The 67,019-nt window shown below is 39.0% G+C and overlaps 1 protein-coding gene and 1 non-coding gene across 5 annotated transcripts; both read right to left on the bottom strand.

The window, feature by feature from the left end:
• Window positions 1–6,271: 6,271 nt before the first annotated feature.
• On the bottom strand, window positions 6,272–61,180 carry ATF7IP2 (activating transcription factor 7 interacting protein 2). 4 transcript variants are annotated; one of them, XM_044233194.1, is made up of 12 exons: window positions 61,147–61,180; window positions 46,059–46,906; window positions 44,846–44,970; window positions 43,035–43,127; window positions 40,954–41,088; window positions 40,110–40,208; window positions 36,374–36,534; window positions 18,762–18,835; window positions 17,563–17,624; window positions 16,918–16,987; window positions 7,843–7,928; window positions 6,272–7,266 (listed from the first exon to the last, which is right to left on the bottom strand). In XM_044233194.1, exons 2-12 carry the CDS (start codon window positions 46,894–46,896, stop codon window positions 6,853–6,855), a joined length of 2,157 nt encoding a protein of 718 aa, XP_044089129.1. In that variant the 5' UTR covers window positions 46,897–46,906; window positions 61,147–61,180; the 3' UTR covers window positions 6,272–6,852. The 4 variants fall into 4 exon arrangements, with proteins under 4 accessions (XP_044089129.1, XP_044089130.1, XP_044089131.1 ...); XM_044233195.1 differs by lacking the exon at window positions 43,035–43,127; XM_044233196.1 differs by lacking the exons at window positions 40,954–41,088; window positions 43,035–43,127; window positions 44,846–44,970; window positions 61,147–61,180 and having other exon boundaries at window positions 46,059–46,157.
• LOC122896219 lies at window positions 26,162–26,268 on the bottom strand. Its single transcript, XR_006382381.1, has one exon. It is a non-coding gene; the product is annotated as a U6 spliceosomal RNA (small nuclear RNA).
• Window positions 61,181–67,019: the final 5,839 nt, after the last annotated feature.

Here is a 67,019-nt window from a genome sequence, read left to right as displayed (position 1 = left end):
TGCTTCTAGAATCTTCCTGAGATGAGTCTTCTTCCCCTGTGTTGGGTTCAGCTTAAGGTAATTAGTTTTAATCTACATTAATCAATGCTAATGTGACAAAAGGGGAGGAGGAAGAGACCGGAAAGATGATAAAATCCACCCTCCAGGGCTTTATTTCTAAGTAAAACTGGAGCTCTGAAATCGAAAACAGTCAGGGAAGGGCTTTTGAAAAACCAACTGACTTTGGCTCTTTTTTTTTTGTAATTTGTGAATGAAGTTCAAAATTGAAATCACCTGAAAACTGCCAGAAAGCAAGCATTTCCCTCTGCCCTTCTCGTTGTGTTTTTGATGGGTCCAATAATCGAATGAGCATAGGACAGATGAACAGGAGCAAAACAAATTTAATTAGTATGTACCGGAGACCCAAGGACAACCCAGGCAGTTGAGGCTCACATGTCATGGAGCTAAGGGATGAGCTAGGGTCCTGGGGCTTCAGAGCGGAGGAGGGTGACTCACAGGACAAAAAGGGCAAATGTCTGGTAATGAGGTGGCTGACTTGCTATACAGATAGGTTATTCCGATTACAAAGCTGTCTCTTGGTCGTAGCTCTCTTTCTGGGCCAGCCTCCCTATCTAAATTCTGTTACGCTGTTTAAGGAAGAGATAGATAGAAGTTTCTCTTGAGTCCGCTGGGTCTTGATTGCCTTCAGCTCAAAATAGTCCACATACCAAAGTGGCACATTTGGGGGGAGATTTGCTCTGAACCCCTGCAGAATCAATGTGGAGGTCTGGGAGGGAAGGACCATGTCGTATCTAGATATTAAGTAAGAGACTTGACACACTGGCACCATATTTCAAGTATGTTTTTTTGTAGTGTTGTGACTCTTGGCTTCAACGTGAAAAGGACAAAAAAGTTTAACGCCCTTTTCAGAAAGGTGGGAAAGAGGCCTACTGCCACCTGGTGGCCGATTTTCCAAATTGTTTGCTGGGGCCTTTTAGGGAAGATATTTGTGACATTGAATGTAGGAGGTGAAATGCAAAAATTCCAATGCCCTAGACCTGGGCATCTAGACCTTGGCTCTAGACCTGGGATAGATACATCTCTATATTCAACTAAAATCTTCATTATGAACCAAAACAATTTGGTTTGGTCTGGTAGATTCTTTTTTTAAAAATCAGATAGTCCCCAAGGAAGAGAAATGATTCCAGTGATTTCTTTCACGGTCATTTGGCATTTTCCTCTGCCAAGTTATTTTTCCTGGAGGACGGACTGTGTGTGCATTTATTCTGCCCTCTTTACTGGCCTCAGGGCAGAGTAAGTGGATCCTGAGGTCTGCCTGGTTATATGCTTTCAATGTTCCCAGGAAAGGGTTCTTGATTCTCCTGCCCCTGGACATCACTTCGACCCCAGCCCAGCTGCTGTCCTCTTGTTCTGAACACTGCAATAGACTTGTAATTGACTAATCACAAGACCCGGGTTCCCTAGTCTACCCGTCACTCGCACCCATTCTCTAGGTTAGTTTCTACACGGCAACCGGAGGGAGCTCCTCAACCTTGTCTTCCCCTATTACCATCTTGATTGAAATCTTCGCTGGCTCTCCCATAATACCCAAGATACTGACCAACTTTATTTTTTAAATTTTTTTAAGTTTTAATTTTAATTCCAGTATAGTTAACGTACAGCGTAATATTAGTTTTGGGTGTACAATGTAGTGATTCAACACTGCCATATGTCACCCAGTGGTCATCATGACAAGTGCCCTCCTTAATCCCCATCCCCCCAACCCCTCCCCTCTGGGAACCATCAGTTTATTCTCTGTAGTGAAGAAGAGTCCGTTTCTTGATTGGTGTCTTTTTTTTTTTTCTTTGCTTATTTCTTAAATTGTACATGAGTGAAATCCTACAGTATTTGTCTTTCTCGGGATGATTTATTTCGTTCAGCATTGTACTCTCTAGCTCCATCTGTCATTGTAAATGGCAAGATTTCATTCCTTTTTATGGCTGAATAATATTGTTATATACCTATAATGCATCTTCTTTTTTTTTTTTTAAAGATTTTATTTATTTATTTGACAGAGAGAAATCACAAGTAGATGGAGAGGCAGGCAGAGAGAGAGAGGGGGAAGCAGGCTCCCCGCTGAGCAGAGAGCCCGATGCGGGACTCGATCCCAGGACCCTGAGATCATGACCCGAGCCGAAGGCAGCGGCTTAACCCACTGAGCCACCCAGGTGCCCCTATAATGCATCTTCTTTATCCATTCACCCGTCAGTGGACACTTGGGCTGTTTGCACAGTCCGGCTGTTGAAAATAACACTGCAGTAGTAAGGAGGTTCCTCTAAAAGATAAAATAGAACTACCTGTGATCCAGTAATGGCACTACTGGGTATTTACCTAAAAAATACAAACACTAATTCAGAGGGATACAGGTACCCCTAGGTTTTAGCAGCATTACTTACAATAATGACCCAGCTTCAGTCTCTAATACGGTCCCAGGTACGGTTGCTGCCTCAAAAGCAAGCCCCAAATTTAGAGGCCTCGAATAACTTTCGTTTTGGTTAGTTTTGTGGGTTGGAAGTTTGAGTGAGTGGGGCTCAGCTGAACTGTTTGTCCGATCCCCATGACTTCTGCTGGGGCGTTTGAAACCCAGGATCTGCTTCAAAGACGGCTTCCTCACTGACGGGGGCCGGGGGGGCTCCCACCTGCCACCATGTGACATCATGTCCTCCAGGGTCTCCTGAATGGGCTTCTTGCAGCAAGGTGATCTTAGGATGCTTGCACTTTTTAGACAGTGGCTGGCTTCCAAGACACAGAAAGTCGAAGCTGCCAGGCCAGCTCCCGGATCTGCCACAGCGTGGCTTCCCTGTGCTTCATTGGTCAGAGCAGTTCTAGACCTGCCCAGAGCCAAGGAGGTAGAGGCAGACTGTCCCTCTCAGTGTGGAGCCGGGGGAGTGGGGAAGGGAGGCAAGGCTGAGCTGCAGGAGACCAGTGAGGTCCTCTATGCTTTGCTGTCCACGGTCTAGCCCCCCGCAGCCTCCATGGGCCTCCCTGAACTATCCTGATGCCCCTGCCTCTTGCACATGTTCTCTGTGCTCTTAACCTGGTGAGATTTACCCGTTTTGCCAATCTCCCCTGAATCGGGATTTCCAGACCCTCCATGGCCTGTAAGAGTCCAATGACCCATTGTTTGGTCCCTCAACTTATTTTGAAAAGTTTCAACCTGCAGAAATGTTGCGACATGACACCCACAGACTTTCACTTAGATTCTCCAACTAATAACGTTGTGGTCAATATTTATTTTGGCCTTTCTGTGTGTGTGTGTGTGTGTGTGTGTGTGCGCGTGCACGCAAATTTTTTTGAACCATTTGTGAGTCACAGGCGTCAAGGCATGGAGTCAAATGTCCATCATTTAACGTGGACATGGCGCTATTACCTGTACAGTCTGTAGCTGGGGCTTTCCCTGTTGTCCAGATGATGGCCTCTAGAGCTGTTTTTTCTGAATCAGGATCCACTAAGAATCATGTAGTGGGTTTCACTGGCCCATGGGATCCCCTGTTACACCCAAATTCTCTTGCTTTAGAAGACTTTCTTGAGTGAGGGTTAAACCCCTCGACCTGGCACAGACCCTTCCTGCACACATCCTCATGCCTTGTTCCTTCTAATCCTTCTAATCCTTCAGGCCTAAGTGCCTCCCTCTCCAAGAAACTCTCCTTGACTAGCCCCCCCCCGCCGCCATCATGCTTTACCGTATCTCCTGCTCAGTTTCCTTATGGATCGCATTGTGTTGTTCTCTGAAAATCTTGTGTGTTTACTTTTTACTTATTAATGTCCTTAGGTCAGTTCCAAAAGGGCAGGGACAGTATCTACTTTTTTTTTTTAAGATTTTATTATTTGAGATTGAGGGAGAGGGAGGGAGAGGTAGAACGAGTGGGAAGGAGGGGCAGAGAGAGGGAGAAGCAGACTCCTGCTGAGCAGGAAGCCTGATGTGGGGCTCGATCCCAGGACCCTGAGATCATGAGTCCCAGGCAGAAGCCAGGCGCCCAGGAAAGTATCTGCTTGTTCTCCTTGTTAGTCCCTGGCCTGGTGTCTGGCATTCGGCAGATGCTCAGTAATTCCTTGAATGAATACATGAGTATTTCATGAGGAAAATTTAATGAATTGGTGAAAACAATTTTGGGTTGGCTGAGCTTCACGTCCCAAACCTTTTTACCGTGTCATAAACCTCTTGGCATGGCTGCTAAGAATTTCTACTCTGTCTTGGGCTATTGCCCAGCCTACCTATGTCTGCCCTCTGATTTGCTCAGAGGAATAACCCCTGCCCATAAATTTACCAAATTGGCTTTATACAGAGCCCATTTGGGCTGAAACAAAGTCATATCCTACTGCTGAACTACCCAAGTATCTCTGCTTGCCACTCGTGGGTCCCCAACCATAAGCAAGACACAGGTGTGTCCCTTTTTTCATGGATAAAAAGAGCATAGATCACCCATGGGAGCTGACCTTGGGCTGTGGTGATCGGTTTCATTTACAGACAGGCCAGAAAATACCCCATGACCCCAAGTAATTACCCCCATGTGTGGCTCCCCCCCCAACCCCTTGCTGTATCTGTACCCTCTCTTCAGGCCACTGTGGACATCAGTCCCACAGGCCATGCCTACCATTAGGTACTCCCTCCCCCAAACCGAGTACTCCCCTGCATCCAAGGAGTGAAAGTGTGCGATTGCAAAAATTAAGTATCCTCTGCCTCTTGTGTTATCCTGGCTAAATCCATTCCATGCCCCCTGTCCAACTGCACACACTAATCCAGGGAGAGAGAACTGGGTTGGAAATAGTTTTAACTATTACTCTTGAGTATAGAAATATTATCTTCACAGATCAGAGGTTATTTCCCTCTCTCGAAGTAAAGGAAAAGAACTTCCAGATGGGTCCTTGGCCCAGGGCTTGCTAAAAGCAGACCACAGCTGTGTCCCTTGAGATCGGCCTTACTGCAATCTTTACAAAAGCTGAGGTGACAGAAATTCAGAGATCGACACTTTTACACTTGACCCACTACCACAAAAATCCAGAGGATGGAGGGAAATTGGACTTAAAAAAAAAAAAAAAAAAAGCCTGTCATGCAGGCAATCCAATTCCATCCGTTCCTGTCTTTCGGCCTCAGACGAGAGTTCTGTCGGGAGAGATGCAACTACCTGATATTTCCACCCTTGCTGGAGGAAATCCAGATGTGCTTGGGCATGAGGGTCACTCTTCCTGCCCAAAGTCAGGGCATCCGTTTCCCTTTATGTATGATGCAGTTGTATTAGGTACCAGATCTGTGTCGTCCTTAGGCTAGCTCTCTGCTGGTGCCGCCGAGGGGATAACACTTGAGGATCTCGCCCCTACACTTTGCAAAAGGCAAGAAAAAGTGCTGCTCGAGGCACCAGCCCCAGTGCTTACTGTCAGCCTTCCTCCCCCATCCTGGTATCCTGAAAGCTCATAAGACCTGTGCGCCCACCCGCATTCCAGAAGCGGCCGGCTGGGGATGGAGTTCCACTTTGGTGATGCACACCCAAATCTTGTTTAAGGTGTCAAGTCTTCGGGCTTTGCTTGGCACGTACCTGAGTGTCTGGTCTGTGTCCCCCCCCCCTCCGCCCGCCGCGGGTGCAGTGGCCACCCTAGTGAAGCCCTTGTCCTGAGCCGCAGGGGGCTCGCCATTGCTCTGAGCTGGAAACTGGGCCTCGTGGAGGGCAGCTCGTCTCATCCCTTCAGTCGGAATCTGGGTTTTCCAGGGGCAGTGGATTAGAAGAGAAAGACACTGGAGACTGAAAAATAATAGCTTTACTTCGGACTGAAGCTGTGAAGGTATTCATAAAATGCCAAAGAAAAGCGCTCCTTGTTCAATTGTTGCAATCTCGGAGCCTCCGAGGACTGCTCTCTCACCATGGACCCAGAAAGCCCGCCTCCGGGGAGCAGACTGTCCCTCCCACTAGCAGTGACGTCCCTTTGCTCAGCAGCCCCCCTCCCCCCCGCCCGACTCACACTCACCCAGTCTGCTGGCCCGTTGAGTTCCGGGCGAGCCGGGCTAGCCACAGCTTCCCTCCCGTGCGCCGCAGACAGACGTGCGCCCGGGGAATCCGCTCTCGGGGCCTTTACTGCTCTGTTCCTCCGAGAGAAGAACAGAGCAGCACGGAAGAATCAACACATGAAAGCCTTAAACCTACAGCAAGCAACTCCGTTGTCCAGAGCTGAAACAGCGGGTTGGATGACGGTTTTAGAAGACATATGCCAGGTTTTGTGTACAGCACACGGTGTTGAACTGATTTTATTACGTACCTAAATATACAAACAGATTTAGGGAAAACCTCCAGACTCGTTTTCCAAGTGACTGGGTAGCCAAAAAAGAAAAACAATGGAGAGGGCAAATTCATGGCCCTTAGATTTTGAACAGAATGAGAAGACACTTATTTACATAAGATCTTGGGGAGATGAACCCCACAGACGAGCCTGCCTCCGAAGAGCGGGTTTTTCACCAACCTGCACTGACCACAGACGCGGGTGCCCGACAGCGGACTGCTGGCCGAGGCGCCGGGGGCAGCTCATACGCCAGGGTTCGTGGGCAGCGGTACTGTGCACGACACTGCCCAGCGACAGTACGTTGTAGAACATACCCACTGGGAGTACTTACGGGGTGCAAATCAGAAATTCACGAAACTAGAGGCCACTTTTGACACAGGGAAGAGGACTGCCCTATACAAAGGGTTCACAATCTGGACTGGCCCTTGACGATGGCAAACAGTGTTAGAGGAACATCGTAAACCAACAACTCAAACACGAAAAAAACAAAACAAAACAATGCGCTACAATATAATTTACCAAAGCCTTTTTTTTTTTTTTTTTTTAGGTAAGAGTTTCAGAAAACCCAGGGATAGATTTTATATCACAAAATGGTCCATAGCGCCCAAAAATGTCTTTTGATTGGACAGTAAAATAATATTTGTTGGAAGCTAAAAACTGAGATAAAGTACAGGCCATGGGGAGGGGCAGAGCTTTAATTTCTCCAATTTTCTTCCAAATCAACTTATTGCTAGGGTTCTCGTGGCAGAGGAAGAGGTGATAGCTTTCCACGGGAGCGCATTTGGGGTTGATTTTGGCGATGTTCCAAGTCAGGGCAATGCCCTTGGGTCTCAGCACCCGTTTCACTTTGAGCTCGGGCTTCTGGGGAGGAAGCGTGTCCCGGATTTTGTCCACCAGTTCAGGGAGTAGTGGCGGCGGCTCTGGGAGAGGTGGCAAGTGCTCAAAGGACTCAAGAACCTAGAAAGACATTTATAAAGTTTAGCAAGCTAGACTGGCCGTTTTTGATTCAAGTTCTCAACTGCAGTTCTAAATACACTGCTTGTTCTCTGACCCATTTACCGGAGTCACAAGAACATTCAAGACTATGTGGGCCTGGCTGGGTCCAGTCTTCTTAACCACCAGCTTCTTTTGGCATTAAGATCTCCATGCTCTGGAACCACCGATCCAGAATGGGTTAGGTCCCAGACACGCTGGGTAAATATTCCATCAATTCCAAATTGTGTCCCCAAATGTTGTGCTAATTTGCATGAAAAGTGTGAGTGTCCAACACCCATTTCCCTCCACCCTCATCGATCATGGCGGCTACTCTTAAAAATCTTTTGTTGGGTTAAAAAAATATATACATATTTAACCTCCAGAGTTTCTGGAAAATTCAATTAAATTATTTTGGTTCCACAAGTAAGTAGAGGCACAATAGCACATTTTGAAAAAGTACAAGCTGAAGTGTGACCCAGGTGTTCCTGTGCAAGTCCGGTGGGTACGTCCGCTCAATCTGGAATGCGTATTCCTTGATAGAGCAGCTCTCATCCATACCTGGGCTGCATTTTGTGCCACGGGGGTTGTCTCCTTCGAGATCAAAGCAGCTTTTGCAGGTGACTCCATGGCGGATGCTGAACTTCCTGTGAACACAAGATTTGAGACGTAAAATCTATCTGCGGTAATCAATTCCATAGCCTTTAAGCAAAACTAGTTTATGCCTTAGGTGGTAATTAAATATGAACTAAAATCATAAAACCGTGAAATAAGATAAACTTCTGATAAAAGTTTAAGACCCAGGACACCTGGGAGGCTCAGTGGGTTAAGCCTCTGCCTTCAGTTCAGGTCATGATCCCAGGGTCTAGGGATCGAGCCCAGCATCGGGCTCTCTGCTCAGTGGCGAGCCGGCTTCTCCCTTTCTCTTTGCTCCTCCCCCTGCTTGGGCGCACGTTCTCTCTCTCTCTCTCTCTCTCGAAATAAATAAATAAAACCTTAAAATAAAACTTCAAGGGGCTCCTGGGTGGCTCAGTGGGTTAAAGCCTCTGCCTTTGGCTCGGGTCGTGATCCCGGGGTCCTGGGATGGAGCCCCACATCGGGCTCTCTGCTCAGCGGGGAGCCTGCTTCCTCCTCTCTCTCTGGCTGCCTCTCTGCCTACTTGTGATCTCTGTCTGTCAAATAAGTAAATAAAATCTTTTGAAAAAAAATAATACTTCAAGACCCAAAGGAGTCAAATACAGAGAATTTCCCTTTAATGTGACAAAAATTGCCCTAAAATAAACACGTAAGACTTCCTAACTAGGAGAAACCATACATGGGAGAGGGATCATCAGGCAGCGTTCTCTGAAGTGCCTTGCGTTCTCTTAGGTCAACAGGATGTTTGCCAACACAGAGCCATTTACAACCCAGTATAAATATGAGACACATGCAAGTCCTGGGAATTCAAACCAAGTATCAGGCAGTCTGGGGGTTAAAGGACTCTGTATTTCTGAGGCTGTGTTAGCCTGGAGATCACATGCTCAGCTGACCTTGAACAACACAGGCTTGCACTGCGTGGGTCCACTTACATGCGGAAGTTTTTCACTACATGCAGTACAGTACTGTAAATCTATTTTTCCTTCCTCATGATTTTAAAAGCATCTTTTCTCTAGCTCACTTTATCGTAAGAAAATGGCATATAATACGTATAACATACAAGATGGTGTTGACTGTTCATGTTGTTGGTGAAGTGTCTGGTCAGCAGTTGGCCGTTAGTAGTTAGGTCTGGGGAGGTAACAGTCACGGCATTTTCAGCTGCATGTGGGGCTGGTGTCCTGTTATCATGCCCACATTGTTCAGGGTCAGCGGTAAACCGTGGGCTGCGGTAAAGGAGGGGGAAGGAGGGGGGTCAAACAGGAGGATGGAGTAAAGAGGTGGTGCAGACAAGAAAGGAAAGGGAAAAGAGGAAATGTGGGCTAAGGGAAAGGAAGAGGGTGTAAGCAGCTGTTAAGAATGGTCTGAAAACAACCAAGGAGAGGCTGTCTCTGGGAGGTGGTAAGAAATGGGGCCTCCTGGTGCAAAGTAGTAGGGCTAGGGAGCTAAAACATTCCTGAGTTTGAGCACGTCTATGAAGCATCAAAACCATTTTGATCTACTGCGTGTGCAATGGTAGAACTGATTAATATACCCTCTGAATCTCCCCCAACAAAATTTCTCTTGTTTGTATTTTTCTTCTGACAAGCATAATCGAGATTCTGCCTTGTGTTTCCAAGTCATTTCATTGGTCAGTTTATTTGCTGTGCTGGCGGTAAAAAAATCTGTTGGAGCTGTAAGGACCTTCTGGTACAGATAGGCCACAACCCATTTATCCATTTATCGGCTGATGGATGTTTGCACTTTTTGCAGTTTGGGACCATTATGAATCCAGTTGCCGTGGCAGTGGCGTAGAAGTCTGTGGACATACAGGCTGTCATTCCTCGTGGGGGACTAGACTGCAATGACCGTGTCTCATGGTTGAGGGTACAGTGAGCGTCTGGAGGAACTGCTGAGCCACTTCCGAAGTGGTTACCATGTTACGTTCCTACCGCCAAAGCACCAGAATGCCAGCTTGCTCCACAGCCGGCCAACTCTTTGTGTATTTTCAGTTCTTTTCACTTGTAGGCATTCTAATAGCTATGTTTTGGTGTCTCACTATTGTCTTCATTTCGTTCATGAGTAACAAGGATGAGGATGATGGTTTCTTGTGCCTATTTGCCGTCCCCACGTCTTTGATAGCAAAGTATCGTCTACTTGCTTTAGGCTTAATCTGTCCTTTTTTTCTCCTAGCATCTTAAGATAGAAACTTAGATTGTTCATTTTAGACTTTCTCTTTTTTTCTACTATAAGCACGTAATGCTAGTCATTTCCCTCTAAGCACTGCCTTACCTACATCCCTCAAATGTTGCTGTTTTTCCATTTTCGTTTCGTTAAAAATATTTTTCAGTTTCTCTTTTGACTGCTTTGACTCATGGGTTATTTAGAAATGTGTCTAGCCTCCAAATACCTGGGGATGTTCTAGCTATTTCTGTTACTGATTGCCGATTTAATTCTGCTGTATCAGAGAGTGTGCTCTGTAGGATAACTATCCCTTTTTTTTTTTTTAAAGATTTTATTTACTTATTTGACAGACAGAGATCACAAGTAGACAGAGAGGCAGGCAGAGAGAAAGAGAGAGAGGGAAGCAGTCTCCCCGCTGAGCAGAGAGCCCGATGCGGGACTCGATCCCAGGACACTGGGATCATGACCCGAGCCGAAGGCAGCAGCTTAACCCACTGAGCCACCCAGGTGCCCCGATAACTATCCTTTTAAATATACTGGGACTAGAGGCGACCGGGAAGCTCAGTAGGTTAAGTGTCTGACTCTTTTTTTTTTTTTTAAACTTATTTATTTATTTGACAGAGAGTGAGAGAGAGCACAAGCAGGCAGAGCAGCAGGCAGAGGGAGAGGGAGAAGCAGGCACCCTGCCAAGCAAGGAGCCCGACATGGGTTTGATCCTAGGACCCTGGAATCATGACCTGAGCCGAAGGCAGCTGCCTAACCAACTGAGCCACCCAGGCACCCCAAGTGTCTGACTCTTGATTTCAGCTTAGGTCATAACCTCAGTCTTGACATTGAGCCCTGCAACTGAGATCACTGTTGTGAAGCCTGCTTAAAATTCTCTCCCTTTCCTTCTGCCCCTCCCCACTACTGGCTCGCTTGCACTCTTAAACACACACACACACACACACACACACACACTAGTTTTGCAGTCCAGAACCCGACCTATCTTACTGCTCCTTTCCTATGCATTTAATGTGAATGTGTACTCTGCTGTGGCTGGGTTGAGCAGTCTACAAATGTCAGGTTCAGTTGGGTTGGTAGTGTTGCTCGGGTTTTACACCTTCAGTTTCTGTCTACATGCCCTATCAATCACCAAGAAGGGAGTGATGGAACCTCCAATTATAACTGTTTATTTTTTAATCATTTCATCCTATCAGTTTTTGCATCAGGAATTTTGAAATTCTACAATAACATGCCTACACATGTAGGTTTCCTTGGGTCTTCCTGATGAAATGGCTTCTTTATCATTATGAAATAAGTTTTTCTATTATTAATTTCAGAGGTAGAACTTAGTCATTCATCAGTTGCATGTAACATCCAGTGCTCATCACATCACGTGCCCTCCTCCATTCCCATCACCCAGTTGTCCCTTCCCTGCACCCACCTCCCTTCCAGCAACCCTGTTTTTTTTCCTAGAGTTCAGTATCTCTTAGGGTTTGCCTCCTTCTCTATTTCCTCTTATTTTATTTTTCCTTCCCTTCCCCTCTGTTCATCTGTTTTGTTTCTTAAATTCCACATATGAGTGAGATCGTATGGTATTTGTCTTTCTCTTACTTACTGTGCTTAACATAATACTCTGAGTTCCATCCATGTCATTGCAAATGGCAAGGTTTCATTCTTTTTGATGGCTGAGTAATATTCCATTGCAGATATAGACCACATCTTCTCTACCACTCATCTGTTGATGGACATCTGAGCTCTTTCCATAGTTGGTTATTGTGGACATTACTGCTATAAACATTGGTGTATGTGCACCCCTTGAATCACTATGTTTGCTTCCTTCGGATAAATACCCCACAGTGCAATTGGTGGGTTGCAGGGTAGCTCCATTTTAAACTTTTTTCCAGGGTGGCCACAGCAGTTTGCATTTCCATCAACAGTGTAAGAGGGTTCCCCTTTCTTTGCATCCTCACCAATATCTCTTGTTTCCTGACTTGTTAATTTTGGCTTTTCTGACTGGCGTGAGGTAGTATCTCATTGTGGTTTTGATTTGTATTTCCCTGATGCTGAGTGATGTGGAGCATTTTTTCATATGTCTCTTGGCCACCTGAAATGGTCTTCTTTGCCTCTGGTACTGTTCCTTCTTCTGAAGGGTTTTATGATAATACAGTCACTCCAGCTTTGTCATGATTAGTGTTTGCACGCTTTTGCATAGCTGTCCTCTTCCCTCCTTTTAATTTTAACCTACCCGTATATTTATATTTAAAGGGCATCATATAATTATCATATAATTTGGTCTTGTTTTTTTATCCAGTCCAACTATGTCTGCTTTTTCATGTTAGACCATTTACGGTTTTCTAATGATCAGTTTAGTTGGGTTTAAATCTACCATCTTGCCTCTGTTCTCCATTAGCCTCATTTGTTCTTTGAATTTTCTTGTGGCTTCTCTTGGATTATGTAAAATATTCGCTGTCCCCACGTCTTCTATAGCAAAGTGTTGTCTGGATGTTCAACTAATGGCATCACCCAGGGGCCCCCCTTTTTGATAATGAAGGTTTGCCCTCAACAACTTTAATATGAAAAAGTCTTAATTTTGTTTCCACTTTTGAATGATACTTGGTGGATATAGAATTTTAGGTTAAGGAATTTTTTACCCCAGCCTTTTAATGATGTCATTTGACTGACATAGTTTGCATGCATGGTTTGCATGCAACTATGCATGGTTTGCATAGTTCCAACTGAGAAAACTGTGAATTCTTTGTTCTTCTCTATATTTTATGATATAAAACTTTTTTTTTCTTGAAAAACATTGTGTTTTGTTTTCTGTTCACTTTTAAGATTTTTCTTTTTATCACTGGTTTTCAGGAATGGATTATGGTATACCTTGATATGGTTTTCTTTGTATTTATCCTGCTTGGAATTTACTGTATTTCTTAATTATGTGGGTTTGTATTTTTCATTAAATTTAGAAGACTTCTGACCATATGTGTATGTCGGACCACTTGATATCATCTCACAGTTTATTGAATGATTCCTTTTTCTGTCTTTTTTTTTTTCTTCTCTTTTAAATCCTTCTTTAGGGGCGCCTGGGTGGCTCAGTGGGTTAAGCCGCTGCCTTCGGCTCAGGTCATGATCTCGGGGTCCTGGGATCAAGTCCCGCATCGGGCTCTCTGCTCGGCGGGGAGCCTGCTTCCTCCTCTCTCTCTGCCTGCCTCTCTGCCTACTTGTGATCTCTCTCTGTCAAATAAATAAATAAAATCTTTAAAAAAAATAAATCCTTCTTTAAGGATTTAAGGTAGTTTCTTTCCAAACTATTTGGTCAGGTACTGTTTTCCTCCAGTGTACCATTTTTTTCTCCTTCTTCTTTGTATAATATGCTATTTGTATTCCATCCACGGAACTTTAAGTGTTCTCTTTTTTAAAATTTGGTTCTATTTTGTATCTTTTATTCATATTATTTATATTATTCTTTCCTGTTCACTTCTTATCTTTGAGCATATTCCTTTCTTTTTTTTTTAACTTTAAAAATTTTATTATGTAATAATTTATTATATAATCTCTGCGCCCATTGTGGGGCTCAAACTCACAACCTCAAGATCAAGAGTTGCATGCTCTTCTGATTAAACCAGCTGGGTGCCCCACTTTGAGCATATTTCTATAAGTTCCTTCAAAGTCCTTGTCTGTTAATTCTGTCATCTCTGTCATTTCTAAGTTTATTTCTATTGACTGATTTTTCTCCTGGTTATGGATTCCATTTTTTGGTCTCTGTATCTCTCATGATTTCTTTTTTACTGAATGATGGATATTATAAACTTTTTAAAAAGATTTTATTTATTTATTTGACAGAGAGAGATCACAAGTAGGCAGAGAGGCAGACAGGGGTGTGGAGGAAGCAGGCTCCCCGCCGAGCAGAGAGCCCAATGAGGGGCTCGATCCCAGGACCCTGAGATCATGATCTGAGCCGAAGGCAGAGGCTTAACCCACTGAGCCACCCAGGTGCCCCGGGTATTATAAATTTTAAATCGTTGTGTGTTGAATTCCATTCTCTTCTTTTAACAGAACACAGTGGGCTTTGTGTGATAAGCTTTCAGGTTATAGTAGTTCAGCTCAATCCTTTCAAAGCTTTTTGGTTTTATTAGGGTAAGGCTACAGCTGCCTTTGTTCTAAGATGAGTTTATACCCAGATGGTCCGTAAGAAACTGTCACTACAGCTGTCACTGCAGCTGGTCAGAACTGAAACATTTCCCACCTCTGAGTATAAGGCTCTTTGGTCATTCTTTGCCAAGACTTACAGGGTTTCACCCTACTCATGTGTGGCTTAATGCTTCAGCAAGGACTCAAGAGGACTCTGTGCTAGAGTCCCGGAGCCCTTTCTCTGAGTGGCTTTCTCATTCTGCCGCTATAGTCTTCCCCTTCATTCTGGTGGCCTCAGCCTCTCCGAATGAGTCTCCGTCTCCTCACCTGGAATGGCAAGACGGCCATCCTCTGCTTGGGAGTTCGTGCGCTGCACCATGGTCTAGGAGGAAAGCTGGCACAGTCCGTACAGCTCATCTCACTCATCCCCCTCTCTAAGGGACTGCAGTCCTATCCTGCAGTATCTGGAATTTTTTAAGAGTTAAGCCTGGGCCCTTGACTCTATCACTACTCTCTCTATATGCATTTATGACCTGTTTCGCATTACACGCCTAAGACGTTACATCAGCACACACTTCTACTACATTCTTTTTAATGGCTGAATACTGTTATACTTTATGAATCTAATTTGTGCACTTAATCCTTCATTTCTAGAAATTTAAGAATTTCTAGATTCTTAAATCTAGAATTTAGAATCTAGATTCTGAGCATTTTCATACTTCCCTATATACTTAACTTTAGTTTCTTTAGGTAACTAGTCACAGAATTTTGGGGTCAAAGTCTTGCATATTTGTAAACCTTTTGATGTTGACAAAAGGTCTCCCAGAAAGATTTACACTCCCATTCACAGTATGTGAACTTACATTTCCTTTCAAACTCTTCAGTGGAAAATATGCATTAATTCAGTATTTTTGGGGGGAATGTATACTGTGTGTTAAGCATTGTGCTAAGAGGATGGAGACTTACAGATTAATAAAGCCACCGGCGCTGGCCGGAGAGAATGGAGTCCTTTCGGGAAGTGATATGTAAAGAAACAAAGACAGAGCAATGCCATACAGCTGTAATACAGGTGTGCCCCAAATACCAATGGTAAGGGGAGCCTGGAAGGAAAAGTCCAGCCCAAGAGTCTGAAGTGAATATGAAAGAATGAAGAGTGGGGCCATCAAACAGACCTGGGGAGACACAGTAGAAGGGGGCAGACCCAAGAGACAAAAGCGACTCCTGTCTAGCTTGGGAAATTGGGTGAGCTGGTGATACCATTCATTAAGGCTGGGAATAATGGGAAACAGTCCAGGTTTGACCTGATACCTTTATTCAGAACTGGACACTCTACAAGATGAACAGATTCACATTATCATGAGTCGGCAGCGTAGACGAGAAGGATCCATCTGTCCAATTGCTAGTTTTCAAACTGAAGCCCCCCCAACTTAGAGGTCTGACTTCCTTTCTAAAGCACTGAATGAATCTGTGTTCTTTTTATTTTACCGTATCTCAAATCCTGTACTCTATAGTTTAGAAATGACTTAATAATCTTAATTAAAAAGTAACTGATTATTATAGGTTCCCAATTCATCTTTCAAATTTATATTTCTAATCTTCATCTTGGAACTGGAAATGGAAGGACTTTTTAATTCTATCATGGGGTACCTGGAGATTCCAATGGTTCTAACCTTTGTTTGGATCCCAGTTGAAAGGGGAGAAGGAACTGGCTATATATTTATTATGCTACTCCCCATTTTTAAATAGTACATAATTTTCTAATGCTTAAATAAGTTACATTCCCAGATTTTATTAAGAGTAACAAGAACATTCAAGTGCAGGGCGCCTGGGTGGCTCAGTTGGTTGAGCAACTGCCTTCGGCTCAGGTCATGATCCTGGGGTCCCGGGATCGAGTCCCGCATCGGGCTCCCAGCTCCTTGGGGAGTCTGCTTCTCCCTCTGCCCTTCTCCTCTCTCATGCTCTCTCTCACTCATTTTCCCTCAAATAAATAAATAAAATCTTAAAAAAAAAACATTCAAGTACAGTTATTAAGAGTTGAAACTTATTTGTAACTGATGACTAGCCCCAGATGACTACATTTTACTTCTTCCTGTTTAAATCTGAGAAAGAGGGCACTGCTGCCATTCTTCCTCTACATTTCCATGCTCTGCCCTAGTACCCTCTCACAGGGCTACTGATACCAAGAAGAAAGGTGTGTACTGGAAAAGAGATTCATAACAGCCCCAGAGAACCCAGCTATCTTTCAGCGAGTGAAAACATCAAACATTACACATCTGCATTATGGAATACCACGACCATAAAAAGCAATACTACTGATAGGCAGCTGTGATGACCCGCAGGGAATCACGCTAAGTAAAAGAAGTCAGTCTCAAAAAGATACATACTGTATCATCACATTATACCCATGCATAATTGTAATTTGATTGTAGTGACCATTACGTGAATACATGATAAAATTGCATAGAGCTATACACACACACTAACACACTAAAACAGACTTTATAAATGGGTCAAACGCTTTCTGGACTGTTACTTTCCCTCTCTCTTAAAAAGGAAAGACAGGGTAGGGGGGGCAGGGACAGGGAAGCTGGGTTATGGACATTGGGGAGGGTATGTGCTATGGTGAGTGCTGTGAAATGTGTAAGCCTGATGATTCACAGACCTGTACCCCTGAGGCAAATTATATGTTAATTAAAAAAAAACAAGGAAAGACAAATCCTTTACCTGTGTTGCAGTTTGATAGGGCTTCTTTCGTCAGATCAATCACAGAATCGAATTTTTTCTTCTCTACAGCCTGAAAAATTGTTAGAAAACAAAGATTTTGCCTCCATAGCAGAAAATATTCTTTTTAAAGATTTTATGTATTTATTTGACAGAGATCACAAGTAGGCAGAGAGGCAGGCAGAGAGAGAGGGGAAGCAGGCTCCCTGCTGAGCAGAGAGCCCAATGCGGGGCTCAATCCCAGGACCCCGGGATCAGGACCTGAGCCAAAGGTAGAGGCTTAACCCACTGAGCCACCCAGGCGCCCTGCAGAAAATATTTTTAAAAAAGAAAACACTATAGCTTAATTGAACTCTATTATTAGGAGAGAGGGGCTGAGGAAATACTACATGGCTTCTGAGAATATGACTAAGCAAATTCCGAGTTAGTTTGGTAAAGAAGTAGGATTATGAGATATGTCTGTCACTAACTGTTTTAATATTTAAGCTAGACTGGAAATCTGGGTATGCTAACTAATCAGGCATTAATGTTACAGAGAATAAACGACAAAACTAAGTCACCCCCCCACCCCCACCAGGCAGCAACACTAAGTTCACAGAACTAACATACTCAGATGAACAACATTCAGAGACAAAATTTATTACTTACCGTAACTTCTGTTTTAGCACCAGGTGAAGTACTAGAATTTCCTGATTTGGTTTTTCCAGTATCTGAAAGAAAAATACCAACATTTGACAAATGTATTAAACTATTAGATATTTATGAACTTTGTAACATATGAATGCTCAGACACAATGAGGATGCACATTAACCATTTATTATTACATAATCACAAAAAAGGAACTCAGTTGACATGACCCATTCCAAAGACCGAGGAACCAATTCAAATAATTAAAAAAAAAAAACTAATTTGGGTTCAAAAGATTTTGTCCTTCTGTAACTTTACAACTATTAGTAACTCTTTTTTGAAAATTCATCTGTAAATAGATATGGCATTTGAGGAAACAGACTTGGAAAGAAATGTACATATTCTTTATTCACAGTACCTCTAACCCAGACTCTGGAGACTAACCCAGTACCTCTAACCCAGACTCTGAGGAGAATTCAATTCAGAACAGGAGAAAACCTCAGATAAATGCTTACTGTCCCTTGTAAATATCTGATTCACAATCTGAATAGTCTGAGCCCTGGGGGCAACTGAGTGGCTGTGTAAATGGAGGCAAAGCTTTCCGAAATCAAGATGCAAATACACTAAAATGTAAAACATGAAAAGGAAATGGGGAGTTTTGGAATGAGAACTTACAGGCCAAGAAGATAGCCATTTCAAGAGAAAGGAACTTTATTTGAGATCTGAGGGTAAAGATTTTTACCTAAGTTGAATAAGAAAGAAACTCTAAAGAGGAACAACTCAAAAAACCAAAAAGTTAAAAAAATCAAAGATGCTAAAGAATAGCCAAACTTTAAATCTTAAGATTAAAACCAAAAACCAAAAACCAAATCACTACCACCAACACATGCCAGGGCAAACAAATATTTCATGTAATGAAATATATGAAAGGTTAAGTAGTTTTGTAACTTACAAATCCATTAAACACCGAAAACAAACAAAAGGCCATAAATAAAATAAAATAAATAAATAAAATCACGAGGTTAAAAAGAAACCTCAGTTAAATTAAGAAATCATTTATTTATTCAGATAATATTAATTATGGATATAAAAACATTTTTGAAAGTAGAATTAAAATTGGTATTTTATTGAAAGATAATATTCAATTCTCCATTTTAATACAAATACTGATTTGAGGCTTTCTAATTTCATAGATCATATTTTAATCAACTTAAGATACCTGTTGGATTTGATGTATTTGGAGTTGTCAAATTAGGACTTTCCACAGAAATCAACATAACATCATCATTGTTACTAAAATGATAAAGAAAATTAAAAAGAAAAATAAACTAAATATGCATTATCAGGCTGAAACATGCAATCAATGGTTAGAATTCTCTGACTTAACATTTCATAACTGACATGTTTAATCTAACAGTTGTGGCAGGAACTGGAGATAAAACCAAATACCCATGAAACCCTGTGTGTTGCCAGTTACATGACCTAAGTGTCTAATAATGGATCCTTAAAACTTACCAAAGATCCATTTACAACGAATCCAAATATATAACCTATAAGTATACAATATACATAAATATACAATATATAAATGTCACTCTAGAACATATACTTGCCTTGATGAAAATGAAAAGTATAACTGAAAAAAACACCAGTAAGACACTTGGACTCTTACAGATATAGAACTGTGACAAATAAGGCTATTAAGAAATTAGTCCTTGGGGCGCCTCGGTGGCTTAGTGGGTTAAAGCCTCTGCCTTCGGCTCAGGTCATGATCCCAGGGTCCTGGGATCGAGCACTCCATCGGGCTCTCTGCTTAGCAGGGAGCCTGCTTCCCTCTCACTCTCTGCCTGCCTCTCTGCCTACTTGTGATCTCTGTCAAATAAATAAATAAAATCTTTAAAAAAAATTAGTCCTGCCACGATTCTACATTACATCACTGTAGTAGAAAAATTGACCACACATTGATTAACCATCTGAAAAAGATGGTAAATGACACTCCTCATGGTTATTGCTCCCCCTTGACCTTGACTCCTCTTTCATGAGTTTGACCTTTACATCAAAATCTTTCTTGAGATCTTGACACATATTTCTTTGATCCCGTAAAATGTCTAAATGAATTTTCTATGCACAGTTATACCACTTTTTTATAGATTATTTGAATTTTCAGCTTTTGCATTTAGGTCTGTGTTCCATTTCAAATTATTTTTGTATATGGTGTGAGGTAAAGAGGGCAGGTTCACTTTTCCCCTCTGGCTATTCCTGTGATAGTTGTTGACGGTCTCTTCTCCAATAAATTACCTTGGCCTCTTTGCTGAAAACCAACAGACGATATATAATAGTCTCTAATCTGGCCACCAATTTATGGGCCTATCCTAAGACAACACCATTGTCTTAATTACTATAACTTTATAGAAATCTTAAACTTAGCTAATGTGTGTCTTCCAACTTTGTTCTTCTAAAACTGCTTTCATCTTCTAGGTCTTTTGCATTTCACTTAAGTTTTCAATCAGCTTGTTATTTTCTATAAAAAAAAAAAAGGCTGCCAGGAGTTTGAGTGAGACTGCAATAAATGTACAGAATGATTTGGGTGAAGTGACACTAATAATGAATTTGCCCATATACTTACTGTCCCTAACCAGTCTTCCCACCTCCCCACCAAAATCCAATAGCACGGTGGTATGCTTGTTATAGAGGATAAACCTACACTGACACATCATTATCACGATCGAGGTCCGTAGTCTACAACACAGTTCACTCGTGGTGGTGTACATTCCATGCATTTTGACAATATATAATGATACATATCCATCATTACGGTATCACCCAATAGTTTCACAGCCCTAAAAATTCCTGTGCTCTGCCTATTCATCATCCCTACTCATCAGCCCTGGCAGTATTTGATCTTTTTACGGTCTCCATGTTTTTACCTTTCCTAGGATGTCCTGTAGTTGGAATCACACAGTATATAGCCTTCTCAGACTGACTTCTCTCATTTAGTAATACGCATTTAAGTTTCCTCTGTTCTTTTCCTAGCTTCAAAGCTCATTTCTTTTCTAGTACAGAATAATATTCCTATTGTCTGAATGTAATGATTTATTTATCCATTCACCTACTGAAGGAGATCTTGGTTGCATCCACATTTTGGCAATTATGAATAAAATTGCATTGTATATGACTTTATTTTCTCTTCTTCACCTTCTTTTTTCAAAGGTTTTATTTATTTGACAGACAGAGATCATAAGCAGGCAGAGTGGCAGACAGAGAGAGACGGGGTGAGGGGAGGCAGGCTCCCTGCTGAGCAGAGAGCCTGATGCGGGGCTTTATCCCAGGACCGTGGGATCATGACCTGAACTGAAGGCAGAGGCTTTAACCCACTGAGCCACCCAGGTGCCCCTTTATTTTCTCTTCCTAGCCTATCAATTATCCTTCTTTTTTAGGTGGTTCCCTTAACATCTGCAATATACATTTATAACTAATCCAAGTCCACTTTCGAATAATACTATACTGCTTCACAAGTAGTGGAAGTACCTTACAATAACAAAATAGTCCTAATTTTTTAGGAATTTCTGTTCCTTGTATCATTGCTGTTGTTCATTTCATTTAAGCACACACACACACACACAAACACACTGTTGCTATTATTTTGAACAAACTCTTGTCAAATCAAGAAAAGAAATGTATTTGTTTTACTTTCATTCATTCCTTCTCTGAAGATCTTCTTGTCTTTATGTAAATCTGATTTTCTGACTTATCTTCCTTCTCTGTGAGGTATTTTTAACACTTCTTGGATGGCAGGTCTACAGGCAACAAATACCCTAAATTTTTGTTTGTCTGAGAAAGTGTATTTCTCCTTCACTTTTGAAGGACAGTGCCATAGAGTACAGAATTTTAAGCTGGTGGTTATGTTCTCTCAATACTTTAAAATATTTCACCTCCACCCTCTCCTTGCTTGCGTAGTTTCTAAGGAGAAACTGGATGCAATTCTCACCTTTGCTCCACTATGGGTAAGGTGTTCCCTCTGGCTTCTTTCATTTTCTGAATTTTAAATATCTTATGCCTAAATGTAGTTTTTTGATATTTACCCTGCTTAGTGTTCTTTGAGCTTGGTATTAACATTAATTTGGGGGAAATTCTTAGTAATTATGGCTTCAAACAGTTTTTGTTCCTTTCTCTCTGCACATCCGCACCCCTTCCCCTTCTGGTGTTCCCATCATGCTTAAGTTATTTCCTTTGTAGTCTGTCCCACGTTCTTGTATTATTTTGCTGTTGTCTTGTTTCTGTTTACTTTTCTGAAGTTTCTGTTGTCAGACTTTCAAGCTCAGTGATGCTTTCCTCAGAGGCATCTATTCTACTAAGTCCATCAAAGAAAGGCCTTCTTCATTGTTACTGTTTTGGTCTCAAGCATTTCCATTTCTCTGCTTATTTATCCACCCGTTTTTGCATTTTTTTCTACTTTTTTTTCCACTGAAGCCTTTAGCAAATAGTTTTTCAAAATCCCTGGTCTGCTAAGTTGAACACTTCTGTCATATCTGACTCTGTTTCTGATACTTATTCAGTCTCTTCAAATCGTGTTTCTTGCCTTTTAGTACATCTTGTGATTTTTGTTGTTGTTGTTGACAGGTGGGCATGATGTACTGCGTAAAAGGACCCGTGACAAACAAGCCTGTAGTAACGAAGTGGTTTTACTAACACTATGACTAGCTTTCAGTCTTTCAAGTAAGCCTGTGCCCCTGGAGTGTGAATTTCTCTAGCACTTCTTAGTTTTTGCCAACTGGCTGCTGCAAGCATGAAGGGACTTTCTCCCATATTCACCATCAGGACCTGGTAGAGCTCCTGGAGGTAAAACACAAAATTATGGGTCTTCCCCTGTAGTTTTTAACTCTTGATTTGTCTGTTCTGAGCTTCCAGCAATTACAATTTACATTTTCCTAAACTGGCATTGGTTCCCACGGAAGCTTCTGCTTCTGGGTTTCTGCTCCAGTTCCCCAATGTTGTTGATTACCACTTCTGCCTCTCCGGTTTGTGGGGCAGTATTTTGCTCTGTGGCCTTACTTCTCTAATGGATGTAAGAAGAGGTGTTGATTTTTTCAGTTTGTTGAGCTTTTTACTTGTTAGAATGCAGTGATGACTCCTTACATGCTAGATCATGAATCTGAAATGTACTTCGTAGTTCTTAAGTTAGGTCTTACAGATGTTTTGGTAATCATATCCCTTTGTATATCATGTTCTTTGACATTATTGTAAACAGTATTGGTTTTAAAATTTGAAATTCTTTTTGTTGCCTATATGCAGAAACACTATAAATAGTATGACTTTATAATATATATACACACACACAAACACACACATGCTTACACACATGTACAACATAAGAGGAACAGTATGAGATATATACACATATGTACCCTATGTAAAAGGACAGAAAAATATTTTATATTATGCACATATTTATTATAGCCAGTACTTTCATCTCTTTACCTTTGGACAGATCCAAAATTCCTCTGGTTTTATTTTCCTTCTGCCTGTAAAACTTCCTTTAACATTTCTTGCAGTGCAGGTCCGCTGCTGATATATTCTCCACACCCACCCCAAATTTTTAGTTTGAAAATGTCTGTTTTCCCCTAAAATCTGAAAGATATTTTCACAGAGTGTAGAAATTTTAATACATAGTTTTTCTTTCAACACTTTAGAGATGCCTCTGCATTTCAAAGCTTTAGAGATGCCTTTTAGTTTGCATAGTGCACAGCAAGAAGTCTCCTGATTTTATTTGTTTGTTCCTTTCTATGTAATGAGGTTTTTTTATCCTCTGGCTGTTTTTAAGACTTTCTAGTCACTACTTTCACCTTTTTTTTCCTTTTTAAACATTTATGGGTTTTGAATTTTCACTAAATTTGGAAAAATTTTAGATGTTACATCTTTCCTCCCTCCCCACCCCCACAGCCTGGTGAAACTTAAGCGATATATATATCTATATATTAGACCACTTAATACTGTTCCAAAGGTCTCCGATGCTCTGTTCATCTTTTTTGTTAGTCTTTTTTCTCCCCATGCCTTTGTTTGAGCAGCTACTACTGCTATTCTACTGTCTTTTTAAAAAATCAATACTTATCCTAATTTTAATGTTAATCCTAATCAGTGTACTCTTCACACTCAGTTATTGTCTTTCAAATTTCTAGAAATTCAACTTGGGTTTTTTTTTTTAAATCTGTTATTTTCACATTTTCCTTTATAATGTTGGGACATGAACACTCAACGATAATAGCTGATTTATTTTGTTGTCCATCAAACATACTGTTTCTAGCATTTTAGTTTTCTCCTAGTTATGAATTATATTTTTTGCTACTTTGCATGTCTGGTAATTTTTGATTAGATGTCAGACATTGTACAATTTACACTGTTGAATGATGGAAGATGTTTCATTCTTTCAAAGAGTGGTGGACCCTGGGCATGGGGGTGGTTCAGTTGGTTAGGTGTCTGCCTTTGGCTGAAGTCATGATCTCAGGGTCCTGGGATCAAGCCCCTAGTTGGGCTCCCTGCTTAGCGGGGAGCCTGCTTTTCCCTCTCCCTCTGCCTACTGCTCCCCCTGCTTGTACTCTGTCAAATAAATAAATAAAATCTTAAAAAGAAAAAAACAGTGCTGGACCACTGTGGAATGCAGTTACATTACTCAGGATTACTCGCATCCTTTGTGTCCTTTTAGTTTTTTGGGAGCAGGCCCACTGAAGTTTTTAGTCTAGGACCAAGCCAGCCTCACTACAGCTACACCCACCTAAGGGGTCTCTACCTGTTATTCCATTGTTCATTATAGTAAGTGGGAAAGCAAAATGTTCCCATCCCTGTACAATATCCAAAAATGTTTGGTCTTCTTTCCAATGGGTCTTTCCCCTGCCTCTTGTAATTTCATCCTCTGCCGGCACAGATCTGCATTCAGCCTATGATTCAAGAGGTTCCCTCTGCAGATCATCAGAGCTTTATCTTTACACAATTTGCTTTCTTTATTGTTCTGCCTCATAAATTCTAGCCAACTCAGAGCCCCCAGTCTCTGATCTAAATGTAGCAAGACCTCTAGAGGCTATTTGAGTTCCTCCTGCCCCTGCCCTTTACCTGCAAAATGCCTCCAGGCATTAAGCTTGAACAATGGTAGGGTGCATTCCACCTGTTTCCCTTCTCCCAGGGAGAGAGTCTTGTGCTCCCGTTGAACAATGTCTGCACACAATTCTTTTTCTTTTTTAGTTTGGTCTTCTGTTTGTTGACAACAAAAGAACAATTCCTGTAGCAATTCATACTTCATGGGCAGAAGCAGACATTCCCTACACATTCATTTTAGAACTGTTTTCATATACATTTTAGAACAGATCTAATTCAACAATTTTTCCCCAAATTTATCAATAAGAGATTCTAACAGCCATTATTACTAAGTTCAGTAAACAAAAACAAATGTTCAGATCTAAATTTTATCAAGAATATTTCATTCTTCTTTCCATTTTTTGTCTCTAACAAAACCTAAAGAGTTTATTTTGTATATTTTTTCCTACTAGTAATAGTCATCATAGATTGATAACTGTATTTCGTTTGTTACTTAACTATAAGCAGTTCTTTTCAGATGTTCACTACACTAGAGTCAAAATCTCTTATCAATCTCAAAATTCTTCATTTAACATTTCTAAAATATTTCTAACTTTTTGTTTTTAAAAAGTTCAGGTATTTAAGTAAATTCCACCCCCAAGATGGGGCTCGAACTTATGACTCGAAAATCAAGAGTCACATCCTCCTCCCACTGAGCCAATTGGGCATCCAACCAGGCATCCCAATATTTCTAATATTTTAAGTGTTTCTCCTTGCTGCTATAGTACATCAAATATAGCATTATTCAGGAGTTTAAGAAACCAAGCAGAAAGACTTTAAAAAGCAGAGTGGAATTTATGGCTTTCTCATTGGGATGAGGCAGTAAAGATTACAAATTGGGACCCACCAAGGTGGAGGGACCCTAGTGAACACTCCAGGCTTTCAGCCGGGAATCCATAGAGGTCTGTGTCTTAAGAAACACAGTGAACTAACTAGAGACAGAAGGAGCCTTACCACATTAACAAGCCTCAATCTCTACCAGTCTCTGAGTATATCAGGTGACCGGGTCCTGCTCAGCCAGAGAGCATAAATATTGTTTACAGTAAGATGATATTATTCCAGAGCCTCACCAGTTTTTCAGAGATTATCAAACAGGCCAAAAGACAGAGCCAAATGATCAGAAACTGACAGAAAAACAATGGAAACAGTTATATAGATGACGCAGATGCTGGGGTTATAAAACAAAAACATTAAAAGAACTATGATTAATACTTTTTAGAATATTGAGGAAAGATGGATATAGTTAAACCACATGGAACATTCATCAGAAAAGTAGAAACCATGAAAAAAAAGACTATAATGAAATTAAGAAGTCAATTCATACAAACACACTATTACAAAAGTGGAAAGACTTGGAGTGGAAAAAGATATTTATAGTACACATATCTGACAAAAAACTTATGCCAGGCAACTCAAAGGGAAAACATGCAAAAGTCTTAGAGAAACTTCATAAAAGGTATGAAAAAGGCTAACTAACAAAAATGTGCTAAACTTCATTATTAGAAGGAAATACAAAATTTGCGTGTCATCCTTGCGCAGGGGCCATGCTAATCTTCTCTGTATCGTTCCAATTTTAGTATATGTGCTGCCGAAGCGAGCACAGAAGGAAATACAAAATTAAAAACAACACATGATGCTATAAACATACCCGTGTGGTTAAGCAAAAAAGGCAGGTATTAACAAGTGGTGACAAGGATACGGAAGAACAAAAACCTGATTATACTTCCTAATGGGAATGTAGCTTTGGTATGACCTCCTTGGGAAAGTGTTTAGTAATATCTTATTAAACCTGAAAATACATACACTCTATGACCTACCAATTCCATTTCCAGGCAAATGTTCAACAGAAATGTATGTACATTCACCAAAAAACATGTAAAGGACTGTTCATAACAGCACTACTCATAATTTCCCCAATCTGCAAACAGCCCAGATGCCCATTAACAGTTTTAAGTAGGATGAGGTACATTCGTGTGAGGAGCACCGTACAGCCACAAGAATGGATACATGGATAAATGGATAAGCAACAGCGCAGATGAACCTCACAATGCGTAATGGTGGCAAAAGAGGCAAGACAACGAAGAGTTCACTGAGTATGACTCCATTGATATAAATGTGAAAATCAAACAAAAACAACTTATGGTGTTAAAAATTCAGATAGTGATTCCTCAGGCTGGTGTGTTAGGGGTGGGATTAGTGACCAAGGGTGAGGCACGAGGTGGACTGGATGCCACTGATTTGATCTGGAAGATATTTACAAAATGTGTTTCCTTTGTCCAAATTTGCCAAGCAGTACACTTGTTTGTGCAGTTCTCAGTGGGCATTATGTCATTTAACTTTACTTAGAGATTATATATACATAGATAGGGCATATCTGTGTAGGTAAAGTTGTTAAGTAGGTAAGTTAAGTAGGTAAGTAGGTAAGTTTCACTTAGCGTGAAAAAGTCATCTATCTGCAAACTAAAGATTGAAATTCTGTGAGCATTTATTGATACATTACTTTTATAAAACTGATCCTCTGGTTGCTACCAACGATAGCTGGGTTTTGTTTTGTTTTGTTTTTTAAGATTTTTTAAAATTTATTTTAGAGAGCAAGAGCAAGCTCTCTAAAAGCTTGCTTTTAGAGAAAGGGGGACAGAAGGAAGAAGGAACAGGAGAGAGAGAATCTCAAGCAGACTCCCCCATGAGCTTGGAGCCCGATCGGGGGCAAGATCCCACGACCGTCAGATCATGACCTGAGCCAAAATCAAGTGTTAGGCACCCAGGTGCCCCAGTGATGGCTGTTTTTTAAATGAACCATATCTGGGAGGACACTGAAGACATCGATGATTTTCATGTTCATTTGGATGTACCTAACCTATGTTTTTTTACATGCATTTTACCCTTGGAAAAAATTTGTGTCTAAAATTACTAATTATAATTCTCCAGGTAATGTTACAATATAGTAATTTCAGTTTATGGGTTCTGGAGACAAACTTGTCTGGGTCTGGGTCTAAATTCCACTGGTGGCTTTAGTGGCTTGGTTACTTACTAACAGGGTTTTGGGGACAAGAAACCCTGTCTTAGTTTCTTCATCTAGAAAAGACAGAGAAGTTTTATAAGATTAAATTAATGTTAATGAAGAATGAGTAGGAAGGAGCACATGCAACACTGTAGGAAATTTCTTGAAATACTGTGGCTGGTAACTGCTTTTACCCCTTTGATCTCTACAAATAGTTCTTCACATGAAGTTCAATGCCAGGCTTATGTTTTAGACATAATTAATGCTTCATTCAATCACGATTGGTGGAATAGTCTGTTCCTGGGTGCCTTACAACTTGAAGCTTCCTTTCCCTTTTGGAAATGATTGCACATAACGGCATTTTCTTTCTATTTAAACAAGTTCCTTTTCTTCAAACGTGTTCTGATCCATAAGCCTTCTCTTCTATGAACTTGTTCAGCTCAGCTGTTACTGCCTTTCCCATTTCCTACACATTCTCAAAAGAAAAATGTTTAAACTTCTAAATCCAACCATTACTATAGACATAGAAAGTTAGTTGTGGCACTAATTCCTTCAATACTTGGGATTAACAGAAAAAAACAATTATAAAACCTCCTGGCTTTCTTTAGAGTTTTAATAATAGTGGGAGAAACATGTTTTTTCTTTCTTTTTTAAAGTTCCTTTATTTCTGGGGCACCTGGGTGCCTCAGTGGGTTAGGGCCTCTGCCTTTGGCTCGGGTCGTGGTCTTGGGGTCTTGGGATCGAGCCCCGCATCAGGCTCTTTGCTCAGCGGGGGGCCTGCTTCCTCCTCTCTCTGTCTGCCTCTCTGCCTACATGTGATCTCTCTCTCTCTCTGTCAAATAAATAAAATCTTTTTTAAAAAATAAAGTTCTTTTATTTCTCAAATATTTTTTGAAAAATTTTAAATAAATTATATGTATAAAGAAGTATATAAACTGCTATGTAGAACAGCTATGACAGAGCCCCCACACTTGAACAATTTGAGAAGCTATTATTTTTTAAAAATCTTAAGAAATTTAATAAATACATACATATATATACATACACACACACACACACATATATATTTGCTTGATATATATATATCTTTACAGACATCAGAAAGCTGTGGTAGAAGCCAGGACTTAGGGAACTGAGATCCCAGAGAGAAAGAGGGTATACAGAAGTGGGCTAGACAGTCGCCAGTGGTGTTCCTCTTAGGGCATCTGTCAATGAAACCTTTCGGGAATACTGAGAAGCCAAGCAGAAGGTGGCTGATAGTACAGTGGATTGTATCAGGGAGACAAAAATTGGAATATACAACGAGCAAAAGGAACCATAGGAAACACTCCAATCTTTCTGGTGGAAGACTTAAAGGGCTATGCCATGGATGGAGTAAAATCAAAACAGACCGAGTCTTATAAGGGCTACAAATAAGCCTCAGTTGTGCTGAATTCCTGATTAGATTTAAGTATATTATCTATCACAATGGCTTAAAAAATAAACATTTATTATCTCCGTTTCTGTGGGTAAGGCAGTATGGAGCACTATAGTTGGGGGTTTGGGCTCAGGATCTGCCATCGCAGTCAGGATGGCAGGAGCTGCAGTCATCTGAAGGCTCAATGAGGGCTAAAGGTCCTACTTCCAAAATGGTTTACTCCCATGGCTGTTGGCAGGGCGCCTTACCATATGGGATTCTGCACAGGCTGCTTGATGTCCTCTTAAACTGTGCTTGCTGCCATGTTAATACGGCAGTTAACTTGCCCCAGAGCAAGCAATCCAAGAGAAAGAAAGGAAGCTATGATGCTTTTTATGATTTAGTTACATACTGCCACTTTTGCCATATTCTATTTGCTGTCACTAAGTATAGCCTAAGACAAAAATTAGACTCCACCTTTTTAAAGGAAGAGTATATTGAAGAATATGTGTCTGTATTTTAAAACCATCAACAGAGCCTATGTCCCTCTCTCTGCTGCCTGCCAGAGTGTAGGGTGAATCTGTTCTGATGGAATTTAACATCATTTAGAATCTCTAAAATTTTCAATACACAGTGTCCAAGATTCACACATAAAATTAGCAATTAAGATAACAAACAGGGCAAAAATTAAAAAAAAAACAGCAAATAGAAACAGAGCTCAAAGTGACTTGCATACAAGGGTCATGAGAAATGGATCAGAAAATATAGTGATTAAAATGTTCAACACATGGACAAGAAGATAAAGAATTTCACCACCTCTGTCTACAGAAAAGAACACAAAGGCAGGGTGCCTGTGTGGCTCAGTCAGCTAATAGTCCGAATCTTGATTTCAGCTCAGGTCATGAGCTCAAGGTTGGGGGATGGAGCTGAGTGTCAGGCTCAGCACAGGCTGGGAGCCTGCTTAAGAATCCTTCTTCCCTTCTCCATTTGTCCCTCCCTCACTGCTCATGCATGTACATGCCCTTTATCTCTAAAAAATAAGGAAAGGGGAGAACTGAAAATTAAGCAAACGGAAATTAACAATTCGATACAATGGGTTGAACAGCCGCTTGGATCCAGCTGAAGAGAGGATTCATAAACTGGAAAATAGGTTGGTAGAAAATATCCAGACTGGAGGATGGTGTGTACCAAGATGCATATAATGGGAAAACTACATGAAAAACTGTGAGCCCCTATCAAGATAACTTAAAAAACAAACACTAAACCCAAGACTCCACAACTAGCATCACAGAGTATACTAATGAAAACCAAAGAGAAGTAGAAGGTCTTAAAAGCAGAAATACAGACATTATCTTCAAAAAAGCCACAATAAGACTGAAGCTAACTTTTCAGCGGAAATTATAGAAATCAAAAGACATGTAATGACATCTTGAAAGTTCTGAAAGGAAATTACCTTCAATTCAATACTCCTGTTAAAATATCCTTTAAAAATAAAGACAAAAAGGAATTATTTCCAGACCCAAAAAACCTGACAATTTTTCTTGAGCCAAACTAAAAAAAGAAATAACAAAGTTCTTCAGGCAGAAGGAAAATTTTCCCAGACGGGAAGATGGAAATACAGGAATAAATGGAAGAGCAACAGGAGGGGTAAATATGTGGGTAGCTCTCAGAGAATAATGACTCTACAAGATAGTGGTTTCATCTTGTGAGATTACAGTACAGCTGACCTTGAACAACAAGGGTTTAACTGTACAGGTCCACTTACACATAGATTTTCTTCAATAAATATAGTATTCTTAAGTATATTTTCTCTTATGATTTTTAACAATATTTTTTCTCTAGGTTACGTTATTATAAAAATATAGTACATAATATATGTATACAAAATGTTTAATTGACTCTTTATGTTATCAGTAAGGTTTCCAGTCAACAGTAGACTATTAATAGTTAAATCTGGGGGAGTCAAGAGTCATGTGTGAATTTTTGATCATGCATGGGGTCAGTGCTACATTATTTGATAGTCAACTGTAATGTAAAATTAAAATGTGTGAAAACACAAAAGAGGGAGGGGGAGTGGTAAGTGGAGTTACAGGGTTCTAGGGTCAAGCATTACCTACAAAAATGGTAAAAGTACTAATTCATATTGGATTCTAATTATTAGGGTCAAGAATCTAAATCATGATCTTTAGGACAACTTCTAAAGAAACAATGAAAGATGTAGAATTAGCAAGGTAATGGGGAAAGAAAAAAAAGATTAATCCGAAATAAAGCTAAAATAGAGATAGACACACAGACACAAATAGGGGAAAAGGCCCATTAAATAGAAGGGATAAGAGAAAACAAGTAGTAAGATTGTAGTTATGAGCCCAAGTATTTCAGTAGGATTACATTAAATATAAACTAAATTTTCTGGGGCGCCTGGGTGGCTCATTGGGTTAAAGCCTCTGCCTTCTGCTCAGGTCCTGATCTCAGGGTCCTGGGATCAAGCCCTGCATCGGGCTCTCTGCTCAGCAGGGAGCCTGCTTCCCTTCTCTCTCTCTGCCTGCCTCTCTGCCTACCGTGATCTCTGTTAAATAAATATTTTTAAAAAATCTTTTAAAAAACCCCTAAATTTTCTAATAGGTAGTTAGCTATTTTCAAATTAGATTAAAAACATATGTGTAGGGCACTGGGTGGCTCAGTTGTTTAAGCAACTGCCTTCCACTCAGGTCATGATCCCCAAGTCTCGAGATCAAGTCCTGCATCGGGTTCCCAGCTCCAAGCGGAGTCTGCTTCTCCCTCTGACCTTCTCCCCTCTCATGTGCTCTCTCTCTCTCTCAAATAAATTAAATAAAAATCTTTTTTTAAGAAAAACCACGCATAGTTAATAAGTAACTACTAAGGATGCAGCCGCCACTCACGTAAATACATTTTATATGACCAGCACTTCAGAAACCCACATACCTCTATCCTATATCATAAGTCTCCTCCATAAATGGCATTTGTAATGTTAATTTGTTTTAGTCTTGAGATTTACCATCTACCCTTGACTTCCTATATTATTTTTTTTTTCTGGCTATTTCTGAGCTTTATTTGAATGGAATCCTACTATTTGCATCTGCTCTTCCATAATATTTTTGTGGGAGTACCTTGTACAGCTGCACGTGACTGCAGTTTTTCCATTTCCACTAATACACAGAATTCCACTGTATGGATTTACTGCAGTTTATTCTTTTCAACTGTAGTTGGGCTTTTTGTCCTTCTGGTTTTCAACTATTACGGAAAACGCTAATAAACATTCCTCTACATATATCCCATTGGACATTTAGAGGGTACATATCAAAGGATGGGACTGTGAGGTCAAAGGATATTCAGATCTTCAGTATTTTTAGAAAATGCCAAGATTTCTTCTAAAGCATCATACCAATTTACCCTTATAAGAACAAAATGTTAAAAAAATCAATTGGCTCAGTGGGTTAAGCTGCTGCCTTCGGCTCAGGTCATGATCTCAGGGTCCTGGGATCGAGTCCCACATTGGGCTCTCTGCTCAGCAGGGAGCCTGCTTCCTCCTCTCTCTCTCTGCCTGCCTCTCTGCCTACTTGTAATCTCTCTCTGTCAAATAAATAAATAAAATCTTTAAAAAAAAATCAATTCCCTTTATTTCAAAACCTCACCAATACACCTAGTATTGTCAGATTTTAAAATGTTTTACTTTTCCTTACCTGATATGAAAAGGTATCTCTTTGTGGCTTTAATTTGCATTTCTCTGATTACTAATGTAGTTGAGCACCTTTTCTATATTTAATATTGGTCATGGAATTCGTCTTTCGTGAAGTAGATGTACAAGTCTTTCGCCCATTTTCCTTTTGTGTTATCTGGCTTTTACTCATTGATCTGAAGTTCTTTCTATATACTCTGGTACTGTGCCCCTAGAGGTTCTGTGTGCTCCAAGTGTTTTCTCCCACTTGATGGACTATCTTCTCACTAAAATTTTAGTGACTTGAAAGAAGTTTCTAATTTTAATATGGTAAAACGGATCTTTATTATTTTATTGCAAAGGTATTTGTGAATTTTTGAAATCCTTCCTTACCCTAAGTTCATGAGGACGTTTTATATTCCTTCTAAAAGTGTTGTAATTCTCCTATAGATATTGAGTTCCTTAATCCACAGGAGATTTTTATGTGCCGTCTGACAGAGAGCCAATGTCTTTCATATTTTTCTCAACATGAATAGCAGAGTAACTGCACCATTTACTAAAAGTCAATCATTTCCCAGATGGTGTGACATAAAATCTCCATCACATATCACATATACATATATGCATGGGTTTCTGGATTCTCTGTGACACTGCTCTATTTGTCTGTCACTTGAATTGAATAATATCACATTATTATAAGTGCGGCGGTTTTGTAGTACCCTGATACCTGATGGTAAATTCCTTCCTTCTTGTTTTTCTAGTTGATGGGTGTCTTGGTCTCTTAATCCCCTGTATTTACATACGCATTTTAGAATCAAATCAGCTTGTCAAGTTCCACAAAATTATAGACTGGAAAACTGATTGAAACTGCATTCTATGAATTAATTTGAATAAAAGTGAAAATATTCTAGAAATACTGCATTGTCCAACCCATAAACATTGTTCATTTTCCACTGAATTCTTCTTTATTCTCAAAATTTTATGTTTCTTTAGTTATTATACATATTTCAAAACCTCACCAATACACCTAGTATTGTCAGATTTTTAAATGTTTTACTTTTAAATATTATTAATATTTAATAATTTTAAATAAATATTTAATAATACACAATATATTATATAATACAATAATATAAATTAATAACATAATAATGTTAATAATTATTAAATAAAATATTTAATAATTTTTAAATATTATTAAAATATTATTGAATATATTCCTAGGTTTGGTGCTGCTGGGTGGGTATCATATCTTCTAAAATATCTTCAAGATATTTTATCTTGAAGGTATTTTTAAAAATACCTTTTAATTCCCTAATTGTTTGTATCTGGTATACAAGAATATAATTTCTTACATGTCTGAGATTGGCAATCTTATTAACTTCTTGTTAAATCTAATAATTTATCTGCAAGTTACTTTGGATTTCCTACATTATATACCTACCCCAATCATCCAAGAATAGTAATATTTCTTCCTTCTTTTTCAATCCTTTCTATACTGACCTCTTTTTCTGTCATTAGCCAAGAGATCCAGTATAATGTTAAAATGGCGAGAGCAGGCATCCTTCTATTTTGTATTTCAAAGAAAATACTTCCAATATTTGGCCATCAAATCTGTTTTAGGGTTTTTGTAGATCTCTTTATCAGATTAGGGAAGTTACCTACCTATTCCAAGTTTGCAAATAATTTGTTTTTAATCATAAACAAGATACTTTATCAAATCCTACCTCCGTTGTGAGTTAATAATGATTCTTATTCTGGTAAATTACAGTAATTGATTTTTTTAACTATTGAACTAACCTTGTAGCATTCCTGAGACAAACTCAACTTTTATAGATTGTTGGACTTGGCTTTACTAGTATCTTGTTTAGGATACCTGCATCTATTTTATGGGTAAAAATGGACTATAATTTTCCATTTCTATAAAATGTTAAAATTGATTTTAATACCAGAATATCACAATCATACTACATTTTAGTATCTAGTCTCATAAAACAAACTGGAAAATATTCCTTCTTTTATTTTTTGGAAATTTGTTTAAAACTGGTGTTCTTTATTCTGTGTTTTGTAAAACTCACCATTGAATCCACCCATCATGGCCAAGTTATATATACTTGTTAGCATGGCTGCCTGGGAAAAGTTTCATAAATTCTTCCTTCATTATAGAACACAAGGTAGATTGCTCATGTCATAGATAGAAGCCATTGATAAATTTGACTTATTAGTAGTCTAAATAATGCTATCTTCATGGGGTCTCCACTTTTTCACCTTTTTTTGGTAAGCTATTACTGTTGTTACTCTTTTATTAACATATAATGTATTATTTGCCCCCGAGGTACAGGCCCATGAATCATCAGGCCACTTTTTCACTTTTATCACTACCATTTTATTTTTCCTTTTTGCCACTTCATGAGTTTCAGCACACACATGAAGAGTGGTAACAACGAAGACTCACTGAAATGTGACTCTTGCATTCACAAACTGAATAAATGCCTTCTTCATAGCAGCTTCCTGGTTCAAAACTAAAATGCAGGACTCACTATCATGCAATATTAGGGCTTCTTCAAAGAGTCAAAACTGCATGTAAATTCCCCCAACCAAGGATCCACTGCAAATGGTACAGATTTGTAATGCTTCTCCTTCATTTTGTGGCCTCCTTGAGTATGCATAGCTATTTGGGGAAAGGGTGGTGTTCTTCAAATAATTTCTTATTTTGAGTTATGTATTTTTCCCCTTTTAAAAGCTGGAGTATAATTTAACACGTAAAAGGAAAACCTGAGGACATTTTAAGGAGTTAATGGTAAGAATAAAAAAATAAAATAATACTCTAAAGCTCCAAAACTTGCAAATCACCAGACCAAAAAAAAGAACTCATTAAAATGGCCCTCCCCCAACATTAATCAAGGCAGGAATCACCGCTCCTATTTCTTTGTTAAACTAAATGACTTCTTCCCTAATAGCCCTGGATCTTTTAGACTGGATCAGAGGTTAGGGGTCTTGGCTGCTTTTCGACTCAAACAAATAAATTAACCTGTTCTCTGTCATTTAAAGTTATAATTCATGATAATGCTTTCAACCTATAAGAATCAAATACTTTCAGGCACTTTTTGTCTGCCCTTACTTTCCTAGCCTTACTCTCCTCTGTAACTTTTGTAAGCCACTATATTATAGGACCTTGACTTTTCCATGTATAGATCACAAACCATGGGAATGACCAAGGGATCACTCTGATTACCATACCAAAGTTGGAATACACCACAATGGAAAACCCAATCCCCTAGCCAATTCAAAGTTTTATTTAGTACTGGGGGGGTTTTTGTTATTGTTGTTGTTGTTGTTTTAAGTAAATTCTACCCCAGTGTGAGGCTCAACCCGCTGCCCAGATGATTAAGAGTTGCATGCTCTACAGACTGACCAGCCAGGCGCCTCTGTTCGTTACTGTTAAAACCACCGTGATTGGACAACCAATTCCATTCCTTCAAAACAGACAAGAATGAACATGAACCTTTAAACTGTTTCATTCTTTTTTTTGGTTTTGTTTTGTTTTTTGTTTTAACTGTTTCATTCTTAACTGAGAAATGGTATGTTTACAAGCACATAGGTAACTTTATGCATTTTTGTAGAAAGGCCTACCTTTCCGAAACAGCCTCATCATGATCCCGTGATAAATTAACCTTTTCAGTTGCTTCTTCTGAAGGGTTAGAAGGTTCAGAGCTCACAGAATTCTTTCCTTCATCTGGACTACTGACTGACTCTGAATTCTTATCCAAATTCATGGTCTCTGAACTTGTAGCCTGTTAATTGGGTGAAGAAAATGCAGTTAAAGGGGCTGTTACCACTTGTGTTCTTCCACACAAATTTGATAGGTAAAATTTCACTTGGAAAAGGTTCTCAAAATATCCTTGAATACATATGGCAAAACATATGTTAAATTATATGTATTTCAATGGTTGTTGACAATGCGGGCAGCGTCTTTGCCAAAATGAATTTTAAAAATATTTATAAGAAATAAAAATAATGACAGTACAAATCAACTTCCTAGCTTGGGTGGAAAGGAAAAACAAATACTGAAGCAGTTAGACAACATTATGTTCCTATGAGACTGTTTGAGGAACTCAGAAACATTAGACTGTAATAAGCACACTTTTACTTTCACTATACTAATAATGAGTAAAGACCAGAAATAAATCAAACCTCCAACTTGTCCTTCCAGTTGAGTTTTGTTTAAAACTTGGACGTTTTAGTCTATGCTTTGAGAATGTGCAGTATTTTAAAAATACGTGTATCTTAAACAATACAAAAGGGTCAAACTGGTTGCCCAACTCATGAGCTTTTCTGGTGGATAATGTGAACAAAGAGGCAGTACATAAAGACAGACTTCTGAAATGCTATTAAGGTTGCAGATTCTATACGTAGAAGTAGGTTCAAACAACACTGGAAAACAATAGCAAAAAATATGTGGTACCCTTTCAGTGCCAGCACAAAGTGGCTCACTTTTCCCTGCTACTCTTATCTAAGCATAATGAAAAACCCTGGAAATAATTCAACAGATAATCATAAAATGCCTCTGAAAGGTGGAAAGAAAAGGGCAGACTGCCTGAGGATCCTGACATTGCAGAGAGGAAGCACAGGGAGCCCCCTCGGTTTTCTTTTTGTTGTCCATGTATCTTCTACAACAGGTGCCACAAATGCCAGGGACCCATTCTTCTCCCCAAACCCAGGGCAGGGGTGGCTGAAGCCCCACTCCACACTGCAAAATCAGCAGCCATATTCACTGCAGCGCTAGTGTCATCTTGGTCCCCACCGGACACGTGGGGCAGCCGTGGACGTAACCGGCTGCAGTAGCAGTATCGACCAAGCCCAGCCAGGGACCAAGACTCAGGACTCCACACCTGAAACAGCAGCAGGACCATCATCCCTCATTTGGGACAGCCAGGGGCAAGGACTACTGAAGTACCAGCATTGCTGGCAGGGCTGCATCCTTTCTGGAGGTTTCAGGGGAGTGTTTCCTTTTTCCCAGCTTCTAGGAGCTGCCAGAATTCCTTGGCTCATAGCCCCTTCCTCCGTCTTCAGTGCAGGCATCCCAACCTCTGCTTCCACTGTCCCATCTCTTTCTTCTGCCTCTGACCTTCCTGACTCCCTTTTTGTAAGGACCCTTGTGATTACACTGAGCCCACCAGGATAATCTCCCCATCTGTGAGCTGCTTTTAGCACATAAAGCAACACAGTCACTGGTTCTGGGGATTGATCCATGGATTTCTTTTGGGGGTCATTATCCACCACTATCAACCTCTGTGGCAAAATTAACACAAAAGTGACATTTATACATTATATCCAGCATTCAAGGATACAAGGACCATTCACCAAGGAGAGCATATCTTGGGTTACAAAGTGAGTGTCAGTAACTCTCGACACAGAAATTTTACACAGTATGTTCTCAGATCAAAATAAAATTAAATTAGGTATCAATAAAAGTAAGATATTTTAAAAGGTTCCAAATGTTTGGAAATTAAACACACACTTCTAAATAATTCAGTGGGTCAAAGAACAATACCATAAGGGAATTTATAAATTATTTTCAACTGATGAAAACCAAATGGATGCCTGGGTGGCTCAGTTGGTTAAGCATCTGCCCCATGTAAGGCTCCCTGCTCAGTGGGAATCCACTTCTCCCTCTCCCTCTGCCTCTCAAATAAGTAAAATCTTAAAACAAAAACCAGTACATCAAAGATTATACTATCTGTAGTCAGAAGTGCAATGTCTAGGGGTGCCTGAATGGATCAGTGGGTTAACGGTCTGGCTCTTGGTTTCAACTCAGATTGTGATCTCATGGGTTGTGAGACTGAGCCCCAGACTGGGATCCATATTCACCATGGACTCTGCTTGAGGTGCTCTCCCTCTGCCCCTACGCCCACTCACACATGCTCATGAACTCTCTAAATAAATGAATCTTTTAAAAAAGATTTTATTTGTCAGAGAGAGAGAGAGAGAGAGAGCGAGCAGAAGCAGCGGGAGTGGTAGGCAGAGCAGGCAGAGGAAGAACCATGCTTCCTGCTGAGCAAGGAGCCCCATGCAGGACTCGATCCCAGGACCCTGGGACCATGACCTGAGCCGAAGGCAGCCATTTAACTGACGGGGCCTCCCAGGCATCCCTCTAAATAAATAAACCTTAAAAAAAAAAAGTGCAATGTCTAATCACCGAGAAGATGCTTAGAAAAATCAGTGCTTAAAGGGAAATTCATAGCTTTAAATGTTTTCTAGTAGAAAAGAAGATTAAAAATTAATGCTCTTTCTCTTAAGCTGGAAAAAGAAGAACAAATCATATCCAATGTAAGTAAAAGGAAATTATAAAAAACAGAAAAGAGACATGGAAGAGAGAGTAAGATTTTTAAAACCCTAGTCAAGACTGATCAAGAAAAAAAGAAAACACAGATTACTGGTATCAGAAATGAAATAGTGTATCACTATAGATGTACAAATGTTAAAAGGACAGGAAAATTTTGTCAATAATTTATGTCAACAAATTCAACAACTTAGATAAAAGGGACACATTCCTTGTGAAGATAATTTACAAAACTGATACGAGAAGAAATAGAAAAATCCAAATTGCCCCTTACCTATTAAAGAACTGAATTTCAAGAAAAAATCTTCCTACAAAGAAAGCTCCTTGCCCAGATAGTCTTCAGACATGGATTCTATCAAACATTTAAGGAAGTAAGAAAATCTTACACAGACTCAAAAAACGGGAGAGAATGCTTCCCAATTCATTTACTGAGGCTAGCATAAATATGATGCCAAAGCAAATAAAGACACTACGAGAAAAAAAATTCAGTGAATGTATAATAAAGATTATACTTAAATTTTATATAAAAATATTAACAGATATCAAACTCTAATAATATCCCTGCTGAAATATTTTAGACATGTATACTGCAAAGTGTACAAAAAATACATTAGTACTTGTGAATGCACCAAACATACAGATGGCTTAGGAGATGAACAGATAGATATATGACAAAAATATTAAACATATTAAAAAAGTAAAGGTAGAATTTTGGTGCTGTGTATACAAATGTTCACTGTAAAATTTTGTCAACTTTGTTGTAGTATCTGTTCAAAACATTTTATCATGATAAAATTGTGGGAATCACAAATCACCTCTCTACTCTCTTGATGAAAGAAATATAAGTGGCATTTACTTTTGGCCACCTAAGCTGAGCTTCTCCAGAGACCGCATCACAGGACATTCTGAATATAAAGTTTTCTTTAAAGCCTTCTTAGTTTGGAAATATAGTTCATATCTTAAAATCCAACTACCTATAACGGTGGGTCAATGAGGCAATTAAAACTCCTATGTGTTTATACCAACCTTGCAGGCTGTATTACTGGTTAATACATTTGTTTCCAAGCAGTTCTTCTGAGACTGCAATACTGCTTTAATACGTCTTTGAAGTTTTGATATTTTTGCCTAGAAGAAAAAGAGAAAAACAAATACAAAACCAAAGTACTAAATAATATATAGAGAGGGAGGAAAAACTATGTATCTGTCAAAGGAGTCTTGTAAGATTTAGGCATCTACCCAAATAAATGAGAAAATCTTGGGCGCCTGGGTGGCTCAGTGAGTTAAAGCCTCTGCCTTCAGCTTGGGTCATGATCTCAGGGTCCTGGGATCGAGTCCCGCATCAGGCTCTCTGCTCAGCAGGGAGCCTGTTTCCTTCTCTCTCTCTCTGCCTGTCTCTCTGCCTCCTTGTGATCTCTCTCTCTGTCAAATAAATAAAAATCTTTTAAAAAAATGAGAACTTCTTACAGAAGCAACGATTTAAATGTTTGATGCCAGTATGACATACAAGAATGAAAGATAAAAATATCAAACTTTTAATTGAGCCATAATAAAATTAATGTTGAAACACCAATCAGTGAGTAGCCCTAGAAACATAGAACAAAACAAGAGCCCCCAGTTTGAAATACACCATACAAGCTCTAATATAGGACATATTTCGAATATATATTAAGCCTATTAAACTGACACAGAACATTGATAACAGAAGAACACGGTCCAAAAGTATTGCTAAAAATATTGCTAATAGACTCTATACCTATGGCATAGTACATCAAGCTTGCCGTCAAGGATGATGTGGGTCTGCTTTATTGTTTTCCTTTCCTAACACGTAAAATATCACCAGATTCTACTTCAAATGAAATCAGAAACTTACGAAGAGTTCATCAGCTATGGCTTCATGTTTATTCCTGCACTGTGTCTTCCCAATGCGTTCAGTCAATTCTTTCAGCTTATCATCAAATAGTTTGTAATTTATACTACAGATCTCCTGTCGAATCAAATGTTTGACCTAGAATTTTAAAATAAAAACCAGAACACCCTATGTTTCAAATTTAAAAGCAATTTTATTTTCTACTCCTTAAAAATAGCTTTGTTCTTTTCTGGATTTACTGTAATTGATAAAATATACATTTTTCACATTTTTATGTTTATATTTATGTTACCAGAAGTCTGAATATCAAATTTAGTGAAACACACCCAGTATCTAAATATATAGATACATTGGAACATAAATTTATTCTCCCAGTGCTAATTTTTATTTGATACGGTTTCAGTTAATTCCATAATATGTATTAAAGAAAAGGTTAAAGCCTATATTGCATTTGTATTTTTTAATGAGCATAATTGAAACCAAGTATTCCATCAAAAGGAGCTCCACTTATCTGAAAGCCAAAGCCCAGTGAAAATGGTTGGTTGGCCTATAGTAGATATGAAACAAATTATGAAAGTCTGAGCCTTGACCCAGCCATTAACAAAGCTCTGTGACCTTTGGGAAGTCACATCTCTCCGCTTCATCTTCCTTGTCCACATATGGGGAGGTAATACAACATTTTGAACATGTGATGCTCATAGGATTTTTGTAAGCGTATAAAAGGTTAATATTGGAAAGAGCTCCAAAAAAATAGAAAATGGTGAATTAATATAAAGGAAATAAATGTGCAAGATAATCTGCTTTTACTTGCATAGGTTTTTTTTAGGGGGTGACTTTTTTATTGCTAAAATGGAGGGAAGTCAGGACTAATTAGGTAGTGACTAATGCTGTTTGGTATAATGCACACTGTTCTAACTGTGTAGTAGTGATCACATGAAACATTAATGCATTTCATTATCTGGCTGTGTTTTAGAGAACAGACGGGACTGTTTTCAGAAAACATAATTAATCTCAATGCCCAATGATATGAATAGCTCCTCTGAGCCATCTATTCAGAAATATCCACTGTAATTTTTTGCTGAATTGGTACTCTCCAGTAAGCTGCTTTTGTATCATAGTAGGTGATGTCTCTTAATAACAAAACCTGTCATGATACACCCAAGGTATTTATTAGCAATATTTGTATCCTTCCCCTAAATTCCTGCTTCTCGGTGTTTGAAATTGGAACACAAAGTTTCTAACTCTTTTATACTGGTAATCATTGGGATGATTAGGGGTATTCAGCAATTTTGATTATTCCCCGGGTTTTTCCTTCTCATTTTCAATTGTTCTTGCTTTTCAACATTATCATCTGCTTGATTTTTTCTGTAATGCTTAACATTTCTTCAGTGATTTCTCAACATTAGACATGATCACCATTTTTACTGTCAAACTTTTAAGTATTTGATTCAACTAGTAAGTGCTCAAAAGAACATACTATTTTTACTGACAGGTGACACCTGTGACCCATGTGTGTTTCTTATGGATTACTACAGGCTTGCCAGTTCAGTGGCTGGGCTCAATATGTAAAGCTCATACTCAGATGAGTCTTGGAGAAACTTTCTAAATATTCTGAATGTGGAAATACTGTTTTGCTAACAAGCAGAGATCACACAGGGTTTATGAAACTTCCCTGGTAGCACGTGGGGTATTTGTTAAAATCACAGATTTCTAGGCCCTACCCTGGATTCACCAAACAGAATTCCCTGGAAAAAGGCCTAGAAAGCTGTCTAATTAACAGGTACTACCAGTAATTTTTATTAGGTAAGTTTGAGAAAAGAGTAGCCTAAAACAACAGTCTTCAACTATCAGTGAGCTCAATAAGCCACAAGTTAAACAAGTAAGTACTCTGGGTGATTCAGATGGAGGCAGACTCTTAAAGCTTGGTTATTTAAAAGGACTAAATCTCCATCCATAGGTTGTTACTTTTGGTTAGAGTGGACATGTGTTCTCATTTAGTGGCAGTGTTAGGAAGGAAGACACAATAGAAGGAAGAAGGAAGGAAGAAGACACAATAGAGGAACACAATAACCTCCACCAAATACCTCATAAATGTCTTCTGCTGATGGTACTGTGTCCAAAATTATGGTAGCTGATGGAAATCCTAGGTACAGTCTGCAGTTGGCAGTGAGTGTAGCCTAAAGATTGGAGAAAGACTAGCAAGTATATATTTTCAATCTGCCTCAACTTTCTAAGATGGTAGGTAGAGTGAGTAACATGGACTTCCAAGAAAAACTCCTCCACTTCAGTAATTTAATTGGAATCAACGAGGCCAAGATCCTTATAAAAACCTTTAAAAAGAAGAGCCAACGCTCTGGGACTCTCTCAGGGAACAATAATGTCAGAATGGTAGGCCCTATTCCACTGGGATTTAAACTAAAAAAACAAAACCAAACCACAAAACAAAACCCAAATAGATGTGGTTTAGAGAGTTAACTGCACAGGAATTAAAATATCAAATGATGGGAAGCTAGCTATTTGGAGATAGGTAAAACCATAGTAATCAGCTAAAAACCAAGAGGTCTCTGAGGATGTGTGAGAAACTTCGCAGACGGGGAAGGTGGTGGTTGCGAAACCAAAATAAACCACATTCCTCAAACCTCGTTGGAGGGACCATTTTCTCTGTCAACTCCGACCAAGTGTTTTGTGAGACATATTATAGTAATGAATGAAAAGTGTGATTCTTCCATGCCGGTGACACCAAAATACTCAAAGATTAAATGTTGCCTTTGTATGTCCCTATCAGAATTTATTTCTAAATTCAACTACTAATCAATGGGAATAAGACACAGCTGGAATCCCCAACTTCTTTCTTAAGCTAAATCTATGCTCAACATAATTCTGCTACCCCTTTCCTGCCAGTAACAGAATATTTACAGCTTTTTAAATTAGTATTTTCTTTGGTCTTCCTGGAAGAAAAGACAAAGTAGAAAGGGAAAAACTGCTGACTCACCTTTCTTGCTGGTTCTGCAAGACTCTTTCAAAAAGGTTTCCACTTAATTATTATGTGAATACATAATTCATAACTCATATAATATGTAACTATATAACTGTAATGGTCTGCTTTAGAAAAGAGTAGTGTTTCTGTTTCTGAAACAGCAGGATAGTTTGGCTTCAGACATTTGGGTCCATTATATAATGTTGATAAGACATTAATCTACCACGTAATAACTTTCAGTTGAATAATTCTAGTGGTAGTAAAATAGCAAAATATGATCACTAAAACAGGTCCTCATTACAGGACCTATTAAAATTGAAGTTCATTACACTTAAACTCAAGAGTTGATCAAACATGGGAAGTTGTCTGACAATGAAATAAAATAGGGCAAAATGAAAGCGAAATGTGCGTTTGATGATGCTATAAAGTGAAGTATCAGAAAATCCAATCTCTCTCTGTAAACCTGAAAGTTAGGGCAAGTAAATCCGAATGCAGCGGGACTTCTGGGTTGTCTGAGTCTATGAAGTAGAGGTCAGTTGTGACAAGATATACAAACGGCTGTAGCTGCAGATCAGAGGACCCCAAGACCAGAACAAAAGAGACTGAATTATTCAGCAAAGCTTCAGGTCATGCAGTGTCTGGCTTTCTGGGAGATTTAAATGTAATAGTGACTAAAAAGTCCATTCTCTTTCTACTATAGCACTCTACCTGACATGATTCTCTAGGTTACGCTGTATATGTGTTAGTAATGTAAACAATTATCTTTCTTTAATACCTCTATCGGTTGATTCAGTTTTCATGCATCACCTTTGCACCAAGTGAAAATCTTCTGTACTAAATCATCGTGATCAATGAACTTTAATCATTTTATACTAATCAGAAGTTTCTGAAGCAAATATATAAGCACCAATGTTTTACCTGTTCCAGCAATGCTGTTTGCTTTTCCAGAGCTACACAAATATTTTCATTAATTTGCTCTGAAGTTTTCACACGCTTAACACTTTCTTTGTTTTCTGAAAACATCCTCTTCTTTTGATTATGGCCTTGGGGAAATGAAAAGATCAGAAAGTAAAAATATTCCTTCTAAGGAAGGATTTGGGAATTCTCTAATCCAGGGACTCTTTAAGGAAATAGAAAAACTAAAATGTGACCAAGGAAGCATTTTTTAGAAATATAATTGTCTAAAAAATTGTGATAAACCTAACCTTAAAAAAAATTATTATCTTAGGTTCATAGGTAGGATTCTGGTATCAGATACACCTCCCTTTCAACTTTATTTAATACCTATTTAATTCTGACAAAAACTGAATAACTTATAGCACTTAGACCTCTAGTTACTTAAGTGTTCTCACATTATTTTTTACAGTTACTTAGGCAGTCTGACATATTTTTAATAGGTGATGCTGTTATTTTTAAGCAATTTTAAATCTATCTTATTAAACAATCACTATGTAGCCTAGACAAGAACACAAATAAAATTTATCCTATGAAACGTTTTTTCTTATATATCATTAACTTACAAAAAATATTCTTTGAATGAAATTTATTTTTACTATTTTAATGATTTCATAACTCTAGAATTTCATTGGTTAACTATTTGATGTTTCTGTCCATCCAAGCCTACATGTATGTATGTTTACATATATATATATATATATATATACACACATATTATCTATCAGCTTACACTTGGCATGATAGAGGTCAATTCTATGGAAAGAAATGAGTTTACCATAATTAAAAAAACTCACTCTTTCAGCTAGCCTTCTTATTAATATAATAAATAAAACTTCAAAATAAGAAGACATGTAGATGAAATAAATCAAACAATTGCCGTAAGTCACATTTTGATTTTCTGTCCTCTCAAGGGAAAACGACTGATTCTTTCTTTGGAAGAATTTAGTTCCATTCAGATATGGAGGATACCATTTCCCCTCCTCACCCTAAATGGTTTGGAAACAAGATACTCCAAAACCATTATTGTCATCATTTACTTTTTTCCTGGCTTTATATACTCTATGGTTTCTGTATCTGAGGCTAAAAAAAATAAAAATAAAAAATAAAAATCCCAAAAGGAAAGTTGACTATGACTATTTTAGTTTCCCCCAAAGATGCTTAAGTATACACTTACTGTTATTACTATCAGCATCAAGTGCTGACAGCCGTGTTGAGTCTATACTTTCACAATTTGAAATGTTGGAATGACAGGTTCTACGGGATTCTTCACTTTTCAGAATGTTGGTAGCACAGTTACTGGAAAGGACTGAATTCACCAACTTGGGTATTTTATCAACAGACACAAAACGGGTATCTGAACTTAAAATGTCACCTTGTCTTTTATCACACGACTCAGATTTGGAATTTGTTTGTAAATAGGAAACTATCTTGTCAATTCTCTTATCATCCAAAGTATTGTTGGCTATAGTTTTGGGCATTTGAACCATACCACTCAATACGTTAGATGGACAGCAAATGGATTTCAGATTACAATCTTCTTTGTGTTGTTCAAAACAGGATTTTGTTACATCTGTCTGACATTCAGTATCATTTTCAGAAGTGTTTTGTGAATCTTTTGCCTTTTGTGTAAAAAGTTTCTTGGAAGATTGAACTGTTTTACTTGGCTTTTGGTAAGGGCACACAACTTGTTCTTCAGTGTATTCCAATCTTGTTCCTGAATCAACAATTTCTAGTGGTTTCATTACTTTTTGAGAAGATGCTTTACTTTCCTCTGAGCATACTGAATTTTTGTTAGAGTTCAATAAAGAAGCATTTTCAGAATGTCCACGTTTGCTGTTTATGACACCAGTACTTGAATTCTGATTACCACTTGACACATTATTCCCATTTGCTGTTTTCAGGGCTTCGGCATTCTTTGACTTATGCAGCATCTCCACTTGCTTCCGGCAACTTGCAGGCATTGTTTTTTTGGCTTTTAGTATCTTCCGCTTACTTCTATCTGGGCTTGCCATCTTTTATACCCTAGAATTTAAAATGCCACATTTAAATGCACTTCTCTAACAGACAAAAGCTTATTTATTTGTAATATTAATGTTCAGATTATTTCTAGAGATTTAGATAATTATTTTTCTTGAAAATTACATCCATTTTCATGGGTCATTGAAGATGTACAGGTAATTTTAATTTTTTTCTATAAATCTATTCTATATAAATTCAAACTTTATATCACCAGTAAGCCTCTACTTGATACTAAGCCTGTTAATTTTATCTGGCCACTTTTTTATCACCTCACTGCCATAACCATTAAAGTCTGGTTTCAATTATCCAAGCAGGCCATACCTTACATAACCTAAAGATTTAACTGCATTTCTTCATAAAAACAAAACTCAAGGTTTTGTGAATAGTTTTGCATTTCTATACCTAGTGGCACCTTCATAAATCTTTCCTAATGTTAATTTTTTCATTTATCACTATATCTTACTTGAAGCTTTCCTTTACTATATCTTTTTAATTTACCATGTCATTTGATCAGGAACAGTTCTAAGATTTGTGAGACCTGAAATTGAAGTGAATATTTATTTAGAACAAGAAAAAAAAAATCACAACAAATTCAAATTTTAGAAACCTGTCTGTCAGGTCTAGGAGTGCCTGGGTGACTCAGCTGGTAAGCACCGACACTCAATCTCAAGGTCATGAGTTCAAGCCCTGTATTGGGCGCCATGCTGGGCTTGTAGCCTAACTATGAAAAACAAAAACAAAATTAAAAGAAAATCAAAAATCCAAAAAATTTTTCTTAAAAAAGAAAATTTAAAAAAATAGTATACCTTCATTAATTAAGGGCCTGACTCAATATAAGGTTTTTCCCTCTAGGACTACATATTTGATTGCCTCTTCATGAGCACAATTTTTGCAGTATTTCCCATAGAGAGAATGAACAAAAAAAGTTTTTCTTCTGGCATGGTTGATCAATTTTTTTCTTTTTAAGTATGCTCCATGACCAGCAGTGTGGAGCCCAATGAAAGGCTTGAACTCATGACCCTGAGCTCAAGACCTAAGCCCAGATCAAGAGTTTTGAGTTTATACTTCTATTACTTTTTACATTAATTTCATTATAAATGTGATGTGTAAACAATCAAGTTTTATTCTGCTTACTTTTGAGCAAATTACAGAGTTTTCTAACATGTCTTCACACATATCCCCAGACTCATTCATAAAATTGTGTATAGCAGTAATTCATACAACGTAAATGGCATCATAATGATCCATTGGGCCAATATAAAAAAAAGTTACTTATCTGGTTCTCTATAAAGTATATTTGAGTCACTTCAGTTTTCTTTTTCTTACTAACATTACTGCTATGACTACTGTTTCAAGGAGCACGTCTACAAACATTTTTTGAGTGGATTTGTTGGGTAGCAGTAAGATAACACAAATGTTCAAATTCTCAAGATAGTTAAATTATTTTCCAAAGCAGGTGTACTAGTTTACACCCCTATGGGCAATGTTTGAGTTACCACTCTCCACATGCTCTCAAGCCTTTGGTGTTGTCAGACTGAATTTTTACAAATCTACTTGGATATAGATAAATATCTCACAGTCTTAATTTGCATTTCCCTAACTAGTAGCATCTTCCTATGTTTATTGGCTATACGTATTTCCTTATCTGCTAAATTCTTGGTTTTATCTTGTTTATTTTGTTTTTGATTGGGTTATCTTTTCTCATTTACTTTTTAAGAGAACTTATTATGAATAATAATCCTCTGTCAATCATTTGTTGTATGAGTTACAAGTATCTTCTCTCATTTGTGGCTTGTCTTTGGATCTTCCTAATTTTAATATAGAGAGATTTCTTTTTTTTTTTCTTTAATGGCTAAAGTTTAATCTCTCTTGAGAAATCCTTCCCCACCCCTAGATAATATGTGAAATAGTGAGGCTGACTGGTGGTACAGAAGCCTTCTGATCTAAGTTATCTCAGGACACAGACCTGCACCATGGTTGTGCAATTATAAAAAATACATAAAAGCAGACATGAGTGAATCTCTGATAGGAGTACTTGCTCAGAGAGAATTATTTTTAAGTTTACAAACATGAGAAAATTGGTCATAACAGCGTACAACTTGTTAGTTGGTAAAACCCAGGGCACTATGGAGAGGTCTTTCACTTGGAAAACCTCTGCGCTGGTATGCTTAGGGAAAAATAAGTAAAACTTCCTGTAAAAGGGAAGTTAAATACTGGTAACTGCCTAAAAGGCAAATGATAGTTTACATATTGTAGAGAGGTTTAGTGAAATTTATTATTGGGAGAATAAAAAGAAAAAGACAGTCTAACTGGGGATCCCTGCTATCATCAGAACTTCTGATTCTCTCTAGCCAGCTTGAATCCTTTGCTGTCAAATAAGCAACATGTCACACAGATCTTTAGAATCATGGTACTGTCCAGCAGCACAAGGTAGGAAAGAGAAGTCATCTATATTTTCTCAAGTTTTAAAGATCGGTCTTTCATAATTTAAGTCCTTAATCCATCTAGAATTGATTTCAAAATATATTGAGAGGAAGGGATCTAATCTCATTTTGCCCTCAGGTGTATAATTAATTGTTAGACCGTATCCTGTTAATTTTGAACTTTAAAAATGTTATCGTTCATTTATCTGATGATGTAAATCTTGCTGACTATACTGTTGTCCATCCCATCAATTTTAGAGGTCTCTTGTAAGTTATTGAAAATATTTTAGCCTAATGAATCTTTTAATAGAATTTAATCCATTTACATTTAATATTGCCACTAAAGCTATAACTTATACTTGGTGTTATGCCTTATAATTTTCACAGCTTTTTGCTATTATATTTTACTTTCTATTGGTTGTTATCTCCACATTTTACCCAAACATGAAAATGTCCTTTTTATACGGTCTACATATGCTTCACAATTCCATGAATTCTAGTATATTGAGAAGTTTTCTAAAAGCATTTCAACCAGGGCACCTGGGTGGCTCAGTTGGTTAAGTGACTGCCTTCGGCTCAGATCGTGATCCTGGAGTCCTGGGATCAAGTCCCACATCAGGCTCCCTGCTCAGCAGGTAGTCTGCTTCTCCCGCTGACCTCTCTCCTCTCATGCTTTCTCTCTCTCTCTCTCTCAAATAAATAAATAAAATCTTAAAAAAAAAAAAAAGCATTTCAGCCAATGTTTCAGTAACTACTGAAGAGTAAAACAAGATTATTTAAATATATATTATCTTAAAGTGTTCCAGGGATACCTGGCTAGTTCAGTCAGAAAAGCACGTGACTCAGTCTCTGGGTTGTGAGTTGGATCACCACATCGGGTATGGAAATTACTTAAGTAAACAAAAAGGGTTTGATCTTTACATCTCAGATTTTACCTTACTTTTATGTTAGATATACTTCCAAGAATAATTTTGGATATTTAAATCTACTTCAGAGCCAAAACAGGCTATTATTAATAAATCCGCTATAAACATTTACTTGTAAGTTTCTGTGTGATCATTTCTCTTGGTTATATGCCTATATGGAACTGCTGAATCATACTGTAACTCCATATTTAGCCTTCTGAGGAACAACTGTTTTCAAAAACATCTGGACCAATTTACATCCACAACAGGAGTGTATGAGGGATTTTGTTTTAATCTCTTCATCAACACTATTAGGTCTTTCCAGTAGAGTCATCTTGGTGAGAGTGATGTGGTACGTCATTGTCATTTTGATAAGCATTTCTTTGATGGTTAATGATGCTGCTTATTGGCCACTTGTCTTATTTATTCAGATCATTTGCCCACTTTAAAATTGAATTATTTGCCTTTTTATTATTGACTTGTAAGAATTATATATATATTCTAGATTTCAATCCCTTTTCACTTATGATTTGCAAACCTTTTCTCACATTCTGTGGGTCTTTTCTACTTCTTGGTCATATGCTTTGAAAAATTACAGTTTTTCATTTTTTAGAAGATTTACTTATTTATCTTAGGGAGGGTACAGAGGAAGAGACAGTCTTAAGTAGCTCTGAGCTGAGTGTGGAGACCAACAAGTGGCTGTCTCATGACACTGAGATTACAACCTAAGGCGAAACCAAGGATCGGAGGCTTAACTGACTGTGCCACTCAGGTGCCCTAGTTCTGTATTTGTAGCTTGAGCTTTTGGAGTCACATCTACGAAACCACTGCATAATCCAAGGTCATGAAGATTACTCCTGTCTCAAAGTTTATAGCTTTGATCCATTTTAATTGTAAACAGTGTGAAGATCATTCATTTATTGTTTTATTTGTGCATAGTTGTTCCAGCACCATTTGAAAAAGCTACTCTGTCCCCCAGTGAATTGTTATAGCACTCTTGTCAAGACCAATTAATTTAAATCTTAAGGTTTACTTCAGGATTCTCAGTTTTATCCCACTGTTATGTAGGTCTCAATTACTATAGCTTTCTGTTTAGTTTTAAATTTAGGATAGCAGTCCTCAACTTTGTTTTTGAGGATTGTTTGGGCTATTCTGAGTTCCTTAAATATGTATGTGAATTTCAGGATGAGATTAACAATTTCTGCAAAGAGGCCTACTCCACTTTGATAGGGATTTGTTGAACCTAGATAGATCAATTTAGGGTGTCTGGCTACCTCGGTTTTATCAAGTACTCTGATCCAAGAACATGGAAGTCTTTCCATTTACCTCAATATTTAGTTCTTTCAAAGGTGTATTGTAGTATTTAGAGTTTTGCACTTCTTTTTGATACTGTTGTAAATGAAACTATTTTTCTTGATTTCATTTTTGGATTTTTCATTTCAAATACATGGAAATACAATAGAAAACTGTATATTCATCTTGCTTGCAACATTGTTGACCTTATTTTTATCTCTAGTTTTTTTTTTGGGGGGATGTTCCCTAGGATTATCTACAAACAAGAGCCTGTCACATGTCAATAGTTTTCTTTCTTCTTTCCCAGTCTTGATGCCTTATATTTAATTTTTCTTGCCTATTCTGACCAGAAACTCCAGTATAATATCAGAGGTGGCAAAAGTTGACATCCTTGTCCTGTTGTAACTTAGGGGGAAAATATTTAGTCTTTAACCATTCTGTATGGTATTAGCCGTGGATTTTTCACAGATAACCTTTATCAGGATAAGGAATTTACCAATTATCTCTACTTTGTTCAATATTTTTATTGTAAAGGAGCATTGTATTTTGTTAGAAAATATTTTAGCATCTATTAACAAAATCATATGGCTCTGTTTTCTATTCAACTGATCTGGCAGATTACATTAATATATTTTTGGATGTGAAATCAGCCTTGCATTCCTGGGATAAGGTCATGATCACAGCAGAGAGTCCGCTTGGGACTCTCTCCCTCTTCCTCTCACTTGGCTCTTACCCCCCTTTCTCAATAAATAAATAAAATATTTTTTTTTTAAAAGCAGGGCTAGTTTGACAAAACAGATTAGAAAACAACACTATAGTGATCCCACTATATGCTGTCTAAGAGACTCAACCGAGATCTAAAGACACAAGTAGATTGAAAATAGATAAAAATATATATTCCAGGCAAACAGCAACTGAAAGAGAAGTGGAGTAGCTATAATCCTATCACACAAAATAGATTTGTAGTCAAGAACTTTTGCAAGCGATAGAGGACATTATATATTGATAAAAGGGTCAATCCATCCAGAAAATAGAACAGCCGTATACATATTTCTGGGATAAATATCATATAGTCATGGTGTATAATCCTTTCCCTGGGTTGCTGGATTGAATTCTTTAGTATTTTGCTGGGGATTCCTGCATCTATAGTCATAAGAGATACTGTTCTGCAGTTTTCTTGTGAGGTCTTTGATTTTGTTTTCAGAAGAATACTGGCCTCCTGGCCTCACAGAATGATTAGGGAAGTGTTTCTTCCTCTTCTGTTTCTTACCAAAAAAACTGCAAAGAATTGGTATTTTGGGGGCACCTCGGTGGCTCAATGGGTTAAGCATCTGCCTTTGGCTCAAGTCATGATCCCGGGGTCCTGGGATTGAGCCCCACATCAGGCTCTCTGCTCAGTGGGGAGCCTACTTCCCCCATCCCCCGCCTGCCTCTCTGCCTACTTGTGATCTCTCTCTCTGTCAAATAAATAAATAAAATCTTAAAAAAAAAAAGAATCGGTATTTTTATATGTTTTGTAGAATTCAACATTATAGCCATCTGATTCTGGCCTTTTCTATGTTCTAATTCAGTCCCTATACTTGTTATAGTCCTGTTCAGATTTTCTAACTCTTCTTGGGTCAGTTTTGTTCATTTGGGTCTCTTTAGAAATTTGTCTATTTCAACCATTTATTTGATTGGTATGAAATGAATTGTTCTATAGTATTCTCATCAATTTATTTTTTTTTAACTTCTGGAAGGATGGTAGTAATGCTCCCTCTGTCATTCCTGATTTCAGTTATTTGAGTCTCTTTCATATTCAGTCTAGGTAAAGGGTTGTCAGTATTTTTGAAAAACAACTTTTGGGTTCCTTGATTTTGTTTTTTTTTTCTTAATTTTATTACTTTCTGCTGTAATCTTTATTATTTCCTTCATTCTTCTGACTTAGGTTTAGTTTGCTCTTCTTTTTGTAGTAAGACTAAAGGTCAGGTTATTGACTTTAGATTTTATTTCTTTATTATTTATCCTTTTTAAAGTAGGAGCCCCATGCTGGGCTTGAATTCAAAACCCTGAGATCAATACCAGAGCTGAGACTGAGTTGGACACTCAACCACCCAGGTACCCCAAGACTTTCTTTTTTAAAATAGGTGTCCATCACTACAAGTTTCCTGTTTAAGAAAAAAAATATTTGAGAGCGAGAGAGAGCATGAGCGCACACAAGTGGGGGAGAGGGAGAAAGAGCATCTCAAGCAGACTCCCTGCTGAATGTGGAGCCGCTGCTGGGCCCCAATCTCATGATCCTGAGATTAAGACCTGAGCTGAAACCAAGAATTGGACGTTCAACCGACTGAGTTACCCTGGCTCCCTGACTACAAATTTTATTCAAACAGCTGCTTTAATTTCACTTCAAAGTCTTGGAATGTTATGTCATTAAGTATTTTTTAATTTCTCTTGAGGAGTTTCTTTGACCCATAGGTTACTTAGCATTTAGGTACAGTAGTGAATTTCTCAAATTTCTTCTTGGCACTGAATCTTAATTTCATTCCACTGTAATCAGAGAATGTACTTCATTGATTTCAATCCTTTTAAATTTGCTGAAGTTTGTTTTATTGCTTAGTATGTCTATATCAGAGAATGTTCTACGTACATGAGAACAATGTGTTTTTTGCTGTTATTTTGACTGCATGATGTCTCCTAGGTCTACTTGGTTTGCAGTGTTACTCAAATTTTTACTGATCTCCTGCCTAGTTTTCTATCCATTATGAAAGCACTGTATTGAAGTCACCAACCATTATTACTGAATTGTTTATTTCTCCCTTCAATTCCTGTCAATATTTGCTTTATGTATTTTGGTGCTGTTATTGGGTGTATATAATATATACATACACACACATATATGGACATATATGTAATTGTTCCAACTTCCTCATGGACTAGTCCTTATATATATATATATATATATATATATATATATAAAATATATAACATATTTTTATATATATAACTTTTAATATATTTATATAATTTTTAATATATTTATATATAATTATATATGTTATATATAATTATATATATATATATTTGACAGAGAGGCAGGTAGAGAGAGAAAGGGAAGCAGGCTCTCTGTTGCAGTGAGCCCGATGCAGGGCTTGATCCCAGGACCCTGAGATCATGTCCTGAGCTGAAAGCAGAGGCTTAGTCCTCTGAGCCACCCAGGCACCCCAAGGGACTAGTCCTTTTATTATAAAACATCCCTCTTTACCTTTAGTAAAATTTTTATTCTAAAGTCTATTTTTTTTTAACGATTTTATTTATTTATTTGTCAGAGAGAGAGAGAGTCAGAGCGAGCACAGGCAGAGTGGCAGACAGAGTCAGAGGGAGAAGCAGGCTCCCTGTGGAGCAAGGAGCCCGATGTGGGACTTGATCCCAGGACGCTGGGATCATGACCTGAGCCGAAGGCAGCTGCTTAACCAACTGAGCCACCCAAGTCTATTTTTTTTGACATCAGTATAACCACTCAGTTTCTTATGGTTGCTCTTTGTATGACAGATCTTTTTCTATCCTCTCACTTTCAATATTATTTGTATTTTTCAAACTAAGGTGTATCTCCTGTAGACAGCACATACTTGGATGCTGTTTTTCCTCCAGTCTGAAAATCTATGTGACTAGATCGTTTGATCCATTCACATTTGACATTATTGATAGTTCAATTTATGTCTACATTTTACTTTATATGACTTGTATCTTTTGATCCTCTATTCCTTCCTTTAATACCCTAGGTATCAGCTTAAAATGCTTTATAAGTGGCATTTTAAAATCTCATACTTATGGCATACCTGGGTGGCTCAGTTGGTTTAGCATCTGCCTTGGGCTCAGGTCATGATTCTGGGGTCCTGGGATCAAATCAAGCACTGGTCTGAGATTCCTGCTCAGCGCAGAGTCTGCCTCTTCCTCTCCCTTTTACCCTCCTTACTTGTACTCTTCTTACAAATTCATTCTCTCAAATGAATAAAACATTTTAAAAATTTCACATCTGCCTATTACAGAGAAATATAAGCACTGTTTTAACTGATCACATCTCCAATTAAGTCATCAGATTCACTTGTTTGAATTTTCTATGAAGGCAATGTCATGATTTTTCTTCCTAATCCTTATTTTTTTCTTTTCTTGTCTTACTACATTTAGAACCTCCAGAATATGAGTAGGTATGCTGTTAGTGCACATGCTTCTCTCATCACCAAACTTGGGTAAGGTGTGATATTTCATTACACCACCACTAAATATGATTTTTGTAATAATTTTTAGAGATACACTTTATTAGATTAATAATTATCCTTTCATTCTCAGTTAAGATTTTGCCATGATTGTGTTTTCAGGTTAATCAAATGTCTTTTCATATGTATTTAGAAGAGCACATAATCTCACTTTTCTATTAATTTGCATCATGTTGATATTTTAAAATATTAATGTAGCTTATTCCTAGATACTCTCCCATGTTCTGGATTCAATTTTGAATTCAATTCAATTGAATTTTGTATCAGTATTAGGAGAGAAGAGCCTATAATTTTCATTTATCATGTTTTGACAGCAAGGTTATGTATGGTGGCCCCATAAAACTGGAAATTCTTTCAGTTTGTTTGCAAATGGTATTACTTCTTCCTTAAAGGTTAGAAATAATTCACCATAATGCCATCTGGGTTTGGAGTTAACTTAGCGATGATAAAGCTTTTCAGTAATAATTGAATTTTTAAAAATGGACACAGGACCATTCATATTTTCTACATCTGTTACCTTTAGTTGTTTTTCTCTCAACAAAATTTCAAATTTATGAAGTTCATCATTGTATTCTCTAATTATATTTGTAACACTTGCAAGATCTGTAGTACTTTTCTTTTTAGAAAACGTATGGGGGTGGTGGCAGCTCAGGCCAGGCTCAGCCTCCAGATGTCTTAGCGCCTGCACCAGCTTCTTGGCGCATCTGGGCAGATGTCAGAATGGTGAGTGAAATATTGGCACCTGTCAGAGGCAGGCCCCTGGCCAGGGCAGCTTCCGTCATTAAAAGATGGTGCCTGGCTAGTTGCCAGGTTAGGATTGCCTCGTGAGACTAAGCGGAACGCCCAAAGAGGAAGTAAACAGCATTGGTTGCTAGCGAAGTTGTTCGTTTAGGTGCACGGCCTGATCCGCTCCCTCCTGTACCCTGCTCGCTGATTGGTCATGTAAACGTATATAAGTGTGTAGACTTGCAGAAATAAAGAGAGAGAAGATACACCCGAACTGGGGCTTCTTGTCGTCCTTGCGGGTCGAGGGCGATAGGCACCCACTGGCCCTGGAAGTTGGTTTTGCAGCAAGCCTGGCACCAGTGGTCCAGGAGGCTAAAGTCACTCTGGCCCATGGCTGCCTGGCACAGGGACTCTGTCAGCTGTTTTTGCTCCCACTGCTCCTTCTTTGCCCTTGTAGCCAGCCAGGCTTCACTGAGCCTTGTGTAGTGATCTTTTTAATCTTGATATTAGTGATTTCTTCATCATTCTTACTAGAAATTTATCCACTGAATTAGTGTTTTTAAAGCACTGACTTCTGGCTTTTCTGACGTTCTCTTGTACTTAGTGTTCATCATTTCCTTTTGGCATTTTAATTCCATTTTCTTCAGGCTTGATTTGTTGTTCCTTTTCCAGCTTGAGATGAAAATGCAGATCTTTAACTTTCAGTTCCTTTCCCCTTCTCACTTTGCATTTAAAGCTGTAAAATTTTCCTCTAGTTCTGCTTTAGTTGAATTCTATACCTTTTGATAAACCCTACCTCAATTTTAATATTTGGTTCAAACTTTTCCCCATTTCCATTACAGTTCCTTCTATCACTTGTGAATTATTTAAAACATTAATATCCAGGCAATTGCAGATTCCCATTTATATTTTTGTTGGAAGTTAGCTTAGTTGCACTGTAGTCAGAGAATATCCTCCCAAGTGATTTCAATCTTTTATTTGCTGAGGCTAGCTTCATGGCCAATTTTTCCGAAAGCTCCACATACACTTGAGCAGAACATGTCTTTCAACACTGTTGGGTGTGGTGGTGGTATACGAAAATGCCAACGAGTTCAGATTGTTTTTAGCTGTGCTGTTCACAATCTTCCAGCTATTCAAAACATTGATTGTGGGTTTGTCTTTCTTTTGATTTAATCATTATGCTTTTTTCTTTATATAGTTTGAAGCTCTGAGTAGATACTGATTTGAGTTTATTCCTAGTGATGGACTGGTTTTCTTCATTATGAAATCTCTCATAATGCTTCTTGTTGAGACACTTAATACATGTAAGCACTAAATAAATGGCAATTCTTGTTATATTTTTAAAAAATCCAATGAACCAGATCTTTACTTTACCTTTACTAAAAGTGAAACTTAAAAATAAACCAACCTGAACTAGGTTATATAACTTGTTCCAGGAAACAGTTTGGAGCCAGCATTTAAACTCAGGATCTTAAGACACAAAGAAATCTTGTACCACAAGTACAAATCAGGTAAGCAATTATGAAGAGACAGGGTCATCTTTAGAGGTACATAAATGATCAACAAAATGACAAAACCTGATCATGTGCCAGGTGATAATCTCATGAGAACGAACTAATCCTTATTCCTCTAAGTGGTCCATGGGCCAGCTGCCATCAGCCACCTTCTAAGTGCTAGTACAATTTTGCTTTTAATCATTTTTATCAATGGAATACCATAAAATGAAACATTATAAAGTGCTCATAATGAAAGGAAGTAGATGCTTATCAGCACTCCTTAATGTCCAGTGGCAGTCGATTTTAACTAATTTAGCAACTTGGTTTTTTTAATAGATCAGCATTTTGAAGTAATATGTTCACACTAGTTGTTACAAATTCTAACCATTATCAAATTTCTATACTTACAGATGAGATTTAGCTCTCTATACCTTTTTATCAGATTTGTAGCTAAATCAATATTTAACATGTTACAGGCAAGTATTTTCTACATAATCAGACTAGCATGATTGGATTAGCTTTCCTATATTTTCTTTTTCCTGAAGCTATTGAATTGAATCTCATCATTTCCTATAAACCTTTCACTGTTTTAATTCATCAGAACTGTCATCTATCAATGTTTTCCCTTTTTCCTCATTCCTTCAAGGTCATGTTTAAAGATCACCTCTTTAAAAAAGCTTTCCCTCAAGAGAACAACTTTATCTGAATAGCCTATTACAAACATTTATTTTTAGTGATGAGCTTTAAGGGCAGAGATGTGTGTTTACTTTTATATCCTCAGGAAGAGGACTTTCATATTATATAAGATGCCGATTAAATGTATACCCAACTTACAAAAATTAACTTCTGGAAAGCCAGCCAGGGTCATTCTTTCCTTAAAGTATCAAAACAGGCCTCAGCAACTTTTGCCATAGTTATCTCTAAGCTATTTCTTACCAGCAGCACTATACACAGTGTCTCAGAGGTACATTAATGGTACCGTATTTAGTAGATACATTTAGTGCATCTACATAATTGTTAAATTTAGTAAGATCTGTTCATAGGAACATCCCTTACATCCCAAGAAATTTAATCAGAAGTTTAAAAATGCCAACTACATCCGAGTATCTGCCCTACTCAGAGTGTTATTTCTCTCCAAATACAGCCTGACTACAATTTTTCTGGCTTACTGAGATTGATAAAGCTGAAGAATGATAAGAAATTAGGTACCTGAGTCTACAGTAATGCATTTTAAAGGTATCTATCAAGGTTTAAGACTCTTAGAACAGGGGTGCCTGAGTGGCTCAGTCAGTTAGAGTCTTAACTCTGGCTCAGGTCATGATCTCCGTGTCATAGGATCAAGCATTAGGTGGGGAGTCTGCTTGTCACTCTCCCCCGCCAACCTGCTCATGTGCTCTTTCTCTCAAATGAAATCTTAAAAAAAAAAAAAAAAAAAAAAGACTCAGCAGAGCATTTAAATGGTGCAATAATATGAGACAAAATAAGATAGTTTTATATTTAATGTAATCTCACTCAATTCAATGAGAACACTCTTGCACATTTAAAGTTATAAAGTTTATTTTTATTGGTAACAACTACCCAGTATATTACTTAAAATTTGATTACATGAAATGAAATACATCTGTAAACACCCACTAAAAGAGAATTACAGGATATGCACAAAGAAGGAGGGTCACACAGTATTTTCATCCCAGAATTCAAGATACAAGGATCAAGGAAATACAGTGAACTGAGAGCTGAGGTGAGGTACAAGAGTCAAACAGAGCAGAAAATTCAAGATGTACGTAGACACACCAGTTCTTAAGAGACGTAAATCATTTCCAATACGGCACTGTTCTTGCATTTCTGTTGAGTCAGTCTTAGGATGTGGTCTGTACAAATCTGCAGGTTAAGACTGAGAATTAAGCAGATTAGTTTGATCAGGGTCAGACTCAGCGTCTCTAAGCGCCGGACTGAAGGATAAACTACCAAGGCATACTTGACAAAAGCTGAACTCGACGTAATTACTCCTTGATTCCGAGGCTTCATTTTTGCATTTTTCAGTAGCTCTCCTGTGACACAAGTTACCTTTGTCTTGACTGTTCTTCACCGCGTTTTGCAAATACCCATGTCTCGGATCGGTTCCTGGCTACCGGTAAACACAGGACAAAATCCTCACGGTAAGTGTATGGAATCCCAGGCTGGCGTAAACGAAGTCGGTTTACAGTGGACAAGACGCAAATTCGTCCAACGTTTTCCTTTACGGGGCCACCGAGCACCCTCCTTCTTCTAGATCTTGACCATGCAACGTCTTTGGGGCAGTGAAAGCTAGCTCGTCCTGGAGCCCATGGCAGATGCCGGCTCACCACGTCCGCAGCTTGGTCTTCCGGCCCCCTATCAGGCAAAGCTGGAAGAGGTCAATTTTCCAAGTACAGTCGGACTGGAGTCGGAGAGACAAAAGCAAACTAAACGCTTCCTCTACCGCACACATCCTCCAACTTTGCCCAAATGGGAGGAAAAGCCGGTCAGAAGGAGAAGACGGTCTCGTAAGCAGATACGCACCTATATTCAAGCTTGGGCCCGAGAGGGAAATCCACCTCCGGGAGGACTCGGCGACAGCATCCCCAGCGCCCCTAGGCGCCAACAGGTGTCGGCCCACGTCTGCGCGCCGGGGCCCCTAGGACCTGGGTCGCTGGATCTCTGGGGATCCCCTCTGTCCCCGGGCCTCCCGCGCCACGACAGCCTTCCCGCCCCGCGGATCTTCAGCCAGCCGCTCAGCGCCGTGCGGGGTCCCACTTAACCCCGGAGCCGCTAAAAGTAGTCCGGCCGGGCCCCGATCCCGTACTTACTCGGAAGGACAAAACCCCGTGGCGGCCGTCGCCGTGTCCCTTCGCAGCCGCGACCCCCACGCGGGGCGCACGCCGCCGCCGCCGCTTCCCGCACCGCCCCCCTTGGGAAGCGCCGCGGACGCGTGCTCTCGCCCGTCGCGGGCGTCTTCCCGGCCCCAGCCCCGAGCCACTCTGCGGGCGCCTGTCGGTCGGCCCCGCCGCCGCGACCGCTTTGCTTGCGCGGCGTCCCGGGGCTTCGGCCCTCAGGCGCGCGGCGCCGCGCAACCGCCGACTCGACCAACCGCCGCTCGCGCGGGGCTCTCGCCCGGCCCCAACGTACCTCCGGCGGCGCCGCGCCGGCCGCTTCTCTCAACAGAAGCTCAACGAACAGCAACCGCCGCGCACAATAACGCTCCCGCGGGGACCTGTGGAGGTAAGTCTGCCCGCGACCGCCCCCGCCGGCCTCTCGGCCAATGGAAGGGTGAACATGAGGCGGCCCAGCCAATCAGGGGCGCCCTGGTGGAGTGGGCCGGGCGGGGGCGGGGAAAAGCGGCCGGTAAGTGGCAGTCGGCTGCGGGGTGCGGAGATCTCGCTGGCGGTTACGCTGCCTCTTTGTCCGGCTGTCGCCCGCGCTCGCCCGGTGGTGGCGCCGCGAGCCGGGGCCGTTGCTCTGAGGGACTCACGCGACGCGGTGGAAAGTTTTCCGAAAGTCGTGACCAGGGAAACTTTGTTTGCAAAAACCGACTTGAATTTTCAGAATATTGCCTTTAAAGTCTCAGTTACCTGGATTACGGAGTTTGGGGGCGACTCCTTAAATTTTGCGACTCAGGCGAGTGGGCCTAGCCCAGTTGTGTTTTCTTGAGTTTTCCTAAATTGTCCTGGGATCCTGTCACCTTGGGCTGCGTCAGATTTCGTGAGGCACATACTGGCCCGCGTAGTGATTGCTGTGTGTTCAGTCAGTTCTGAGTGCCCTCTCTGTGCTCAAGGCAGGGAACGAAGTCAACCGTCAGTTGTGAGATAAAGCCCCTCTGGTTGCTGAGGGGAGCGCTGCAGGCCTTGCAAGTGCTGTTGGCTATGAGAAGAATGAGGCGAGGCCACACATTCCAGAAAACTCGGCCATGAACACAATAATGTACCCAGTGGGTTCCCAGACTGTGGTCTGGGGATTTTGAGGGGTCCGCAAAGTTAATATTATTTTAATAATAGACGTTATTTGCCTTTTTCATTCTGTTGGTCTCAGGTGTGTTCCTGGAATTTTCCAGAAACTTCTGGAAAAGTGTCACTCTGATATTGCAACATGTCAAACGCAGAAACAGATACACGAATCCAACTGTATGAAGTCAAACACTAAGGAAATTGGCAAAAATGTAAAACAATGCCAGTATTTACACAAGTTTTTTTGCTTGGAAAATAATTTCTAACATGGTTGAAGGGTATACATAGAGTTGCTGAGAGAAAGGGTGTAGGAGGCAAGTGAATTGGAGTCAGATGAGAATTTAGACTTAATACCAGTGAGAAGTAGACTTTAGAAATGTCATTTTCATTTAGGGTAATAGTATTATCTTGCGTGGTTTTTTTTTTTTTTTTTCTTCCCTTCCCTTTAAAGTAAGCTCCATGCCTAACGTTGGACTTGAACTCACAACCCCAAGGTCAGGAGCTGCATGCTCTATAGGGCTGAGTCCCTTGAGCTTTGGACTTACTAAACTATGACACAACTGAGTGTTGTTTTAAGCTGCTAACTTTGTAGAAACTCGTTGTGGGAAAAGTAGAAAATGAATCCTGGCATTCTTTCTCATACTCCTCTTAGCAATTCCCAAGGCTGGCCTGGAATCCTGGGAGCTACATTTCCCAGATGCCCTATGGCCAGTGTTCTGGATTCATTGATATTTTGCCAAGTCAGATGTACTTCCTGAGGTTTGGAAGAAGAAAGACATAAATTATTCTTGTGTATTTTGTTTGAGCTTTGGCTCTCTTCCCTGCCCGTCCCTGCTTCAGTGATATAAGGCAGCTGTGACAATCAACAGTGTTTTTTTTTAACTTTTTTGATAGCAGCAGCAACTTCCCTACTTTTTGGATTGCAGAAACCATGGCACAAATGAAAACCATTGTGACAATAGTTCCTCCAGCCTTTCCATAGGGTTTCCACCTCTCGTCCCAGCCCAAAAGGCTTTTAAGCCCCTAATTCTCTGTACTAAATAACATTATGCTCGAAATAACTACATTGGTTTCCATTTTCATGATTATACTCTAACCAATACCTCAGTTTCCTTATCCATAGAGTGGAAATTACCAATAACACAATAAACATGGTAAAAAGTAACCTCTTAGAAAAAGACAAAAAAAAAGTAACCTCAGAATTATTGCATGGATCAAATTACACGAGTTGAGTCCATGTACAGTGTTTAATAAAGCATTTAACACACAGTAGGTGCTCAATAAATGTTTATTTCTGTTTTTTTTTTGTAAATGACTATTCAGGTGATTACCAAACGGGTACTACCAAAACCAGTTTAGTCTCTCTTTTTCCTAACCTACCATCAACATTCCTACCTTAAAAACATATACACATTGGGGCTCCTAGCTGTTCAATTGGTAGAGCGTGCAACTCTTGGTTTCTGAGTTGTGGGTTTGAATGCCACGTTGAGTGTAGAGCCTTCTTATCTATGACAATTAATTAATTGTCTAAAATGTCTTTTTTTAAAAAGAAGATTAAGAAAAAGACATAAACATATTGTCACTACTTTGTGTTTTGGAGAGTTTTAGCAGGCGTAAAGTACAACATTAGAAGCCAAGATTATAGGGGCAGCCAGGTGGCTCAGCTGGCTAAATGTTGGACTGGTAATTTCAGCTCAGGTCTTGATCTCAGGGTGGTGAGATCAAGCCCTACATCAGGGTCCACTCTCAGTGGGGAGTCTGCTTCAGATTCTCTTCTTCCTCTGTCCCTCCCCCCACTCTTGCATGCTCGCAGTCTATCACTTTCTCTTATTCTCTCTCTAAAATAAATAAGCAAATCTTAAAAAAAAAAAGTCAGGATTATTTATAGTTCTCAGCACTGTCAGTTGTGAAAAATGTCTCTGGAGTTAGACAGTCTCTTATTATCTTGAAGTTTTGTTTTGTTTTGAATATGATTATTATGATGGTTAAATTTTATGTGTCACCTTAGCAAGGCTGTGTTCCCAGTTGTTTTGTCAAATACTATTCTAGATGTTGCTGTAAATATGTTTTTAGATTTAATGACAGCTATGAATCAGTTGACTTCAAGTAAAGTCAATGTGTAAGGATGAAATTTGTGTTAACATACAGGGGAAGGAAGGAAGGAGCTGTGTAAGAGCAAGGTTTCTGTATACTACTGAAGTTAAGATGATAATAATACAAAGTAGACTGTAATAGGTATGAGTTTAATTGTAATCCCCCCAGGGTAACCAGTAAGAAAATAACTTTTAACATTTCCAGAGAAAAGAAATGAGAAAGGAATAAAAATGGGCCACCGTAAAAAAAAAAAATCGTATAAACGCAGAAGAAGGTAATAGAGATATTGAAGAACAATAAGAAAAAGAAAAAAAAGAAAAAAGAGCAAGCTGAGAAGAGGAGCAAATTGAGAGCAATAAGATTTTCCTTGTCAGTAGCTACTTTAAATGTAAATGAATTAAACTCTCTTTAAAAGTAGTGGTAGATTGGGTGCTTGGGGGTTCAGTTGGTTGAGTGTCCAACTCTTGGTTTCAGCTCAGGTCATGATCACAGGGTCATGGGATCGAGTCCCAGGTTGGGCTCTGTGCTCAGCAGGAAGTCTGCTTGGGACTCTTCTCCCTCTTCCTCTCATTTGGCTTCTCCCTGCTTTCTCTCTAAATAAATAAATAAAGTCTTTAAAAAAAAAAAAAAAGCAGAGCTAGTGTGACAGAACAGATTAGAAAACAACAACCATGATCGCACTTTATGCTGTCTAAGAGACACAGCTGAGATCTAAAGACACAAGTGGATTAAAAATAGATAAAAATCAATATTCTAGGCAAACAGCAACCAAAAGAGAAGTGGGGTAGCTATAATAATATCAGACAAAATAGATCTGTAGTCAAGAACTGTTGTAAGAGACAGAGGAGGACATTATATATTGATAAAAGGGTCAATCCATCCAGACGATGGAACAGCCATATACATATTCATACCTTACAACACAGCTAAAAAATATATGAAGCAAAAATGAGCAGTAAGAAGGGAGAAATAGAAAATCCTGCAAGAATCACTATAGACTTTAATACATTATTTTCAACAATGGATAGAACAACCAAAAGAAGGTCAGTAAGTAATTAGAGGGCTTGAGCAACAGTATGAACGAACCAGACCTAATCCAGACCTATTAAGGGTATCCCATACCAATACAGCAAAATAAGCATTTTCAAGTGCACGTGGAACAGTTCTGCAGAACAGACCAGATGTTATGTCACAATACAAGCCTCAAAAACATTTAAGAAGATTGAAATCACAAAAGTATCTCTTCTGGCAACAGTGGGGAAAAAAACTAGAAATCAGTAACAGAGGGAAAACTGGAAAAATGTACACATATGTGGAACTTAACCAACATGTTCTTAAACAACCAATGGACCAAAGAAGAAATCAGAAATCATAAAACACTTTGGGATGAGTAATAATGAAAAACACAATATACCAAAACTTAGGGGATGCAGCAAAAACAGAGCTTTGAGAAAAACCTGGAGCTCTAAATGCCTGCATGAAAAGAGAAGAAAGCTCTCAAATAAATAACCAAACTTTACACCTTAAAGAACTGGAGGAAGTTCCTAAACTAAAATGAAAAGCCAGCAGAAGGAAAGAAATAATAACAATTGGATCAGAGATAGATGAAATAGAGAACAGAAAATAGAATTATACAAGAGTATTGGGGCCATAGAATTGTCCTACTCTTAGGCTTTCCTTCTGACTCCCCAGACAGCAAAGCATACATATTTCAAGTCTAATCTTGATCAAGGATGATCCGTTTAGCAACTAAAATAGAATGAGCTTAGATATGTTTAGGATGCATTCAGCCTGCCAATTCCGAAATTATTCCATTCCTGTCAAAGTTCTCGTTTTTTGGGGGGGGATTCATCACACATGGGTATCAGAGTTAGGGAGAGTGATGGGATTAAAAGATGCCCACAGATAGAGTTACAGAATGTAAGGTACCTTTGATGAGAAAGTCTTTGGAAACACACGCAAACAGGCAAAGATACCACGTGTTGGTTTTCCTGGCCTTCCTAGGGTTGTATGGCTGTGAATGGTAAGGCCCCCAGTCGAACAAGGATTCTGCCAGGCTTTTCTTTTCCCCTCTCCTGACCTGAGAGACTTTTTATACCCTTATGGCCCTCCCTAGAAGGAAGACTTACATTATACGTCTGCCTGTTTACCATTTGCTTCTTCTGTCTCTGATCTCCAGTGTGTTTGATGACAAATCTATACAGCAAAACCCAAAACATTTACGTTATTTTATGCTTGTCAGTTGGTAACTGGCATAAACCAACTCAGCATTCCTGACCAGTGTCTTAATGAAATCGAAGGTTAATCTCCAAAGTGCTTATATCATAAGGTTTCAGAACTGAAATCCATTTCTGCATAGATGATTGCAAGTGTTGTACTAAAGTGCGACCTTGCTTTAATATTTATTTCTGTTGTATGAGTTCAAGTTTGAGTCATTAGCAATGTTGTTTTTTTTTACTTTTTTTTTTTAAGATTATTTGTTTATTTGACAGACAGAGATCACAACTAGGCAGAGAGGCAGAGAGAGAGAGAGAGAGAGAGAGAGAGAGAGAGAGGAGGAAGCAGGCTCCCTGCTGAGCAGAGAGCCCGATGCGGGGCTCGATCCCAGGACCCTGGGATCATGACCTGAGCTGAAGACAGAGGCTTTAACCCACTGAGCCACCCAGACACCCCCTTTTTTACTTTTAAAATCAACTTTATGGGTATAAAAATAACAAAATAAAATACATACATTTTAAGTTACAGAGAGTTCTGAGATATGTAACTACCACCATGGTCAAGAATACACTACTCCCCCGAATTGCCTTGTGTCCTTTGCAGTCACACCCTAACTCTGATCCCCAGTCCCAAGAAACCCCTGGTTTGCTTTCAATAAAAAATATATTAGTTGTTCCTGTTCTAGAGCTTCATATAAATGGAATTACATAGTATATACTCTTTTATATCATTCAGCTTAATGTTTTT

The sequence above is a fragment of the Neovison vison genome, chromosome 14 (genome assembly GCF_020171115.1).
Source record: "Neovison vison isolate M4711 chromosome 14, ASM_NN_V1, whole genome shotgun sequence".
NCBI lineage: Eukaryota > Metazoa > Chordata > Mammalia > Carnivora > Mustelidae > Neogale > Neogale vison.
This window is presented reverse-complemented; position numbering and strand designations above follow the sequence as displayed.

What these genes read in the sequence shown, in the direction of transcription:
- ATF7IP2 (XM_044233194.1), bottom strand. Translation starts at nt 46,896, where the DNA reads ATGGCAAGCCCAGATAGAAGTAAGCGGAAGATACTAAAAGCCAAAAAA. An exon ending in CCATAGCTGATGAACTCTTC is followed by an intron (nt 40,209 to 40,953) that starts GTAAGTTTCTGA and finishes TTTTTCTTCTAG; the next exon opens with GCAAAAATATCAAAACTTCA. An exon ending in CCAGTAATACAGCCTGCAAG is followed by an intron (nt 36,535 to 40,109) that starts GTTGGTATAAAC and finishes CCCAATTAACAG; the next exon opens with GCTACAAGTTCAGAGACCAT.